This window comes from Pipistrellus hanaki (genome assembly GCF_964339955.1).
Source record: "Pipistrellus hanaki genome assembly, chromosome: 19".
Lineage (NCBI taxonomy): Eukaryota > Metazoa > Chordata > Mammalia > Chiroptera > Vespertilionidae > Pipistrellus > Pipistrellus hanaki.
Genome location: NC_140521.1, coordinates 2545052 through 2612784, shown reverse-complemented (window position 1 = coordinate 2612784; position 67733 = coordinate 2545052). Strand labels below are relative to the sequence as shown.

General features: G+C 57.6%; 2 protein-coding genes across 2 annotated transcripts; one reads left to right on the top strand and one right to left on the bottom strand.

Moving 5' to 3' along the window:
• The first annotated feature begins 36788 nt into the window (after nucleotides 1–36788).
• SMTN (smoothelin) lies at nucleotides 36789–61651 on the top strand. Its single transcript, XM_084867498.1, is given in 23 exon segments — nucleotides 36789–37775; nucleotides 39491–39621; nucleotides 44692–44840; nucleotides 45248–45341; nucleotides 45434–45512; nucleotides 45602–45759; nucleotides 46588–46920; nucleotides 47009–47081; nucleotides 47617–47676; nucleotides 47758–48285; nucleotides 48449–48624; nucleotides 50164–50182; nucleotides 50185–50225; nucleotides 50228–50683; nucleotides 51701–51883; nucleotides 51975–52050; nucleotides 53151–53315; nucleotides 53403–53465; nucleotides 53687–53753; nucleotides 55142–55315; nucleotides 55521–55638; nucleotides 56597–56748; nucleotides 61363–61651. Coding segments are annotated over 23 exon segments (3705 nt in total). The 5' UTR covers nucleotides 36789–37516; the 3' UTR covers nucleotides 61514–61651.
• Nucleotides 61652–61882: 231 nt separating this feature from the next.
• Nucleotides 61883–65460, bottom strand: SELENOM (selenoprotein M). The gene is made up of 5 exons (XM_084867497.1): nucleotides 65236–65460; nucleotides 63490–63525; nucleotides 63281–63315; nucleotides 62357–62435; nucleotides 61883–62264 (listed from the first exon to the last, which is right to left on the bottom strand). The coding sequence occupies exons 1-5, from the start codon at nucleotides 65356–65358 to the stop codon at nucleotides 62103–62105; spliced, it is 435 nt and encodes a 144-aa protein (XP_084723623.1). The 5' UTR covers nucleotides 65359–65460; the 3' UTR covers nucleotides 61883–62102.
• Between the last annotated feature and the right edge of the window lie 2273 nt (nucleotides 65461–67733).

Genomic DNA, 67733 nt, shown 5'->3' with positions numbered 1-67733 from the left:
TGCTTGCCTTTGCAGGATGAACAAGCTCAAACCAGCAGGGTCCACCATATAAAATGAGCCAGTCAGAGAATGAAGCCAGTGCAGAGGAAGGCGGAGCCAAATGACGGAGAGACTTGATTCCTGATGACAGTGTTTGTGCTCCTAGATCCATCCGTGCCTGAAGCTAGTATATCCTCTGGATTTTTCAGTTTTGTGAACCAATAAATACCCTTTTGTTTAAGTTACTTGGAGTTTGGTTTCTATTGCTTGAAATTGAGTCCAAAAATACCAATATTGAAATGATAGATCCAAGTATTAAACTACAGGTCATAGTTACAGTGAAATCACTTTCCAAACTGGAAGTCGGTGAAAAAGGAACTGACAGTGCTGAAGACAGAAGCAAAAGTTACATGATAGAAAAATACAGGATAAAACCTAAATGGTACCAGTAAGGGATTGCTTAAATAACATGATTTGGCCATATTAAGAAAACTTAGATGAGGATTAAAAAGAGCAAATTACACTTACTGTGTATGGACATGGAAAAATGGCCATGTTATATTAAGTGAAACAAAACTATTGGTAGAAAAATGTAGTATGAACTCATTTTAAAATTTGTCTTGTTTATAATATATAGAAAGGTCCATTAATGGCTTTGAACAGGGTAGATTAGATAAGACTTTAAACGTGACACTTTTCTGTATTTGAATATTTTTCACTATGGTTACTTGTAAACTATTCAAAAGTAAAGCATTTTTAAAATTAAGTTTATTGCTTACTGTTTGACCTTGGCAAGTTAACACTGAGCCTGTTTCGTCAAATAATTTAAAATAACCCTTTATCTCCATGAATATTTTGATAAACATATTCATCATCCATTACTCAAACTGACAGATTGCTGCTGCACCTTTACTTGTTTGAGAAACTGAGCTCAGTAATAGTTCCTTAATTTTTCAAGCGCTTCTCTTTAAATATCCGAGTGTATTCAGAATATCAGAACTTCATTTCAGTCATCAAAAGTTTCAGTTCTCAACTGAAGTTCATCTCTGAAGACCTCTATCGCAGTTTTTACACTAAACAGAGAGGGCAAAGGCCCATTTTCTTTGAAATATGAATACTGTGATCTCATTGCAATCAAGGTTAGTAACCTTTTTATTGCAAAGTCCATTACATATACATCGTATCTGAATTTTCAGCAGCACAATTTCCACCAGCATCTTGACATACTTTAGGTATGAAGATTCCATTTTCTTCCTGGCTATTAATCCACTATAGGTTCTCCCCATCATTTAAATACTGTATTAGTAGACATCTCTTGACTTTTTATTTGCCTCCCCCAAATCATTTTCCCTTTCTTGTAGAGAGAGATCCACACTTTTCCTCTGGACTGCTACTCCTTTGCATTCTGTGGTGGTAATGGAACTATAAGTTACAGTTTTCTGGCCTTGTAGCCCTGGCTGAGGATAGATCCCGTGCCCCAAACTTGTGCAATCAAAATTCTGCCTCATATTGTTCCAATAAATTGTCTCCCATCATAAATTAGTAAATTGGCCCCTTGCGTTATTAGCTGGGGGCCCTTCCTGTATTCTCCTAGAACCTCCACTGCTACCGACATCTGTTGTTTGTGTCCCCCCAGTATCCATCCCCACCTCTTGATAACTGCACACCAATTGCCCTCTGGTTCCCAGCCATCTTCCACTTCTGTCTGTGTGCAAACACCCTGGCTCCAGGGTGAGCACCCCCCCAGACTGACGGACCAGAGCCCTGCGGCCCTTGGTCAGGCTCAGGAGCATGTGATCTGAGCCAACCCAGTCCTATACAAACAGCTGATTCAGGGAGACTGGTGGCAAGGAGTTTTAAACAACGGAAAAGGGCATTTTTCTTTTGTTTTTAACCCACTGACTATAGGACCTGTAAGGTGGTAAGCCTGGCACTGCTGGCAACCATCTTGCCATGACAAAACATATATTTTTAAGTACAGGTGTGAGTCACAGAGTTAAGAATCTGGTCCTTCCCACCAACAAGAACAAAAGGTGGTTTCTTCTTTTCACACAATTCCAAGTATCCCAGAGGACCTTAGGGCTTCTTCCCAGCTTGCCATCCTGGCCTGCCTGGCCTTCGAGGCTTAGGGCGGGAGAGTTGCTGCAATCAGACCTAGTCATTAGGTCAGGGAAGTGAATGGAAGCCGGATTTCAGCAAGGGGCAAGCACAGGAAGGCCTTGGGGAGGCCCGGCTCATGCTTGTCCTAAAGCTATTCAATATAGCAGCGGAGCAGAAACATCCGGTCACATTTGCAAGATTCCATGGCTGGTCTCTTTGGACAAGAGTTCTTGATTTTCTCAGTTCAGAAGATGCTTGAGACTTCTTCAAGTTGAGGATAAGGGAGTTTATTGAGAGAAAGTATTCAAATGCAGATGCTGTTTTAGGTGGTCCAGAACTGAAGACGACGTACACATACACAGATCACGGCCTCGAAGCCTTCAGAGTTGGGGTGGAGATAGGATGGGGGGCTGATAAGCCCAGACTTCAATCACAAAGATTTACGGACATGCTCAAAAGGCAACAATGACAGTCCTTAAAATGACATTCAAGCTCAGTGGTTGAGCATCGACCTATGAACCAGGAGGTCATGGTTCCATTCCCAGTCAGGGCACAGGCCAAGGTTCCGGGCTCAATCTCCAGTAGGAGGCATGCAGGAGGCAGCCAGTCAATGATTCTCTCTCATCACTAATTTTTCTCTCCCTCTCTCTTCCTATCTGAAATCAATAAAAATATACTTTTAAAAAAATGGCATTCAACTTACATCTCATCTTCAGAACACATCACTTGTAGTAAGTGCACTATGAGTTAACATTAAAAATAAATAAATCTAGTTCTCTTCTGACCAGCACAATTATACTGAAGTATATTCTCTGTGTTTTTTTACAATATCCATTTTCCAATGTGACCATTGAAGTTATACCACGAATTATGGAGAGTATATGACAAAGCAAGCATGAAATCAGAGTCCAGGGCCACACACACACTCACACACACACACACACACACACACACACAATCACGCATCTGTCACCTCTACCCCTGAGTGGGGACAGCCCAGGAGCCGGCCCCAGAGGCAGGGCCTACCTGGGATCTTCACGAAACCGCCTGTGGAGGAAGAGGATCAGACTTCCTTGAGGGTCGCAGAGAGAAAACAAGTTACAGGCATTCTTCCCAGCACCTCCCGGCCCAGCGCAAGCCCCCGCCACCATGTTGAGATGGTCGCCTCTCCAACAACGGGAAAATCTGCGGTAATCAGAAGTGAACGGAGAGAAGTTTCAAGAAACCTCGGGCACCCTTGGCTTTGGCCAAAAAGCAAGTTGATACCAAGTTGTTCTTAGCACGTCGCCAAATGGATTGCTTTTTTCCTCGTGCCCAGGGCGCCCAAAAAGGGAACAGGGGCTCAGGCTGGGCTGGTGGCTCGTTGCCTGGATACCTCTCCCAGTTTCCTCTTTTAGGGCAAAGAGCCCTGCTCTAGCAGCACGCTGCGCAGAGCCTGGGCCTGCCCGGGTGGACCAGTTTTATGGTAACTATACTCTTGGCTTCACTTTCTGTACTTGTCCTTGGACCTAACCGCCGAAGGAGAGGCAGAACCCGCTGTTCCTTGCTTCTCTCATTCCCAGGTCTCTTTTTTTCCCCTAAGAAAACTTGAGTCGAACTTCCATGTGCCTCACGCATGGGCCTTACAGGAAACCACTTTCTCGTACACGTCTGTGGGCACCGGGTCTATAGGAGAGGGTCCTCATGCGCTTCTCTCCAGCTTTGACTCCTCCTTTCTCAAACTTTATAGCGTCCACCTTCTCTTTCCCCTACCTTGTAAAATCTCATAGGGAGGAAGGTGATCAAGATAGATCAAGACTCGCTGAAACCTGTTTGGCTCAGTGGATAGAGCCTCAGTCTACAGACTGAAAGGTCCCAGGTTTGATTCCGGTCAAGGGCATGCACCTTGGTTGCAGGCACATCCCCAGTAGGAGGTATGCAGGAGGCAGCTGATCGATGTTTCTCATCAGACACTGTGCTCTGCGATTTACATGCATCATTTGACACATTTCTGGTGTGAATTTCATTCCATAGCCTTAAGTATCCCATACTTTACAGGTCATTTAATACTGCCCTGAAGTCAACATGCCCAAACATGGACTCTGTGATTCCAGAAAACAGAGTCACTCCCGTGATGGTCACCACATGGAGGCTGACCCGCCTGCTCATGGACAGCATGGCCAAGGGCTGCTTTTTTGTACTGGTGTCAGGGACATTGACCCTTGCCTCAGATCTGACCTGACCTCAGATCTACACCTGGACCCTCTCTCTCTCCAGCCCTCAGTGGTATATTTCAGCGCGCGCGCGCACACACACGCGCGCGCACACACACACACGCACACACACACACACACACACACACACACACACCAAGTCCCCCAAAAGATGCATAAGGATAAGCAAGACCCAGGTCACTTCTATGTTTAAATATCTCCTAAGTCCCTTTCTGATTTCAAACGTTTCCATGGCCTTGAAACACCAAACGCTAAGGGCAGGGGGATGGGGATGTGAGGCAGCTGTTCCGGTCTCCTTCTGCTGGGGCCGGGCAGGGGAGAGGAGCCGCTGCCACCAGGCAGTGCTTTTCAATTTCTTTAAATAAGTCGCCATGTTGCATCAGATGAAGAAGCTTTGGCTGGCAGGAGGAGTCACTGATCTCAGGTCTTAGAGCTAAGAGGCTGTTGGAATTTGAAGCTGCTGGACTTTAAGCCCTCCCGTGTGGTCCACCTGCTCCAACGCTTGGAATCATCTCAGGAAAGTTCATTGAGACTTCCCAGGCCCCACGCCGGCTGACAGAATGAAAATCTCTGGGGAGAATCGGCATTTGTTTAATATTCCACGTTACCTAGACACCTCTGGAATTTCTATGTGGAATGTCTATGTGGAATTCCGGCCAACCTCACAATATGAAGCGTGGCAGACAGATTCTGAGGTGCCCCTACCAAGGATCAGTGGCTCCTGGAATCCACACCTATCTGAGCTCAGACTTCCATAACAGAATACACAGACTGGGGGAGCTCAAACACCACCAATTTAACCCCTCACCGTTCTGGAGGCTGGAAGTCTGAGATCAAAATGGTCGGTCCATCTGGCTCCTGAGGGCTCTCTTCCTGACTTGCAGATGGCTACCTTCTATGGCCTTTCCTCGGTGTGTATGTGAGGGGAGAGAGAGAGTGATCTCTCTGATCTTTACTTTTATAAGGACACTAATTCCTATCTGATCAGAGCCCCATCTTCATGACCTCATTCAGCCTTAATTACTTCCTTAGAGTCCTCCCTTCAAATACAACCACACTGGAAGTTAGGGCTTCAACATGCATTCAGGGGAGGGGGCACACACATCGAGTCCATCACACCTTTGTGTAACCCCTTCTCCTCAAGTTGGACTTCATTCTGAGGTGAGACACGTGATTTTCTTCTAACCAATAGCATCTAGCAAAGGTGATGGCATGATACGCTGTCATTATAGTATATTAATTATGTAAGACTCCATCTTGCTCGAAAACTGGCTCTAGAGGTTCCCTTTGATGGTTTGTTGAGGTGGCCATTTTGGGAAAGCCCACGTGGCAAGGAACTGTGAGTGGCTGCCAAGAGCTGAGGGTGGCTTCCAAACAAAGGTTGGAAAAAAGCCGGGGCCCTCAGTCCTACAGCCAGAAGCACTGGATTCTGCCAACAACCCGCGTGACCTTGGAAACTGGTTCTTCCCCAGTCGTGCCTCCAGATGAGAACACAACCTGGCCAACCCCTTGACGGTATAGCCTTGTGAGTCCCTGAGAGGAGGACTCAGTTTAAGCCATGCCTGTGCTGCCAACCCGCAGGAACCGTGGGATAATGTCTGCTGCTCGAAGCCACTAAGTCAGTGGTCATTTGTTGCAAAACAACGGAAAGCTAGCACATCAGAAAGCCCCACGCGCTCTGCTAACAAGACTGCATGGATGACGACTCTCTTTTTTACTTCAACCTAGAAGCCAGTTGTGTATACTTCACCGAGCATGACAAAGGGCCTGTGCCAAATTGCCTGCTTTTATAAAATGTTTTAATTTCTTGCCCTGGCCGGTGTGGCTCAGTGGACAGAGCACCGGCCTGCCCAGGTTCGATTCTGTTCAAGGGCATGCACCTCGGTTGCGGGCTCCTCCCAGGCCGGGGTGGTTGAGGCGTGTGCAGGACGAGGCAACCAATAGATAAGTTTCTCTCACGTTGATGTTTCTCTCCGTCTCTCCCTCTCACTTCTATTCTCTCTGAAAATATCCTTGGGTGAGGATGAACAAAAAAATGTTTTAATTTCTTAATTATGAAAAGTAACAGATGTTCAGTGTAGAAAATGTGGAGGCATACCAGAAGGAAAATTAAACAAATTTACCAGGAAAAATGTTGCTCTCCACCGCCCCCTCCCCCCTCAGATAACCGCAGATAACACTTTGGCAGGTAGGCTTCCCCGGCGTGGTGCTGCGCAGAGGCTAAAGTGACCCGCAGAGAACGCTCTGTGCCCCACACGCCGTGTTCTGGACAGGCTGTTGTGTAACTTGCCCTCTTCACGTGTCAGCCCACATTTTCTGAAGAATTTGAAGGGGTGAACGTGTTCCTGGCATTCTGGGATGTTGCCAGACCCTACATTTGCTGACCTTGGGTTTTTCCCAGGCTGGGCTTTTGGCAAGGGAAACTCACAAAGAGGAAACTGAGGCCAGGCAGGGGAGGGCATATGAGGCCAGAGCAGCCTGTCATCCCCCGGAAAACTTTCCCCCTCCAAACTCCTCCTCAGAGTATCGTAGCTGAGCAGCTGGATCCCCAACGCTATTATCCTTTAACTCAGCGGTCGCCAACCTTTCGGACCTCATGGACCACCGGTGAGCTGCAAACCACCGGTTGGCAATCACTGCTTTCAATTGTTGTCAGAGTTTAGTTCCTGTAAGCCACAGCCGCCTCCTAAATCAAGAGGGGTGATCAGCCCAGCTGGTGTGGCTCAGTGGTTGGCGGTCAACCTATGAACCAGGAGGTCCTGGTTCAATTCCTGGGCCGGGCACATGCTTGGGTTGTGGGCTCTATTCTCAGTGTGGGGCCTACAGGAGGCATCTCGCATCATTGATGTTTCTCTCTCTCTTCCTCTCTGAAATCAACCATATATATATGGCGGGTCATTAAGTCTAACACACATTCAAGGGAGGGCAATTAAGCTCTCTTTTTTTATTTTTTTAAAAATATATCTTATTGATTTTTTACAGAGAGGAAAGGAGAGGGATAGAGAGAAACATCGATGAAAGAGAAACATCGATCAGCTGCCTCCTGCAGGCCCCTTATTGGGGATGTGCCCGCAACCAAGGTACATGACCTTGACCAGAATCAAACCTGGGACCCTTGAGCCCACAGACTGATGCTCCATCCACTGAGCCAAACCACTCAGGGCTAAGCTCTTAAAGAGAGGAGTATGGATGCATTTATGAACATATTCTTCCCAAAGTACTATCACAGCAACAGACTGGACCTCATGTTGGGCCAATCAGACACCCCCTCCAATTCTCTGCCCAGCCCCTATTGAACAAAAACGTTGAGGGAGAAGATTAATATTCTGAGCTCGTGATTAATTCTGAAGGGCTTATAATACATAGCAGATGGAAGTGTCTCCCCCTTTCCTCCCTCCATAAGCAATTTGTCACTTTTATTGGATATTTTCTTGGAAATCAGCCTTTCTCCATTACTTTCTTCTCGTGGGTTTAAACTTTGTTCAATACCTTTTAAAGCTGTGTATGCGAGTGTTATGGTCTATTTAGCCCTCTTAGTTGTCTTCTGGTTTTCATTTGGCAGGTGACAACATTTCATTCCATGGATTTGTAAAGCTGTACCTACCGCGTTTCCCCGAAAATAAGACATCCTCCGAAAATAAGACCTACTTATAGGTTTCCTTCTGAGTGAAATATAAGGCATCCCCCCAAAAATAAGGCCCCCACTAGGCTCTGTCTCAGAAACTTTGTGAAATCTAAACTGCAAGAAGTTGTGACTTGGGTGAAGGATTCATGGGAGAAAATCACTGACAGTTGCATTGCAAATGCACTGCGAGCAGGCTACCTTGACAAGAAGTACTCATTTAAAGACAGTGCTATTGCTAAACATGAGAGATTTGGTCCACTGATTCTGAAAGAAATGGAGTCACAAAGAAATTCACCGGGAAATTCAGGAACTGGATTGTTATGATGATGTTCCAGAAGATGATGACATGATTGTCATTGAATAAAGGAGTAAATTCTTGATACTGTAGGATTCACAGTTTGTCTGGTTTGTGTTGGCAACTACCGTACTGCCGTACCGTATACAGATAATAAATTTCCTTTCTTTTCATTTAACAATAAATGTGTACCATATTCTTCTTCATGGAAAAATAAGACATCCCCTGAAAATAAGACCTAGCGCATCTTTGGGAGCAAAAATTAATATAAGACACTGTCTTATTTTCGGGGAAACAGGGTATTAAGAAAAACAAAGTTTAACCAAGACCCACAATGTTCCTTTCTCCTTACCATTTCGCATTCTCTTTTTAAATATAGAAGACTCGGGGTGAAGGGAGACGAATGTTACTTCAGCTCTTTTTCTTCTATTAAATTCTAGTAAAATAAATATTTTATTTTGAAAAATTGGCTGAATAGGTCATGATGATGGAATTAAAGATTTAAAAAATGAAAAGGGCCCTGGCCTGTGTGGCTCAGTTGGCCGGGTGTCATCCAGGGCAACAAAAGGTTGCAGGTTCGAGTTCGGGTCAGGGCAAACGCCCAGGTTTCAGAATCCATGTTTGTCTCTCTCTCTCTTTCCCTCTCCCTTCTTCTTTCTCTAAAACTAAAAAAAAAAAAATATTGTAAAATATATTAAAAGCAATTAAAGATGATTTTTTTCTTTTCATTTTTATGAAAATAAAAAAACATTATGCTCTCTGTAATTTTCTTTAAAAATCTAACCACAAATACGCACTCTTTTTAAGCCATAAAAAAAAAGTTATTTTATAAAAGAAATCCAAATATATGTGTAAAAGAATAGCCATGACCACTGAGATGTCTGTCAAGGAGGGAACAGAAAAGTGAAATTACGGTTCCCCAGGACAGGGGCTCGGGGACAGATGTAGGTAGGCTTATGTGAAGGGACTTGGAAGAATATTAAGGAGAGCAAATAAAAAAAATGTTCTCATTTGTGTGTGTGTGTGTGTGAGAGAGAGAGAGAGGGGGTGGTTTAAATTATAAAAATATAACTCAAAGGGCTTGAGGAAAAGAGAGGGAGGGAGGGGAAAGGGAGGAGAGAGAGAGAGATGTATGTGTATATGCATACTGATTCTTTATTTAAAAAAAAAAAAAAAAGAAGAAGAAGAAGAAGAAGCAGCAATCTATTTCCTGATGTAGGAGAACTGGATGGACTTATTAAAAGCAAGAGGAATATATATATGTATGTAATTTTGACAACAATAAAATTTTACATTATGAGCCATCACCTCACACCACGTAAGACATGGCTTCCCTCCATAAAGACAGAAACGTGGCCCAGAAATCCTAGGAAGATGAACACGTCACTTCACAGATGCCGGCGGCAGGCTGTTCTATGTAAAGCTGAACCCACATAGGGTTCTGTGTCGTTTGGATGTTGAGTGCAAGGCGGCTGACATGCTGGGAGCTCACCAGAAGCTTCTCTCTCTCTCTTCCAGAACATGACTGCGGGGCCTTGTCCGTCACAGTGAGCATGATGACCAGAGCTCACCGCTTAGGCCCATCTGTGGGGGCGGGCAAGCATCTGAGGTCGTAGGTTTGCTTTTCTACTCCTTCTGCAGGTGACCTTTCACCTCTTCAGCCCCAGTGCACCTTATCTCGTCTCCAGCTCAGAAGGTCACCTAGACCCCTTTTAACTTTCTGTCTCTGAACCTCTCATGTAGGTAGGGTTCCCATGTGTCTATGTTATTTTATCTTGTTCCTCTAATCCGTCTCATGCAGATTTAAGGATTATATCGTCTGGAGGAAACCACAGAGTTGCTTCCTCCCCCACAATTCCAAGCGGGAAACACAAAACTACCAGGCCGTAAAGGAAGCAGTGAATACCGGCGTGCTGCTGTGATTTATAATCAGAATTATCTATTTGGTGCTCAGCACCGTTCAGGCTCAGAGCTCCGAGGGCCCTTGGGATTTCCCAAGCGATGAGAGGATAAGATGTGTCCTTGGTTGTGTTAACAGGTGACTTTTGGAAAGCCCCCAAGTAAGCTAAGCGCGGGGGCTGGTTGCCAAGGGAATCAACCCCGTGAGAAGAAGGTTGGAATGTTCAGTCCAGGGAGGGGAGAGGGGCTGGATGTGGAGTCCAATCACCAATGGCCAATGATTTGATCAATCCTACCCAAGGAATGACGCGCCACAAAACCCCAGAAGGATAGGGGTTGGAGAGCGTCTAGGAGGGTAGCTAGGTACATGGAACTGTGGGAAGAGTGGCACCCCCAGAAGGCATGGAAGCTCTGGGCCTTGTCCCACATCTCACCCATCTGTCTGTTCATGAGTTATATTCTTTAAAAAAATATATAGATATAGATATAGATATAGATATAGATATAGATATAGATATAGATATAGATATAGATATATATTATTGATTTCAGAGAGGAAGAAAGAGGAAGATGGAAACATCAATGATGAGAATCATGGATCTAGTGCCTCCTGCACGCCCTCTACTGGGGATCGAGCCTGCAACCCAGGCCTGTGCCCCTGCCTTCCTAACTTGGCTAATGTCTCTAACTTACTATTTTCCACCTTGGTCTGCCTGCACCGAAGTTGGCAGAGGACTGGATAACCATATGTTCTCTAATCTCAGCTCTTCTTCTTTTAAAAATTATTTATACATTTTGCTTTCTAGTAAAAACTAGGAAGCAGGCAAATGTAAAATGCTAATTATATGTTACAGCATCCTAGCAGACTAGGAAACCTACATAGTAAAAAAAAAATTAATGTGTCATGAAACATGTTTATCAATAGTCCCTGATATCTTTTGTCTCTCTGTAAAAGTAATAAAGAACCAAAAATAGATATTTGGAAATGCTTTAGATATTCAATGAATACCCATTAATTTAACTTGTTACACATTTTTATCTTATTTACATAAATTTAACTTACTATCAACAACCATGTGGGTGAAACATTGAACAGCTGCCCATCATCTCAAGTTATTTTTCTTGTTGGAAAATTTGTCAAGAGCTCTATTCACTTAAAGACAAACTGGCACTATATAAATTAAGTGTGCTCTCAGAAATACAGCAAGTTCACATGATCTGGGGTAATCTTTGATAAACAAAAGCTAGCTTAAGTTTGTTGCTTTACTAAAAACAGGCACATCTTCAGAGTTGTCAATATTGAGCATAATGCTCTGAAGTATGAGTCCTCTTTGTTCCTTGAATATATATATTTCAGAGAGGAAGAGAGAGGGAGAGAGAGATAGAAACATCAATGTTGAGAATCATTGATCAGCTACCTCCTGCATGCCCCCAACTGGAGATTGAGCCCACAACTGGGGCATGTGCCCTTGGCCAGAATTGAACCCTTCAGTCCTCAGGTCAACACTCTATTCACTGAGCCAACTGGCTATATTTTCACTCTTTTATCTCTCTGTTGTGCATACTGAATACATTTTATTGACCTGTCTTCAAGTTCACTAATTCTACACTCTGTCATGTCTACTACACTAATGAGTCCATCAAGCAAGACTTTTATTTTGGTTATTGCATTTTTCAGTTATATAAATGTTATCTGATTCTTTTTATAAATCTATTTCTTTGTTGAGATTTTCTATTTTTGCGTTCGTTTCCGGAGAATTTATAATTATAGTTGAAATATTTTTATGATGGGTGCTTTAAAATCCTTGCCAAATAATTTCAACATCGACTTCATCTTGATATTGGCATCTGCTGATTTTCTTTTCTCATTTCAATTGTAATTTTCCTAGTTCTTGGTATAATAGATGATTTTTTAAAATTGTATACTGAACATTCTGGTTTTGTTAGGAGATTCTTTTTTTAAAAAAAAAAATAGATTTTTATTGATTTCAGAGCAGGAGGGAGAGAGAAACATCAGTGATGAAAGAGAATCACTGATCAGCTGCCTCCTGCATGTCCTGTATTGGGCACGTGTCCTGACCTGAACTGTGACCTCCTGGTTCATACATGGATGCTCAACAACTGAACCACACTGGCTGGGCAGGAGCTTCTGGATCCTATTGAAATCCTACATATTAGCAATCACCCTGTTTAGGTATAGATGCTGGCCCATTGCTATGGGCTTCAGTTCCCATGACAGACTAATTGTCTGAGCCTTTGAGATGCTTTATGATCTGCTTCATCTGTGAGTGATGCTGTGGCTCCTGTTCAGGCCCTGAGGGTCCCACACGTGGGGGAAGAAAAGCCATGCTGGGTCACCTGCTGTGTCCTCTCTGAGGCCCTGCCTCTGAGTGTGCCTTCACGGAGGTGAGAATGCAGCCTCCACGCCCACACTGACACCTACCAGAGCTGCTTCCAGAATTTCCACCTGATCACAGTTCAGGCCTCTAATAGGCCCAAAGAGAATCAATCATTTGTTTATTTCAGAGGGGAAGGGAGAGGAAGATGGAAACATCAATGATGACAATCAAAGATCCAGTGCCTCCCGCATGCCCTCTACTGGGAATCAAGCCCACAATCTGGGCATCGAGCCCACAACCTGGGCATGTGCCCTTGACCAGAATCGAACCCGGGACCCTTCAGTCCACAGGCTGAGACCCTATCCACTGAGCCACACCAGCTAGGTCCACGAGGAGCTCTGTATGCCCCGCCTGACAGTGTGGTGAGGAGCGAAAACCTCCCAGCCGACGACCTCAGGCCGATTTTTGCTGAGAACACTATCAGGGTTTTCGATGCCATCACCTCAGCCTATTCCAGGCCTGAATGTGATCAGGTGGGAACCCTGAGAACAGCCCTGGTACATGTCGGTGCGACGCGTGGATGCTGCATGTCTCCCCTCAAGCAGCAGGCCAAACGCTCAAACGCATGCACGCGTCCCCACTTACACGCTGCCCCATCTGTGTGCGGGCCTGCCCCCTCGCTTCCTTATTTATAAACGTTCTGCCCGAACCGTCACACGCTGACTCCCCGACCTAATTCCTCAGTGATATGTTTATATAAGGACTTGCTTACTACATGGACCTCTTTCCATGTTCCCCTCCTTGCACGTGTGCCTTCTACATGCTGGCGCTCGCACAGGCTAACACAGTCACACACTTGCTCATCGTGTTTACCCTCCTCCATGCTCAGCCTTTCACCTGCTTAGTCACTTAACCACCTACACTCGCTGATACGATACGATGAGGACACACGTCTAGGAGGACAAGCGGACACGTTTACATGCTATGGCCCACGTACAGACACCTCCAGGGCCCGATCCGGTGGGGGCACCCAGTTTTCCAGAGAAAGGGCGGTGGGTCTGGGAGGAGGAACGCTGAGTCATGGTCCCACCGTCAGGCCCTCTCCCCCCTGGCGTCTACGTCACACCAGCCTGTTCTCGCAAGAGCCTCCGTCCACCGCCCACCGGTGCCCACACATGGGCTGTGGTCGGAGCATCTTTGTGGGACCCCCCCCCCTCTGTGTCCATGCGTGACAAGCTGGGAAGGAGAACCACCAGCCACCGGGGTGCCTGCGCTCCCTGGCCTCCTGTGTGGCGCCGTCTGTATACATTCTCCTTGGGGCTGGCGGCCGGCCCGGCTCCGTGGGCTCCTCCGGGTGAGTCAGAGCGGCTTTCAGAGCGGGAGGCGGGAGACACGGGCTCCGTGGAGGGCGATCTCTGCCAGGGAAGGACGCCAACCTACGAACCGGGAGGTCACGGTTTGTATTCCCCGTCAGGGCCCAGGCCTGGGTTGTGGGTTCGATCTCCAGTGTGGGGGCATGCAGGAGGCAGCCGATCCATAATTCGCTCATCACTGATGTTTCTCTCTCTCTCTCTCTCTCTCTCTCTCTCTCTCTCTCTCTTTGAAATCAATAAAAATAGATTTAAAAATAAAAGCAAGCCTCCTTCTCCTTGCCTGTGAGGCCCCCCTGTATACTAATCCTCCCTGTTTCTACCCTCCTCCCCCTCTTCCTGTCCGTCCTCAGCAATGCTCCCAGCACCCTGGCCGTCATCAGACTGGGTCCATCCAGCCTCCGGCCTTTAATCACACCACTTCCTGTGGCTACACCACGCGCGGCTGGCTCCTTCCTGCCGGACACTCAGTTCCAAGCCACGTGAGCACCTCAGGGTCACCTCCTCTGCCACCCCACCCGAGGGAGCCCCCCAGGAACACGTCTCACCACCCCGTGTTTGTGGCAGCATACACTGGGCGTTCTCTGGCCGTGTCTTTTCTAAAACGTGTCTGCCTGCCTCTCCCCGGGGAGCAGACGCTCCTGAGATGAGAGATCTCCGCCAGTTTAGCTCCGGGATTCCGAGCCAGGGTTGATGTTTGACCCCGGGGGACATTCGGGAACACGTGGGGACGCCCGGGGCTGTCACGGCCGGGCAGGTGCTCTGGCATCGAGCGGGCAGGCGCCAGGAATGCTGTCACCTTCTCCAAGCACAGGACGCCGCCCAGCCTTCTCCACCCCGGTGACCCCGTGCCCCGGCGGGGAACCCCGGCCCAGATCCCCGGCCCAGCTCCTCTCTGACGCTCTGGCCCACGCGTGTCTGCAGCTGAACGAACGCCGTGTTCAGACGCGGACGCTGGGTTTCACTGGAGAGCCTGCCTGCGAGGCCCTCGGAGGGCAAGGGGCCGCAGTGTTCACACTCTGCTTCTGCACGCCTCGGCTCCGGGGACTCCCGGTCCTGTGCTCTCTCCAAGGGTCCGAAGACGGCCTCACCTGCCTTTTCAGCTCCTGGGGGCTCCTGGCCGCATCATTTCAATCTTTACACGGCCCCGCCCCCGTCCTCAGTGCCCACTCTCCCGTGATCACCTGGCCCCGCCCCTTGTTCAGGGCTCACTTCCGTTTGTCCACGTGGCCCCGCCCCCTTAATGATGTGCTCACTTACGGCTGTCCACGTGGCCCCACCCCATCACGTGCTCACTTACACGTGGCTCCGCCTCTTGATCGCATGCTCACTTACAGTTGTCCATGTGCTCACTTACAGCTGTTCACGTGGCCCCGCCCCCTTGGTCACGTGCTCATTTACAGCTGTCCACGTGCTCACGGCTGTTCACATGCTCACTTACAGCTGTTCACGTGGCCCCGCCCCCTTGGTCACGTGCTCATTTACAGCTGTCCATGTGGCCCCGCCCCCTTGAGGCCCTGGTCGGGCTGTTTCCGGTGCCCGCTCTGGGCTGCCCGCTCGCACACTGTCACAGGCCTGTGCCCAGTCCTCCCGGAAGCCGTGTGCGGGCGCAGCCCCTGCTGGGCGGTGACGGCCGGATGGAGGGCAGACGGGGGGCAGTGGCCAGAGGCCGCCCAAGAGGAAGCTGGAGGCCCCGCTGAAGGGTGCCCAGCGGCTGGAAAACACTCTTACAGCAGCTCGTTGTTCCCGGATCTCCTCAAACAAGAGGACTCTGTTTCTTTTTGCAAAAAGTCCGCGTTTCTAACGGTCACCCCTTCAGGCTGAACGGTCCTCAGGCACACGGACTCTCAGCCCTGGAAGAAGGTTCCGGAAACATTGAGGACACTCGAGCCTTTCCCCAGGGAAGCCGTTCCCTCTCCCTGGGTCACCCCCTCGGAAAGGAAAGCCCTGGGGCTCAGGCCCAGCGTTCCAACCAGAGGTTCTCGAACTGGGTTCCGCAGCCGGTGGCTGATGTCATAGAGAAGTGGGTGCCGCTTCACTCGGCAGCCCCACTCTGCCTCCTCCTCCTTGTTTTGTTCTCCAATCCTTACCCCAGGACACTGTCCCACTGATGTTCAGAGAGAGTGGGAAAGAGGGAGGGGAGGCAGAGAGAAACATCCATATGAGAGAGACACATCCGTTGGTTGCCTCCCTAATGCAACCGGCACGTGCCATTGACCGGAATCGAACCTGGGGCCCTTCAGGCCACAGGGCCGTCGCTCTATCCACTGAGCCAAACTGGCTAAGGGCCAGAGGTTCCACTTTTACCGTCTCAGTAGCCCCTGAAGAAGGGTCCATGTGCTGAAACAAATATTTTTTGAAAGTCACTCGATTCTATCAGGCGGTCCACATGTTTTCTTCCCTGGAAAATCTGCTCCCATGGAGAAAACTTAATTATTTCTTTGAACCAAATCCCCCTCCCACCCCCCAATAGGTTTCTCCAGGTCAGAAAAACAGATGTACGGGCCCTTTAAAAGCCAGCAGTTAGAATGAAAGGCTCATTCACTCACAGGAATGAGCTGGGTGAGTCAGGGCGTTGGTCACAACGGGCCCAGATGTGTGACCCCGTGCCCATCCCATAGGAAAATGCTGCTTTTGGGGCCACGTGAGGGAAGCTTGGAGTAAAGGCCCAGGAGAAGCCGGAGGTGGATGGCCCTCAGGAAGCAGGATTGAGGGGGACAGATGGCAGTGACACTACCTAGAACGCAGGTCCCTGGTGTTGGATGAGTGTGTGTGTGTGTGTGTGTGTGTGTGTGTGGTGGGGAGGGGGAAGTTGCTGGTGAGCTAGGCCTCTCCCACGCCCTCTAATATGATTTTAAGTTGAAATAGACGAGATCCAAAGCCAGGCAAACCCCTTGGGTGAGATCGCAAAGGGGGAGAAAGACAACTAGAAGCGGCAAAGTACACACAGCCTCTGTCCGTGGCGATTCTGGGCTCTTCCTTGAGTGGGTCAAGGTTTAAAGGAAGGCGGGGAGGCCCTGGCCGGTTTGGCTCAGTGGATAGATCATCGGCCTGCGGACTGAAGGGTCCCAGGTTCAATTCCGGTCAAGGGCATGTACCTTGGCTGCGGGCTCATCCCCAGTGGGGGGGTGTGCAGGAGGCAGCTGGTCGATGTTTCTCTCTCATCGATGTTTCTAACTCTCTATCCCTCTCTCTTCCTCTCTATAAAAAAAATCAATAAAATATATATTTTTTTAAAGTGAAATAAAACCTGCACAAGCATGGATACTCATAGATGCAAGGAATACATCTTGACAACTTCCACTCACGCTTTCCTTGGGATCCAATGGCCAACCCTTCTGGGGAGGAGAGTCGGAATGGGGGGCCGGAGAGAGCTCCTATTCCTTCACAGTGAAAGCTGAGACTTCGGTAATTTTTAAAAAATAGATTTTATTGATTTTTACAGAGAGGAAGGGAGAGGGACAGAGAGTTAGAAACATCAATGAGAAACATCGATCAGCCGCCTCCTGCACACTCCCCACTGGGGATGTGCCATAACCGAGGTACATGCCCTTGACCGGAATCGAACCTGGGACCCTTGAGTCTGCAGGCCGACGCTCTATCCACTGAGCCAAACCAGTCACAGCAGGGTAATTTTTTTAAATAAATAAAAAAAAAAAAAAAATCAATTTTAATTTAAAAAAAAAAAATGCAGACACATCTCCAGTGGGGGGTGTGCAGGAGGCAGCTGATTGAGGTTTCTCTCCCATCAATGTTTCTGTCCCTCTCCCTTCCTCTCTGTAAAAAAATCAATAAAAAAATATATTTTTTTAAATCAAGTACGGGGGAAGAAAAAAAAAAAAAAAGGAAGGAAGTCGCCAAAACCGGTGTGGCTCAGTGGATAGAGCGTCAGCCTATGGACTGAAGGGTCCCGGGTTCGATTCCGGTCAAGGGCATGTACCTTGGGTGCAGGCACATCCCCAGTAGGGGGGTGTGCAAGAGGCAGCTGATCCATGTTTCTCTCTCATCGATGCTTCTGACTCTCTATCCCTCTCTCTCTTCCTTTCTGTAAAAAATCAATAAAATATATTTATTTTAAAAGGAAGGAAGTCATGCAAGAGAGGCTGAAGTCCATCCCCCAGCACCTCCTGGCTGAAGAACTGTCCTTTGTAAGCAGTACACTGCATGAGGGGATGATCTGGAGGCCTCTTTCTTTGCTCTGTCCGTGGGGAAACTGAGGCGCAGGGAGGGGCGGGGGCCCAACCCATCGCCAGATCTCCCTGGGCCCGGGCCCGGGCTGAGGGCCAGGCCTCCTCCACGCTCCCAGCTCTGCCCCCGCGCTGCACTCCGCACGGATCGCTCCGCGTCTCCGGGAAAGCGGAGTTTATAAATTTGGCCGCATTTTGGAACAACAGAGCCTTACATGGACATGCCCGAGGAAGGCTGGGACGTACCTGACCTTTCAGTCCGGGGACGGGGAGGGGAAGGGGGGCAGACCCAGCTGCAGGGGAGAGCTTGCCTCCAGGGGGAAATAAAGCCGCAGCCAGAGGGAGGCTGCCATGAGGCGGGCACACCGGGCCGGCCTGGTGCGCATGCCCCCCGGGCAGCTGGCTGGCTATGACCCTGGGCACATGCCTCCACCTCGCCGGGCCTCCCTGGCCGCCAGACCTGGCCCAGGGTGAGGACATGTGCAGAGGCTGCGAGAAAGCAGATGGCCAGGCCCAGCTGCAGAGCAGACGCTTCCAGAACGGGGCCCAGGCAACTGTCTTTTCCAGAAGCTTCCTGGAATGGTCTGCAGATTGGTTTGCATCACCAGAGAACTGGAGTTCAGGAGTCAGTGACACCCAGGCTCTCAGCATCGTTAGTTTTTTTTTGTGTGTGTGTGTGTTGTTGTTTTTTTAAAATATATTTTATTGATTTTTTTTTTTTACAGAGAGGAAGGGAGAGGGACTAGAGAGTTAGAAACATCGATGAGAGAGAAACATCGATCAGCTGCCTCCCGCAGACCTCCTACTGGGGATGTGCCCGAAACCCAGGTGGCAATGCCCTTGACCGGAATCGAACCCGGGACCCTTAAGTTCGCGGGCCGATGCTCTATCCACTGAGCAACACCAGTCAGGGCTTAACATTGTTGGTTTTATTAGACTCTGTTACCTACAGGTGAAACCCGCCCTGCTTAGCCCGGAGTTCAAGGGCCACGGAGCCCCTTCACCCCCCACCCCCGCCTCAGTGTAACCCGGTGGAGTGTCCTCCCTGCGGCCCCAGATAAAATCACACACCACAGTCTCCTCCTTTTCCAAAGACACTCACGTCCACTCTCAGAGCTTTCCTCAGGCGGTGTCCCTGAGGGGAGCAGTCCCCGCCCCCGTCCCACCCCATCTGGCTTCTCTGTGATGGAAAACCCACTCAAATCTTCTTCCCCGGAAGCTTCCTTGGGTCTCTGCACGCCCAGACTGAGTCACTGTCCACTCAGCGCCCTCCCCTCCCGACGGATGCATGAATGAAGGAGTGGAATTCCTGATCGATTTGCCTCCTGGCCCTGGTGCCCCGTTTGCAGCCCATCGTGGTTGTGGAAATGCATTGACATTGGGATTCTCTGATCCAACTCTGTTCCGATTCTCTGTTCTGAATGCAACAACCACCGAGAAATATTCAGTCAACAAACATGTACTGAGCACCTACTAGGCACTGGGCACGGTGAACAAACCAGGTCTTTTATTTTTTTTTTATTTTATTAATTTGAGTTTTAATATGTTTTTAATTTATTGATTTCAGAGAGGAAGGAGGAGGGAGAGAGAGATAGAAACATCCATGATGAGAGAGAATCATGGTGGATCGGCTGCCTCCTGCACGCCCCCCACTGTGGATCAAGCCCACAATCCGGGCCTGTGCCCTTGATGGGAATTGAACCTGGGACCTTTCAGTTTGCTGTACCCGCGGAGCCACACTGGCCAGGGCCCAGCTCTTTTTAGATGTCGGTGAAGTGTGCTGAGTGCTTTAAGAGCAAACGGCTGAGAGAGAATGGTCTGGAAGCTTCTGGGCAGCAGTGGCATTTGAGCTGAGACGGGAAGAATGGCAGAACCAGCCTTCAGAGCTCCAGAACGGGGGACCTGGTCTGGGTAGGAGGAGAGCTCTCCAACCCGGGCAGCGCGGCTCAGTGGTTGAACGTGCACCTCTGAGCCAGGAGGTCACGGTTCGATTCCAGGGCAGGGCACATGCCTGCTAGTGGGCTCGATCCCCAGTAGGGGGTGTACAGGAGGCAGCTGACCAGTGATTCTCATCACCATCATCACTGTTGTTTCTATCTCTCCCTCTCCCTTCCTCTTTGAAATCAATAAAAATATATTTAAAGAGAGAGAGAAAAGAGCTGTCCAGCTTTTAGGTGGTGAGTGGAGGTAGGGTGGGACAGTGGTCAGAGCCCAGGGGTGTGATTGACAGCCAGCCACACGAAGGCGGACACCCCAGGGGGGCCCGTGCTTGGGTGGGATGGCTGACCTTCCACCCCTTAGTTTCTCTGGTTCTCTGAGCCTTATCTAGGTTTCAAACACACACCGAGAAAGAAAACAAAGCCTCTTAGCGCATCAGAAATGGGCCAACGCCCGTAGAATTGTTCTTTTTGTTTTAAGTATTTTTCCCCCCACTGAATCTTCAGTTTGATGTTTCCAGCGGCGGGCACCCACCCAAAGGGACGAGTTAACTGGGACAAGCGGGCTTCCGTCCCTGTCATTGTCCTCTGGGTCGCCGCTCGTGGCCGCTGAGAGGGTCATTTCCTGTGGCCTCCGGGGTGAAGTGTGGGGGCAGGTCTTCCCACGGATGCAGCTGGGTCAGCTGCGCTTCCCGAGGGGATGCAGCTCTGGGCGGGGCGGGGGGGGGGTTCGAAGGGCGCGGGGGGTGGGGGGGGGAGGCAAATGGCAGCCCCAGAGGCTCAGACAAGCAGCTCTGGCCCCACCATTCCTTTTTTTTTATTATTATTATTATTGATTTTTTTTACAAAGAGGAAGGGAGAGAGATAGAGAGCTAGAAACGTCGATGAGAGAGAAACACCGACCAGTTGCCTCCTGCACACCCCCCACCGGGGATGTGCCTGCAACCAACGTGCATGCCCTTGACCGGAATCGAACCTGGGACCCTTCAGTCCGCAGACCGACGCTCTATCCACTGAGCCACACCGGTTTCGACCCCATCACCATTCCTTTTTAAGTGCGTTATTTGAGGTTTCACAAAAAACAGGGTGAGAGTCCCAAGCTGGCCCACCAGGAGAGCCTAGAGCCCCGATACTGATGTCATCTAAGAAGAGAGGAACCCAGCCCAAGAGAGGGTCTGAGTTGCCCTGGCCGGTTTGGCTCAGTGGATAGAGTGTTGGCCTGTGGGTCCAAGAGTCCTGGGTTCGATTCCAGTCAAGGGGTATCTCGGTTGCAGGCTCCTTCCCGGCCCAGGGCCTGTGTGAGGATTAAAAAAAAAAAAACACAAGAGAGAGGGTTTTGAGTCTCACCCAACTCAGGCCAGATAATCAACCCTCGGGGAAAGGCTGGGCTGTGACTGGAAGACAAAAAACCCCTCTTCCACTGCAGACCAGGGCACCCTGACCCCAAGACAGGGGACTCCACATCTGGGGGGCGGGGGGCCACAGAACTCCACAACTATCCAAGCCACACACACACACACACACACAAGATTCTGAGTTTCTAGGTTCAAAACCCCTCCTGGTTACCATCTGGTTTCCTAACCTGATGCTCTGCCTCCGGGTCTCTGGGTTAGAGCCGGGGGAGGGTGCCAGGGCAGCCTCTGGCCTGTATCCATCCAATTCCTCCTCCACGAACCCGTGAATTTTGTCCCTGGACCATGCACTGTCCTCTCAGGCCTCGCTCATGACCTCCGGCCACTCTGGCTTCTTTCGGTTCAGCCCTCCTGCCTCGGGGCCTTTGCCCAGGCTGTGCCCTCTGCCAGGACCACCAGGCAGCGCGCTCACGTCACCTTTAACCTCTCCCTTCTTAGAACCAACCCCAACGAACGCATCGCGCAGTGATTCTCAGGGTGCCTTCCTCCACACCTTGGAAGCCGTTCCCTGGTCTGCAACAAGGAGCCCACAAAGTGGCCACAGAAAGGGGAGGAGAGAGAAAGGCCAGGGTGTGGGAGGCTTTTGTGAGACCCAAGCCTGGAAGAGGCGCACATTGGTCGCCTTCTGCTCATTGGCCGCCATCGGTCACGTGCCCCCACCTCGCTGCAAGGGATCCTGGGAAATGCCGTCTAGGGGAGTGTGGAACCCAAGACAGGGATGTGGGCGCATACCCGCTGGCTGTGCCCCAGCGCGGCCACATGGCTGCCCAGCATGAGAAGGAAGGGGTGACGCGGGCCTGGACAGGCAAGGGCCCCCACTCGGCAGGCGGCCTCCGCATCCCCGCCTTTTCCTGTACATGGAACACCCTCTCCTAGGCGGCCCGGGAGCAGACACCGCCCTGATCTCCCCCACAGTCCCCTCTGGCCCACACAGGCTGCTTTCCTGCAGGGGCATGGTCCTGGCCTCGGAGGAGCACACGCTAGAGAAAGGCCAGCGTCCGGGAGGATGGAGACCTGGCGGGAGATGGATACCCCAGCTCCCTCCCCCTCCTTTGGGAAGAGGAGGGAGAGGAAGGCTGGGATGTACCTGACCTTTCAGTCAGGGGATGGGGAGGGGAAGGGGGGCAGACCCAGAGGCCAGGCCCCCTCCCTCTGAGCCCCCTTCCTCGGCTGTATACTGGGGGGCTGGTCTAAATCATCTCTTGGGGCCCTTTTCCTGCTCCACTCTGTCTGCGAGAGTTCCCTACAGGGGCCGAGCTGTTCCCTGTCTCCCCTCCCTGCTCCTCCACAGGACCCCCTGGGACCGGCTCACAGACGGACCCTTCGCGTTTAATCCTTGTCTTTGGGCCTGCATGTCAGGGAGCCCCCACCCAGGCAGCTCCCCTAGGACAGGGCCCACGGGCGTGCGTGCTCCTCTCCCCTCACGTGGGGAGCCGCGTGCTCCCCGGGCTTAGAGGAACACACGGAACACATGTCCCCGGACCGGCCGGCCGCCTCGGCCAGGGCTGCCGCAGACGCACAGGGTGGCTGCCCGCACTTGAAACGAAGTCAGTCTCTTGGAAGAGGCGTCCGCTCATCCTGTTTCTTTCCCACACACAGGAAACCCCGGGCAGGCGGCGCTTCCGGAGCCGGGGAGGGGGCGGGGAGCTCCCAGCCCTGGGCCCAGGCTCTCCTCCTCCTCCGGAGAGGAGATCTGGGGTGATAGGAGGGCCTCGGCTTGCTTTCCTGGCTGCCTGGAGACAGGGAGAGTTCAGAGTTCTGGATTCGAGTCCTCGCCCCACCACGAGGCTCCTGGGTCCCTTGGGCTGTCCCCTCTCCTCCCCTCCCCTGGGCCCTCCGTGCCATGTAGGAAGCAGAGGGATGGACGAGAGCTGTGCTTCGGGGTGTCTCAGAACGGCTGCATCCTGCGACTCCCCAGAACTCGGGTCCAGGCCTGGCTTAACGCCGTTTCTGTTTTGCTTGTGAAAACTTTTAAGGGATTTGAGAACGCGAAGCAGACAAGTATTCGGGCTATTTTGGAAGCTTGGAAGCCAGCGTTAGCAACTGTTAAGAAGAGTTAAGAGTGGTTTGTCCCGTAGATGGAATTTTCCATGGAAAAAGCATTTTAAATATTTTCTTTATAAATTGGCACTCGCGAGCTAACTTTTTCTCCTTTCCTTTTTCCAGGCTTGCTCCATCTCTACGCTGCAGCCCACGTGACGAGGGTCCATGAGATCATGTTGCTGTCTTGCTTTAAAACCCATCTATGGCCTCGCTGGTGTGGCCAGTGGATAGAGCATCACCCTGCGGACTGAAGGGTCCCAGGTTCGATTCCGGTCAAGGGCATGGACCTTGGTTGCAGGCACATCCCCTGTAGGAGGTGTGCAGGAGGCAGCTGGTCAATGTTTCTCTCTCTCTCTCCCTTTCCCTTCCTCTCTGTAAAAAAATCAATAATATACATATATATTTGAAAAGGTTGTTACTTAGCCCTCGTTGGTTTTTTTGGCTCAGCGAATAGAGCTTCGGCCCAGGTTTGATTCCGGTCAAGGGCCCGTTCCCCAGGTTGTGGGATTTCAGAGAGGAAGGGAGAGGGAGAGAGAGATAGAAACATCATCAATGAAGAGAAAGAATCCTTGATCGGCTGTCTCTTACACACCTCCTGCTGGGGATCAAGCCCACAACCGGGTGTGTGCCCTTGACCGGAATCGAAACCAGGACCCTTCATTCCGCAGGCTGATGCTCTATCCGCTGAGCCAAACCAGTAAGGGCAATAAAAACATATTTTTAAAAAACCCCGCAGCCAGCAGCTACAGCCAAGTGCACCTCTCTTTCCAAAAGCGAGAAAACGCATTGACAAACCGCTGGCAATGCTGAGGTTTGGGGCTGAGGACGGCCTGTGAGGTGTGAGGGACCCTGGAGCCTGGCTGTATGACCTCAGGCCAGGCCCCTCCCTCAGAGCCCCCTTCCTGGGCTGTATACTGGGGGGCTGGTCTAAATCATCTCCTGGGGCCCTTTCCCTCGGCCTCCGAGTCTCCCTCCCAAAGAGAAAAAAAAAGGAGAGGGAACGGAAAGACATGGGTGGTTTCCCTCGTTCCGTCTCCAAGGCCGACTCCCCACACACGACCGGCGTGACATAGACGGAACATAAACAGCGGTGCGCTCCGACGCCCAGAGACCCCGCCAGCAGCCCCCGTGGGCTATTTTTATCCTTTTAAGACTCTCTCTCACACACACACACACACACACACACACACACACACTCCAGCCCCCTCCCACCCCTCCCCTGAGGGTCTGCCGGTCTGATGCTCTGTGAGGAGACCAGAGCTGCAGGGAAGGGTGCGAATCAGACAGCTCTGACTGCGGGCAGGAGAGAGGCCGGGGGAAACCTCCGCTCGGGCATGATGTCACCGCAATGGTGCATTTCTCATGACCCAAGAATGTGAGTGTGTGTGCGCTGCACGGCGCAGCCCGTGATGCAAGCGCGGCCTGGTAAACAGGCCCCAGACAGGCGGCCCTGCGAGGCCTGGCGGGGGCCCAAGCGGCTTAACTCCTTCCTGGCAGAGCTGGCCGGGGGAGCCGCCAAGATTTGGCCTTCTCACCTCAGCCCCCCTTCCCTACCTCCTATCCCCCGGGTCTCTCTCAGGCAGGGTCCTCGGTCTGCAGGGGTGTGGGGATTTGGAGCCTCTGGGGAGACCCGGACTCCCATGCACCTGCGCCCTTTGCTTGCTCTCGGGCCTTGCACAGGTGTGACACCGCTGCCCCGAGTCTCAGTGTTCTCATCTGTGCAATGGGGGGAGGAACCAGGCCTCCGTCCTGGATCGTCAGCTCCACAGTCCAGAGAACCTAGACAGCCGAGGGCGTCTCTCTCTGTTCGAAGGAGACACACGTGGAGGCGAAACCAGACCTGGACAGGGACAGAGGCTTTGCGGGACCTTCCGTCCACGTAGAGGCCATAGTCACGCTCCTCGCGACAGCAGGAGTCCTGTGTTGGATTGGAGGTGGGTGGGCTCAGACCACACTGTGTCACTTTTTTAATATATTTTATTGATTTTTTGCAGAGAGGAAGGGGGAGAGATAGAAAGCTAGAAACATCAATGAGAGAGAAACATCGATCAGCTGCCTCTTGCACACCCCCTACCAGGGATGTGCCCGCAATCAAGGTACATGCCCTTGACCAGAATCGAACCCAGGACCCTTCAGTCCGCAGGCCGACGCTCTATCCACTGAGTCAAACCGGTTTCAGCTGGGTCATCTTTTAACACCCCCCCCCCCACACACACACACACACACACATGCTCGTGCGCCCCAAGATCCTCAATTCTGAAACCCATCCAGTCCCAGAGAGTTGATTGGGGGGCTGAGGGACAGGGCTTAGCTCTGACCCTACTGTGTCCCCAGCAGCCAGCTCCACGCCTGGCACACAGCGGGCACCCGGGCAATAGTTGTTCAATTAACAGCCAAAGTTATTCTCACCCTATCGACGCCACGGCGGTGATCATGGGGAAACTGAGGCCCGGGCCTCCGAACGGGCCTGCCCTGTATCCCTTTCCCACAGAGGGAGTCCTGACTTTCCCCCAAAAAAGGTAGCTGCTCACATTTCCCCGCCGGCTGCGCGCACACAGCCCGGTGACCCCCCTCCAGCATTCCAGGGCGGCTTCCTCCCGGCCGGCTGGTTCGTGGGCATCTACCGGGTTTTCTTTGGCAAAAGGTTCAGATGATTGAAAAGGGGTGGGGGAGGTGTGTGTGCAGAAAGCGAGGGATGGGGAAGGCGTGGTCTAGGGCCAGAGTGGGGGAGCTGAGGGGTGTCTGGGGAGGATGGGATGATGGACCAGATTCTAGGGTCCTTCCAGGGACTGAGAATGTGTCAGCCAGGCCCTGCTTTCCACCGAGGGCTGGAGACTTACCCAGACCCGGGCGGAGCTGCCAGAATGGAAAAGGTCTCCCCAGGATTGTCTGACCTACCCCTCCCCCCCAACTGCTGTTGCACCCCAAGTAACGCCTTTTGCCTCTCTGGGTCTTAGCGACCCCAGCTCTGTGGAGCAGGGCTGAGGCTAGAGACTCAGACTTGAGTCCAAGCCCACAGGCTTCCTCCTGGCTGAGTGGTGAGTGAGGGCAGGGCACTCTTTCTCTCTGAGCTCAGTTGCCTCATCGGCAAGATGGCACTGGGTTACAGGGAGGGTGTTCTGACGAGCGTTGCTGGTACTCTGTGAAGGAACGGTAGGCGCTCTCCCCCGTGGCCTGGTGTGCGATGACCAGCTCACTGTCCCCGCTCCCTGTGTGTCCTTTGGGCTGTCCCTTCAGGCAGCCTTCCCACCTGGAAGGAAGAGAAGGCCTCACCAGGACTGGAGTGGGACAAGGCTTGGCCATGGACATTGGGTGAACAATTCCCCCCGGTGCCTGGTTTGCGATCTTAAAGGGGCTTCTAGTCTGGAAGGAGAGACCCTGTGGACAGTGCCTGGCACAGGTAGGTGCCCTCAGGATGGAAGGAAGGAAGAGTGGGTGGGTGGAAGAATGGATGGATGGATGGATGGATGGATGGATGGATGGATGGATGGATAAATGGATGGATGAATGGATGGATGGATGGATGATGGATAAATGGATAGATGGATGGGTGGATGGATGGATGAATGGATGGATGGATGGATGGATGGATGATGGATAAATGGATAGATGGATGGATGGATGGATGCATGGATGAATGGATGCATGGATGGATGGATGGATGGATGGAATAAATGACTTACTCCAGGCAATATAGTTGGGAAGTAACTTTTCCTGATACCTCACAATGGGCCCTGAAGGATGCAGAAGAGCTGGCTTGAGAGAGAGGCACTCCACGTGGAGGGGACTGCGTGAGCAAAGGCTTGGGGTTAGGAATTGCTGTGGCTTGGATAAGACACCGGCCCCATACCTTCTCTTTCAGTAACTTGCTCAACACGACTCTATGAGGAGGGGATCTGAATGGAGGCTCTCTCCCAGAGTTCTCTGGGGCAGAGCCAGGAGGTTGTGTGAGGGAGAGGGCCCTCAGCCCAGACGAGCAGGCAGGAGCAAGCCCAGACTGCAGTCCGGGCCTCGGAGGGACTGGTCTGGCCATATTTGGTTTTCAGGGAACTTGGAGGGTTCTTGCTGGCCCTGCTGCCCACACACAGGCGTGAGGCCACCCACAGTGACTGAGTCAGGCAGGCAGCTGGGGTCGGAGCAGAGGCCCCACACGGGGCCCCACAACTGCTCAGAGCCTGGCCTCTACAGTTAAGAAGATAAGGGTCCACCCTTGCTGGGTTGCTCGGTGGATAGGGTGTCCGCCTGCGGACCGAAGAGTCCTGGGTTCGATTCCGGTCAAGGGCACGTACCTTGGTTGCCGGCTCCTCCCCAGCCCCGGCCCTTGTCAGGGTGCGTGCAGGAGGCAACCCATCGATGTGCTCCTCTCACATCCATGTTTCTCTCTGTCTCTCCCTCTTTCTTCCACTCTCCCTAAAAATCAATGGAAAAATATCCTCAGTGAGAATGAACAAAAAATAAATAAGCCAGCCCAAACTGGTTTGGCTCAGTGGTAGAGCGTCGGTCTGCGGACTGAAAGGTCCCAGGTTCGATTACGGTCAGGGGCATGTATATTGGTTGGGAGCACATCCCCAGTGGGGAGTGTGCAGGAGGCAGCTGATCATTGTTTTTCTCTCTCATCGATGTTTCTAACTATCTCTCCCTCTCCCTTCCTCTCTGTAAAAAATCAATAAAATATATTTTTTAAAATAATAATAATAAAAATAAATAAATAAATAAATAAGCCAAATATAAAAAAAAAAAAAAAAGGAGAAGAATCAAGTGATCGGGTAAGCTGTAACAAACAGTTCTAACTCGGAGCCTCTCTGCATGACGGGCAGGAGACCAGAACGGCTTTCTAAACCCATTAGTTCATCTCCCTGGTTCCAGGAGGCACCTCCGGCCCTACCCGGAGCCAGGAGCTGCGTGGGGAGCCTGGCCAGGGCCCGGGCCCGAGGAATCATGGCCTGGCCAGAACTTGCCAGACTCTGGGATTTCACAATTGGAACACACAATTGCCAACATTTTGTAACCTGTCAAAGTACATTCAAAAATAATAATAAGGAAGCACGACTTTCTACTGTCTTTGTAAAATGTAATAAGGACTGATCTCAGAATTAACCAACTTTTTAAAAATTACCTTTAGCCCTGGTTGGTTTGGCTCAGTGGATAGAGTGTCGGCCTGCGGACCGAAGGGTCCCGGGTTCGATTCCGGTCAAGGGCATGTACCTTGGTTGCGGGCACATCCCCAGTGGGAGGTGTGTAGGAGGCAGCTGATCGATGTTGCTCTCTCATCGATGTTTTTAACTCTCTATCCCTCTCCCTTCCTCTCTGCAAAAAAAAATAAATAAATAAAATATATATATATATATATATATATATATATATGTGTGTGTGTGTGTGTGTGTGTGTGTGTGTGTGTGTGTGTGTCTGTGTCCTCACGGGCCAGTCTCCCCTCTCCTTCTGGCCAAGTCTTGCTTGTGACATCGCCGAGTGCATTCTGGAGACACTGGGCAAGCCTTGTAGACACCGACCTTCTCCTCCGGAGACTCTGCCTGCCACGTGGGGAGCTGCCTTGAGGTGCTGGGGGTCGGGGGGGGCGGGCAGGGGGTGCCCTCTCCTGTAGCAGAAACAAGGGGGAGAGACAGGCAGTGCCTTCCTCCCACAATGTTTGGACCCTAAAAAGGAAATTCTTGAAACCCAGAGAGTACCGAGCAAGCCCAGACAGATACTTGTGTCCGACTGGGTGACCTAACATGGTCATATTTTAAGTGAACAATTTCAGCATGTGAAAAGATGGGCCCTAGGCGGTTTGGCTCAGTGGCTAGAGCGTCGGCCTGCAGACCGAAGGGTCCCGGGTTTGATTCCAGTCAAGGGCACGTGCCTCGGTTGCAAGCTTCTCCCCAGCCTGAGCTCTGACCAGGGCGTGTGCAGGAGGCAACCAATCCATGCGTTTCTCTCACATCGATGTTTCTCTCTGTCTCTCTCTGTCTCTCTCTCTCTCTCTCTCTCTTGCTCTCTTTCTAGAAATCAATGGGGACGTATCCTCGGGGGGAGGATTAACAACAACAAAAAGTGAAAAGATGAGCTCACTCCTGATCCAACCTCCTAACCCCAGTGGTTGGCAAACCGCGGCTCAAGAGCCACCTGCGGCTCTTCGGCCCCTGGAGTGTGGCTCTTCCACAAAATACCACGGCCCGGGCGAGTCTGTGTTGAAGAAGTGGCGTTAGAAGACGTTTACGTTTAAAAAAAATGTGGCTCTCCAGAGAAATGTCAACCGTTGTCCCGTTGCTAGTTGGCTCCGTGGACTCATGAGTTTGCCGACCACTGGCCTGACCCAACAGCATTTTCCGTTTGAGAACCGGATCTCAATGACGTCAGAGGAAGGTACACGTTAAGTCTCCTTCAGTAATTCAGAAGAGGCTTTCAGACCTCCCGCTGGGGGCTCCTCACCGCCCTCTCTCAGTATTTTCCCCACAAACAGACCCGAGGCTCCTTTGCACGGTCAGTGCCTCGCCCTCCTCCCAGCCCCTCAGCTGCCTTGTGGCACCAATTAGCTGGTGGCTAATTGCTCCTTAATTGTGCACCGGCTCGCCCACTCCCAGCTCCGCCCACACAGGCTGGCATGTGCCTCCTCCGGGGAAAGGCACTGAGTGAGGCCCCTGGTTCACGGGTCCCACCACTGCGGGAGGGGCCTCTCAGATCCAGGTCTGGTGGTGAGCGAGGCAGACTCGGTCCTCGCCTTCTCAGAGCCAAACAGCAACAAGGAAATCATTTCAGAAAATAACGGGCATGAGAGGACATAAAAGGGTAACACCGTACGGAGGACTGCTTGGGGCTTCAAATGGGTGCGCTGGGAAGGCCTCTCTGTGGAGGTGGCCTTGGAGTTGAGACATGAATGGAAATCAGGACCCAGCAAGAGTGAGGGTGAGGAGGCCTGAGATGCACTCACTGCATCCATTCAGCCCCCAGGGATTCAGGAGTCAGAGACATCAGGTTACAAAGTTGTAGCAAAACATCCCTCACGCTCCATGGTGGCAGAGACTGTGTGTGTGTGTGTGTGTGTGTGTGTGTGTGTGTGTGTGTACTCCTCCTGGACCTGCCCCCAGAAGGAGGGATTACTCATCCGATTAAGTCAGATTCCAGGGTCCTGATTGGTCCTTGGTGGTAATGAGGGTGCTGCTTCTTCAAGATCTCAAACTGCACAGTCCCACAGGGTGGCAGGGTGGGAGCAGGGGGAGTGGGGGAGGCTCAGGGAGGAACCCCCAGAGGGTCCCCTTCAGAGCAAGCGACTGCCCCGGAGGAATCCAGACCCAGGTTTGAGACCCCAGGGAAACGCAAATTTGGGTTGCCACGTGAGATTTCCTGATTTTTAAATGTTAACGGCAAAGTCAAAAAGATGTTTTTAAACAAAAATATATATTGTATTGATTTCAGAGAGGAAGGGAGGGAGGGAGGGAGGGAGAGAGAGAGAGAGAGAGAGAGAAACATCAATGATGAGAGAAAACCATCGATTGGCAAATCTCTTCTAGATAAACCCGGAATCCCAGCCTCCCAGGGAAGGGGCACCACAGCCTGGATCTTGCTCTGACTTTGGAAGAACAGGTTAGAGATCTTTCCAGAAACCTGAGGCTAGGGAAGATCTGGTGCTTGGAGCCCAGAGGAGGGTGCCTGCAGCACCCTGGGCCGGCCCTCCCCCATCAGGTGGCCCTGGAGGTCTGTGGCGCCCGCCTGGGGCCGGGCATAGCTCACATTCCCTCCGGGCGGCCTCAGGACTCACCGTGGACGCAGATAAGAGCTCGGCCTCTGGGACCCAAATCCTGACTCCCTGGCTGATGGCCCCGGGCAAGTTCCCTCCCCACTCCGGGCCTCACATTTCACATCCATAAAACCAGTATAAGCAAAAAGCAGTCCACCCTAACCGGTTTGGCTCAGTAGATAGAGCCTCGGCCTATGGAATGAAGGGTCCCGGGTTCTATTCGGGTCAAGGTCATGTACCTTGGTTGCGGGCACATCCCCAGTGGGGGGTGTGCAGGAGGCAGCTGGTCGATGTTTCTCTTTCATCGATAACTCTCAATTATTCCTCCCCCTTCCTCTCTGTAAAAAAAAAAAAAAAAAAAAAAAAAATCAATAAAATATTTAAAATTAAAAAAGAAAAAGAAAAAGAAAGAAAGGCCTCAGAGAGGAAATGTCACTTGTTCCAGTTGGCACAGCGTGCTGCGGGCAGGGCTGGGACTTGAACTCGGTTCCCCGGGCCCTTTCCCCCGGAGACAGAGCGGGCAGGGCCCCTGTGCCGGCTGCAGAGGCGCGCAGGGTCCGGTTCAGAGTTTCCACGCAGGCCTGGCCGCCCGGGGCGGGAAGAAAAGTGCTGAGGCTGAGGAAACGCTGCGAGCCTTCTCCGAGGAGGTGGCCATGGTGGGAGGAGGGCCTGTGCAGGCCTCAGAGCCAAGTGCGACGTGGCAGCTGGGACCGGCTGCAGGCAGGGTGGGGCCCAGGCCCAAACCCAAACCAGCCTTCCAGCCGTGTTCCCAGCGCTCCACCCGCCCGGCCCGGCCCTGCCTGCCCCCTGGCTCCCCATCTGGATTTAAGATGAGGACTCGGGGCCTAATAATAGCTGACTGGGGACCAGGGCAATGCCAGGAGCTGTGGCCAGCCGGGGGGGGGGGGGGGCAGAAAGGGGGGGGACTGGGGTCCCCCGTAGTCTCATGCTGGCCTACAACAGGTTTCAGAATTTTAAAAATAATACCAAGTGCCCTAGCTGGTTTGGCTCCGTGGATAGAGCATCAGCCTGCAGACTGAAAGGTCCTGGGTTTGATTCCAGTTGCGGGCTCCTTCCCCCAGTGGGGGGCATGCAGGGGGTGGCCCATCGATGATTCTCTCTCATCACTGATCTTTTCTATCAATCTCTCCCTCTGGGAAAAAATAATAATAATAGTAAGGGCAAGCATTGTGGTAAGGCTTAGCCCACATAACTCATTTATTCCTTACGACCAGCCCCATTTCATGGATCGAGAAACTGAGGCACAGGGAGTTAAGCAGCTTGCCTCTGAGGATTATGGCAGCCTTGATTGTTTGTTTCTTTCTTCCTTTCTTTTCTTTCTTTCTTTCTTTCTTTCTTTCTTAATTGATTTCAGAGAGGAAAGGGGAGGGAGAGATAAAAACATCAATGATAAGAGAGAATCATTGATCAACTGCCTCCCTGTATGCACCCCACTGGGGATCGAGCCTGCAATCTGGGCCTGTGCCCTGAACAGGAATTGAACCATGACTTCGTGCGGTTTGCAGACCACTAGGTTAGAGCATTGTCCCAATACGCCAAGGTTGTGGGTTCTATTCCTGGAACATACAAGAACCAACCAATAGCCCTGACCGGTTTGGCTCAGTGGATAGAGCGTCGGCCTGCGGACTGTAAGGGTCCCAGGTTCAATTCCGGTCAAGGGCATGTACCTTGGTTGCAGGCACATCCCCAGTAGGGAGTGTACAGGAGGCAGCTGATCGATGTTTCTAACTCTATCCCTCTCCCTTCCGCTCTGTAAAACATCAATAAAATATATATGTATTTTTTAAAAGAACCAACCAATAAATGCATAAGCAAGTGGAACAACAAATGGAGGTTTCTCTCTTTCTCTCTTTAAAAAAATAAATTAAAAAAAAATCAATAGTCATTCCTCTCCCATCCCTCAGCACATCCCTCCTCCACGGCCGGAAGTTTATCTGGCGCTGTCACTCAGAGACACAGCAGCTGGATGACATCACGGAGGAGGCGCCTTGCCAAACTGGTTTTCCAAACAGGTCTCCAGCCCGGCTCCTGGGGCTGCTGGCCCTGACTTCAGGGGCCTCCACTCCTTCCTGTGAGGAGGAAGGCCAGCGTGCAGGGACCCAGCCAAGCCCCAAAAGAACCAATTCTTCTCCCCCAGAGACACCCCTCCCCCCGCTCCTGCCTCACCTACCGGGGTGTTCCCCTCAAAGTGCTCACAGGCCTGCCTCCCCTTCTCTGTCCCTGCGTCCCCTTCTCCCTGCCGCCTCTCCCCATCCCCTCAATGCCAGACAGCAAGGGAGGGCTTTGCTCCTGACCCCCCTTAGACCCCACACCCCACGTCTCCCCCTTCTGCCACGAGACCCCAACAGCAGGACCAACCTGAGCCCACTTCTACCCCCCCAACCCTCCCAGGGCCCAGCAGCCCCCGGACCCCCTCCCAGGCCTTGTGTCCTCACAGCCACTTGAGAGCACATCCCAAGGTGGGGTCTCCCAGACAGACCTGGAATTTTTAAAAAATGTATTTTTATTGATTTCAGAGAGGAAGGGAGAGGGAGAGAGAGAGAAACATCAATGATGAGATATGAGAGAGAATCATTGATCAGCTGCCTCCGGCACGCCCCCTACTGGGGATTGAGCCTGCCACCCTGGCGAGTGCCCTGAATAGGAATCGAACCCAGGACCCTTCAGTCCGCAAGCCACTGAACCAAACCTGTCAGGCTTTTTAAATATTATTGATTTCAGAGGAGAAGGGAGAGGGAGAGAGAGAGAGAAACGTCAATGATGAGAGAGAATCATTGGTCAGCTGCCTCCTACACATCCCCCACTGGGGATCGAGCCCGCAAATCAGGCCTGTGCCCTGACTGGGAATCAAACCCTGACCTCCTGGTTCCTAGGTCCATGCTCAACCCCTGAGCCACGCCGGCCAGGCCAGTCTCGGAATTTTAAGGTGTCTAGTCTGGCAGGAGCGGACTTAGAGCATCGAGGCCACAATTGTCCCATTGTGAAGATGAGGCAACTGGGGTTTCCATGGGACCAGTACTAAGCCTGGGGTGGGGCCAGGGCTAAGATTCGTCACCCCATTGAGTCCTGACCCCAGGCCTGGCTTTCCCTGCAGAATCCTGGCTGGGGGAAATGGTGGGGGGAGGGAGGGTAGAGCTCACAGGATGATTCAGGGATCTGGCACTGCCAGCCTGGTACAATATTTATTCTCAAGCTCGGGCACTGGAGCAAAATATTACCCTTGGCCCCCTGAGCTGCTCCAGCTACCTCCCCCTCTCTGCCAAGTCCTAGGTTAGACCTGGAGGAATCCAGACTCTTCCTGCTACACCCTCTAATCCCGTGAGGGCCTGGCGTGGGCCAGTCCAATTCCCCCATTTTACAGGTGGACAGACTGAGGCTCAGGCCTCCCCAATGCCCGTAAGGTGTGTTCACCCTGCTCCCCTGGTATTCAGGGCACGTCACAGATAGAACCACTCCATCTCCATTTTCTGCTCATCACCTCCTCTGAGAAGTCTTCCGGGATTTCCCCCTATCCTAGAAGCTGCAAGGTGGAGGAAAGGGACTTGGACATGGGCAGAACGCCACTCAGGTTTGAATGCCACGGCCAGGCCAAGGCGCCCTCTCCCCTCCCAGAGCTTCTTCGGCTTCCTGCTCTGGAGATAGAATCCCTGTCAACATGCAAGAGGGCAAACCCTAAGGGTGACCCGCAGTAAACGCCAGGACCCTCCTCTCAGGATGTTTACGCGTCCCGGGCTGTGGCTGACGCTTCCCAGCCGCGCAGGGGACAGCCCTTTGATCTGTATGTCGCTGTCCACACCATCCCGCCCCGCCCCTGGCAGGGAGGGAGGGAGCAGGCAGGCAGGCAGGCAGGGAGGAGGACCCCAGCCCGGAGGGATCCAGGTACCAAGAATTCTTGAACTGGTGTCAGACCCAGCAAGTCCAGACGCAGACTCACCTGTGCGGTTCCTCCCCAGCTTCGGGGGCGGGGGGCGGGGAGAGGGGAGGAGCTAACAGAAAGCAGGCCATGCATTGGAGCCTGGAGCTGCCACTCAGGCAGGGCAGAGCCGCCCAGGTGGCCTGGAGGTGTTCCCCGCCCCAAGGGGCCGTGCCAACGGGCGCGCGCAGGTTTGCAGCAGGACCGAGTTGGCCTTGGAGGGCGCTGACTCATTCTCCCAGGATCCCATGGCATCTGGGTCACGTAGGGAGGGTCTAGACGGGGCCTGCCCAGGGGGAGAGGGAGGGGGCCTGGCAGGGTGGCCTCCAAACTGGTCTGCTTGCTCCTCCTCCTGTGTGACCCCAACAACTCTACTCCCTTCTCAGCACCTTGGTTTTCCCATGGGCACAAAGGAGCCACCTGCCCTGACCCATTTGGCTCAGTGGATAGAGCGTCAGCCTGTGTGGACTCAAGGGTCCCAGGTTCGATTCCGGTCAAGGGCATGTATCTTGGTTGCCGGCACATCCCCAGTAGGGGGCGTGCAGGAGGCAGCTGATGGATGTTTCTCTCTCATTGATGTTTCTGAGCCTCTATCCCTCCCCCTTCCTCTCTGTAAAAAGTCAACAAAATATATTTAGAAAAAATAAAGAGTATCAGAGTGGATACTGGACCTCTCTAAATCCGGATGAGGAGGGGTGGGTGTGGGGGTAGTCCCAGAGGATCTGAACGGTGGGGTAGAGGGAATCTGCGGGGGGGCAAGAAGTCCATTTCCTCACAGATTCTGGGTCAAGAGGTCCTGGTATGAATCCCAGTTCCACAACCTATGAACTGTTGTTCTCAACTGTGAAATGGGCTCAAATGGCAGCTGTGGGGTTCTTATGCCTGGTACCTGGCAAGTACAAAATACATGAGTTGATGCCCCATCGGCGTGGCTCCATGGTTGAGCATCATCAAACCAGGAGGTCACAGTTGGACTCCCGGTCAGGGCACATGCAGGAGGCAACCAACCCATCCATGATTCTCTCTCATCCCTGATGTTTCTATCTCTCTCTCCCTTCCCCTTCCTCTCTGAAAGCAATTGAATAAATAAAAAAGAAAATAAATGAGTTGAGCTTTCCGGTCTTAGCTGCCTCAGGAGCCACAGACTTGGGTGCAGATATGGCCAAGTCGAAGACCCACACCACACATAACCAGTCCCAAAAATGGCACAGAGAGAGGGCAGGGGGAAACCCCAATCACCGAGATGCGAATCTCTTACGCGGGTAGACTCCAAGTTCTCTAAGGAGCATGCGCTTTGCCCCAGGTTTGAATGCCTGACGAGAAGAGCCTGAAGAAGGTGCAGGCCAACAACCCCAAGGCCATGAGCGCATGAGCAGAGGCCATCAAGGCCCTCGTCAAGCCCAAGGAGGTCAAGTCCAAGATCCCAAAGGGTGGCAGCCGTGAGCTCAGTTCACTTGCCTCCATGGCTCAGCCCAAGCTCGGGTAACGTGCTGGTGCCCGCATCACCAAGGGTCTCAGGCTCGGCAGGCCTAAGGCCAAAGCCAAGGCCGAAACCAAGCCCCAGGCTGCGGGTGTGGCTGCAGCCCAGGCTCAGGCTCAGGCTGAGATGTGGGGACAGAAGGACTGATGGAGCTGGTGTCCTCCTGTGCCATTGGTACACATACACCTGAGGCAGGATCTGCCTAGGTAAATAAATAATAAAAACAAAATAAATAAGGTGACACCAGTATTGTTTTATGTGACAGACAGGACTCCTGGCCCCACCTTCCCAGGCTCCAACGCCTTTTTGGTCTCCATGGAGACCTGTGGGAAGCTCTCGGGCGGGCCTCCCAGCAAAGCCGATGATGGAGCGCGACTTTCCCCAGTGGGTCTGCGCTCTTTGGATCCCCTGGCCGACTCCTGGGCATGTTGGCCTTCTCTCCTGGGCCTCAGTTTCCTCCATTTGTTGGATGAGAGTCTGAACTCCATATTCCCAATTTTTAGGATCCAATGCAGTAAGAGGCAGATCCTGGCGGGATGGGGTGGGGGGCGGTGGTTAGGGCTCCATCTCCGGTGGTCCCCGAGATGCGCCAACATAGGGTCCAGATGCCGCCGATTACGCAGTCGCTCCTCAGAGGTGACCCCGACCAGGTGTCCCCCGAAAGCAGCCTGGGGGCAATTGCCAAACCCAGCCACCGACGCCAGGAGGGGGCGGAGTCCAGGGAGGGGACGTGGTCTCGGGAACAAAGAGGAGGGCTGTCCTGAAGGCTCCGCGACGCGGGCGTCCCCGCGCCCCTCACTCCGGCGTTGGGCGCCCTCCTGGATTTGGGCGCAAAACGGGCATCTTCCTGCCCGATGCCCACGCTGGACCAGCCGGGCCCGGCGGCAGCGGTCCCCAGCCCCCTACGGTCTCGGCCCGCGAGGGGCGTGGCCCGAAAGGGGGCGTGACCGCAAAATTGAATTCCCCCAATGGGGCGCGCGTGGAGGCGGGACCCTCCCCCGGATTGGCTGGCGCGGCGCGGCGGGGCGGGGCCGGCCGGGCCGCTGGCGCGGCTGGACAGACAGCCCTCCCAGAGTCCGGAGGAGGACGGTTGCTCACGGTGCGGGCCTGGGATCCCGGGCGTGTCACGCCTTCTGCCCGAGCCGTTCCCGGTCGGTCCATCTGCCGGATCCCGAGCCACACCTCTCCGGAGCCCGCGCGCGCGCGATCGGCGAGCCGGACCGCGAGGTGGGTGTGCGGACCTCCGGGTGCCGGCGTGGAGCCGGGGTATCTGGGCGTGGGGTTCTGGGACTCCCAGACCTGGGAGCCCCCACTCCTCCGCGGGGGTTCTAAACCCTGGGATCGGGGGTTCGGAGGCCAGGAGGCTCTGGGCAGGGTGGGAACGGGGGGGGAGGGAGGAAGGAAGCAGACCCGTCGGGGAAGTTCCCACATTCCTCTGAGGTCTCCCGCAATCGCCAGGAACCCAAAAATGTGCGGCCGAGAGAGCCATGGGGCTGGTGTGGGACAGCCGCGGGAATACCTGAGGAAACAGGCTTCCTGCAGCCGCCTGCGAGTCCTAGATTACGGATTAGGACCCTCTGTCCTCAGAAGACATGGGGTGGGGGTCTCAGAGTGTCCACAGCCCCTAAACCTGGTGATGGCTGAATGACAGACCCTCGTGGAGGTACGGGGTTTACCCCAAAGTAGGTAGATGAGAAGCAGGGACGCCCAGCAGAGGGAGGAAGGGAGAGAAGGAGGGAGGGAGGGAGGGAAGCTGACCTCTGTGCCAGCCGACCGGGATGGGAGAAGCTAGCTAGCAGCAACTTGAACTGGCAGGGTCCACCGAAACCAGCAGTGCCGATGGGGACCCTGCCCGTCACCCCCAGACCCACTCACCGACGGGGTGACTCAACAAGCAGCTGTTCTGGGGACCGGGAAGGGTTGACTGAGGGATGAATCAACAAGATGGGGGAATCCTGGGGCCACCTCGGTCCCCAGACATTCACTGAGCACCGGGCTGTGGACCCTCCGGTGCCAGAAAAACATCGGGGCTGCAGGGAGGGAGGAAGGAGCTGCACGGGGAGCCCGGGCCAGGATGTAGGGGGCCCCTCTGATGGGCAATTTGGGGCGAGAGGGGGCTGTCCTGAGTCCCCCGGGGCACTCGGGAAGGGGTCTTCAGAAGCCAGAGGCGGCTCAGATCCCCCCCCCCCTACACTCTGGGTCTTTGGGACCCTCCTTCCCCCGGGGACAAATCCCGGCTCCCCTCTGATCCTCAGTTTGTCCAAGTCCAGAGTCTGTCTGGACGGGTCCGTGGCTTTCAGCCCTTCGGGCTGGGGACTTGGACTGTAAGAGTGTGAATTCGGCAAAAGGAGTTGGGTGCCCGGACCCCTTGCTTCAGGGCAGTTGGCATCAGGGGGAGGGCAGAAAGGGGAGGCGGGGAGAGGGGTGTTGACAGAGGGCTGTCCTCCGGAATGGAAAGACAGGGTGTTACCTTCAAGGCTGAGATCACCTCAGGGGATGAGAGTGGAGTCGCAGCCAGGGCTTGGACATGGGCGCAGCCCGCAGCCAGAGGCTGAGCCTTTTGGGGGCACTGGAGCTGGGCAGGCCCTGGGGCTGGGTGGGTGGGGCAGGAAACCGTGGAGCCTGGCGGGCACCCCCTGGCGGCGATCACAGCTTCGGTGGGCCTTGCTGGGGCCCCTCCCCTCCCTGTGCGATGCTCCGTCGGGGCGAGGGTCTGGCGCAGGCCTGCCTTTGTGTTGTCTGGGCTGGAACCCGAGACCCTTGGCTGGTTGAGCTTTCCAGCACGCTACTCGGGGGCAGAGGGCAGCTCCCAGCCTGAAGCCACACCACAGGTAGCAAGGATAAGACAGCAACGAATCGTCATGGGGAAGAGGGGAAACTGAGGCACTGGGAGAGCCCCCCCCCCCCCCCCCGCAGGCCTGACTTACGTCTGTCCCCTGCAGAATTCGCTGAGCTGGTGTCAGGTGCCACGGGCACTGAGGATCTCGCCAGGAGGGGACGCACAGAGCTAGGGGCCAGCAAGATGGCGGACGAGGCCTTGGCTGGGCTGGATGAGGGCGCCCTGCGGAAGCTGGTAAGTGGCCCCATGGTCCCCCGTGCGAGGCCGGAGAGGCAGTGACCAGAGGAGGTGACAGGGCAGGGGAGGAGGAGGAGGGTTCGCGGGAGCAGGGCCTGTTCCACATGGCTGATGCAGAGGCCCCCATGGCAGACGCCTGTCCGTGCCAGGTGCTGAGGCCACTGCTGCCACCTGTTTAAACAGTAACTTGCTCAGGACTCGCCCATATGCAGCCACCAGTGTGGGGAGGCTCGATGGGCCTCTTCCCGGCAACCACCTGGGCAGTGCCCCCTCCCCCGGACGCTGGCCCCGTGAAGGGGGTAATAATGCCAGGGCACAGCCGGGGCAGGCTGGGTGCTGGGCACACCGTCTCTCTCCCTGAATGGACACAGCAGCTCTGAGAGCAAAGAGGACTCTGCCTCCTGCCCAGAGGCACCCAGCTAGGAAGAGGGGGTGCCAGGATCCAAACAAACCTCAAGGGAGAACCCCGAGTCCTGAGCAAGTCAAGGCCGGGAGAGCCTTAGGAGCCGTGACTTCTAGCCTGTCGTTTTCCCACTCTGAGCCTCAGTGTCTTTCCCTACGAAATGGGAGGGGGTGTGTGTGAACCTAATCGCTAGGTCTGAGTTGGCATGGGTGGGCGGGGGGGGGGGGGGTGAGGCATGGGGGTCTAGATCTTGGGGCAAAAGAGTGGGCCCAACCTATCCCCTTCCCCCAGCTTCTTCCAGAGTACCCTAACCCCTGCCTCCCCCTCCACACACACACACACACAGAGGCCGTGGGCCATACAACAGGCCCGGCATGAGCCCACCAGCAAGGGCAGAGAGCAGCTGAACTGGATGCCCCGTCCCTCCAGCCCCTGGCCCTTGGGGCAGACATTACAGATTTCCCTTCCCTGGGAGAAGGCAGGTGACCCACCCCGCTCCGGTCATTCCTCTGGAGGCGGGGGACGGAGGCGGCCAGGCCCTGGGCCGGGATCTCTCCAGGCCTGTGCGAGCGCCGCAGACCAGCAGACACCTCAGACTCCCGGTGTCTGCCCGCGGCGGCGGCAGCGGGAGGGGAGGGGCTGGGAGTCCAAAGGTCAGTCCGGCCTCCATTGAGGAAGTCGGGATTCTGAGGGAGGGCGTCCCGGCTGAGCCTCCCAGACAGAGATGCAGGGTTAGGGCACTCTAGGGGTTCCCTCTGCGGCTTGGGGTTCTCCAGCCGCCACCCCCTCGACCCGCGTGGGGTCTGGGCGCTGGAGGAGTTTCGGGGGATCCGACACGTGGCTGCAGCCGCCCCCCCATTTCCCTCCCACCCAACCCCGGGAAAGGACTCCTAGGACCCGGCCCCCTCCTCCCTGCACCCCAAAGCCGCCGGCCCCCCATCCCCCCCACCCCACCCAGGGAGAGGACTCCTAGGACCCGCCCCCCTCCTCCCTGCACCCCAAAGCCGCCGGCCCCCCATTCCCCCCCCACCCCACCCAGGGAGAGGACTCCTAGGACCCGGCCCCCCACCTCCCTGCACCCCGAAGCCGCCCGAGGTCTCCCCGGCCCCGGCCGGGTCCTCCCGAGGCTCCCGCCCCGCCGCCTCGGGGCAGGAGGGGGCGCCCCAGCCGGCTCCTCCCCGCGGCCCGGCCCTTAGAAGGCCGCGCTGGCCCCCGCCCCGCGGCGTCGGGCGGATTCGGGGACCCGGGAGCCACTTCCGGCTCCGACTCCCGCACATTCCTGCGGCCGGGCGGCCGGGCGGGGGCACCTAAGGACGCCGCGGTCTGGGGTTCGAGCTCGGACTCCCGACGCTCGCTCGCTCGCTCGCTCGCTCGCTAGGAGGCCTGGGGGCGCTGCTTCCTTCCGCTCCGTGAACCCCGGTTTCCTCCCTCCCTCCGCGGCGGAGGCCGGGAAAGCAGCCGGGCCCAGCCGCCGGTGTGGCTCAGTGGGTGGAGCGTCCGCCTGCAGACTGGCCAAGGGTCCGGGTTCGATTCTGGTCCAGGGCACGTGTCCCCAGCCCCAGCTGGGGAGCCTGGGGGAGGCGGCCAACCCATGAGTGTCTCTCTCACGTGGGTGCTTCTCTCGGTCTCTCCCCCTCCTTTCCACTCTCCCTAAAAAAAAAAAAAAAAATCAGTGGAAAATGTCCTGGATGAGGGTTAACCAAAAAAAAAAAAAAAAAAATAGCAGCCCGTAGGGGGTATTCCCGTCTGCCTCTCCCGGCGCCTAGCGCGGGGCTGGGGGCGGGGCCTGAGGCCAGATGGGGGCGTGGCCTCGGGAGACTCGGAGACCGCGGGCCTCCGTCGCCCCCTGCCGGCGGGTCCCCCAGATGGGAATGAAGGAAGTTTGCCTAGGCCCAGTGGTCGGCAAACTCATCAGTCCACAACAGCCAAATAGCAACAGGACAGCGATGGACATTTCTTTGGAGAGCCACATTTTTTAAACTTAAACTTCTTCTAACGCCACTTCTTCAACATAGACTCTCCCAGGCCGTGGTATAAGAGCCACACTCCAGGGGCCGAAGAGCCGCAGGTGGCTCGCGAGCCGCAGTTTGCCGACCACGGGGCTAGTGGGTCTCCTCCCTGGTGCTGGTGGGGAGACGGAGGCCCGGGGGCTGTCGGATGGCCCGCAGCGCGGGCAGAGAGAACCCGGAGGCCCCCGCCCCCCTCCTCAGGAGGAAGGCCCTCTTTCCTCCCCGGAGAGTTCCACCGGGCAGTTTCGGAAACCGCCCCATCCCTTTCCCCTTCCCCCCGGTGGACAATGGCGCTTTGTGCTTCCTTCCCTCCCGCCCACGGCCCCCTCCGCACACAGCAGGGGGGCCAGAGGGGGGCCCCTCAAGGCGGGACACACAGCAGAGACACCGGGGGCCGATCTAGACCTCCAGGCCCAGAGGAGGGGTCACGCTGGAGGGCGGCCAGCGGAATGAAACTGTTCATCCCTCCGCCCTGCCCTGCCCACGTGGGGGGAGGGAGGCTGGAACAGGGGCCCGTTTTCCAGGTGCGGACACTGACGCTCCCGGGTGCTGCAGGGATGGCCAAGTTCGGGCTTTTTCTCAGGGACAAGGACCCACCTGCTCAATGACAAAGGGCTGGTCATGGCCTCTAAGCCTCGGAGGGCTGGATCCGCCCTTTAGCCCCCAACTCCAAGTGCACCCCACAGGGCTCTGCCTGAGGCAAGGCCAGGACTGGGAGGTGGGGAGGTGAGCTTCATTCTCCCTCCCTCTGCTATAATAGCCCCCCCCCCCCCCCCCCCGCCCCTTAGACCTGTTATAGGTACAATATATCCCTAGTCCAGGCTAGAAGGGGACCCCAACAGAGTGTCAAGGTACCCACCGTGGCAGACAGACCCCAGCAACAGACCTATCCTCAGCCCAGGGCAGGCCCTGCAATCAGACCTGGATTCAAATTCTGGCTCAGATCGCTGGGCCATAAGCAAACGACTTCTCTTTCCGGAGCAAAGTGCCAGGGTTTCTTCGAGTTTAGGACAAGTAGGGGGCTCAGCACAGGATCTGGCATACAGATTCTAAGTATTACTGTTACCTTAGTATCTTCTTGTACTCATTTGCCCTCAGTTCTCCCTCCTCCTAAGTGTGGGGGGGTGGGGGTGGGGGGGTAATGCTCACTGCAGCAGCCGAAGCTAGGTGACAGGAGCCGGGGTGGGGGTGGGGACTAACTGCCCCATCCCCATCCATGCCCTGAGTGGAGGCATTGTTCCATCTGACACAGGACAGAGGTCAAGGACGTGCTCCTGACCACCAGCGGGGACTAGTCTGCACCGGTCAGCTGGGAATGCTGGGCTGGCCCTCCACCGAGTCCCAGGAATGTGGAGCCTGAGGGAGCCTGAGTGACTCTGTCCCCAGGGCTTTCCCTGGGACAAGTGAGCTCCTGGGGGTAGGGCCAGCCCACACTCCCTGCTCAAACCTCCACCCCACCTGGCTCCCCATGGAGCAGGGCGGAGGCTAGGAAGGAAGGGGGGCAGAGGGCCCGCTCCTAAGGGACTTGGGGGTGGGGGCAGAGGCAGTCACCTGGACTGGACTTGTCCCTCTGGCTCAGCCCCACTGAGGCTTATCTCTGCCTGATCTCCCTGGGGGCCCTGGGGCAGTCAGTCCTCCGGAGGGGGGGGGGGAGCCACACGATTGGCTGACTCTTTCCAGAGAAGGTGCCTTTCCTAGACCTGGTTAGACCAACCCCCCTTCTCCCCCCCCCCCCCAACTTCCCAGGGATGAGGAGCTCAGGAGCCTGCGGGAGCACCTGTCCCCCATGGACGCCCTGGGTGAACCTTAGAACGTGCAGCTGCCTGATCTGTCTGGGGGGGCTGGCCCTCCCCTTCAGTGGTGGCCAGGCCTGGCCAGTGCAGGGAACACAATAGCTCCTGCCTCGGTTTCCCCATCTGCCCAGTGTGGGTGAGGCCGCCACCCCCCAGCAGGGCTGTGGTGCTTTGGGACTAGACAATGGGAGTCTCGCTTGCTCAGCCGCCTGAGTCCACAGCCTGTCTTCCCCAGGGACGCTGTGAGGGGCCCAGAGGATGGCCTCCCCTCCTCCTCCTCCTCCCACAATCCCCTGGCTCTGGGGGTGGGATGAGTGGCTCTAAGAGGCAGGGGTCAGAGGAAGGAGTGCCTGGCTTAGCCCCTGGCCCAGGCGGACAATTGCTGGCTCCCCACTGGGTGGATCATGGGTGGGGGGCGGGGGGCTGTCGGAAAGCCCAGGCTCGCCCCAGCTGGTGTGGCCCAGTGGATAGAGCATCAGCCTGAGGACTGAAAGATCCCAGGTTCCATTCCAGTCAAGGGCACATGCCCAGATTGTGGGTTCAATCCCCAGTAGGGGGTGTGCAGGAGGCAGCCAATCCATGATTCTCTCTCATCATTGATGTTTCTACCTCCCTCTCCCTCTCCCTTCCTCTCTGAAATAAATATATATATATAATTTTTTTAAAAGCCCAGGCGTCGGGAGCTGGGCCTCCCCCAGACATGCTGGGTGGGTGGGCGAGCGGGCGGGCACGTGACAGGCCTGGGGCAGAGGGCGCGGAGACAGATCGCTCATTGTGCCACAGGCCGAGCCGTGGGCAGCGGGCGCCCGCCCCCCGCCCCTGGCAGCCACAATGACCTGCCCCTCGCCCGCCCGCCCCACAGCTGGAGGTCACGGTGGACCTGGCGGAGCGGCGGCGCATCCGCTCGGCCATCCGGGAGCTGCAGCGGCAGGAGCTGGAGCGGGAGGAGGAGGCCCTGGCATCCAAGCGCTTCCGCGTCGAGCGGCAGGACAACAAGGAGAACTGGCTGCAGTGAGTGTGTGTGTGGGGGGAGGGGGGGACATGCGGGGGGGGGGGGGGGGGAGTACGTGCCAGGACGGACCCAGGTCAGGGTGTGCGGGCAGACACAGGTGTGTGTGTCCGCTGACTCTCTGGCTGTGCCCGTGGCAGTACAGGCAGAATCCACAGGGATGTCTGTGGGCACGGACCACATGCCGGTCTCGGTGCCCTGGCCACGCCCACGTGGACAGCACGTCTGAGTGTGTGACACGCGTGCTCACACCCACGGGCATGCATGCACCAGCATGTAGCCGGAGCCTTTTCCTAGCTCCACGCCCCTCTGCCAAGCTTCTGGGCACCCTGCCCTGGCCCCTGCCCTCAGCCCACGTCCCACACGGCCCGGCCACGGCCTTGGGGGTCACAGGCACGCTCTCCGGCAGCTCCCAGCAGCGAGAGGCCGAGCAGCGGGCCGCCCTGGCGAAGCTGGCGGGGCGGCTGGAGTCCATGAACGATGTGGAGGAGCTGACCGCGCTGGTGAGGCCCGGGCCGGGGCGGGGGCTGGGGGCAGGGCAGGCGGGGGCCTGGACTTCGTGGCCCAATCCCCGTGGCCCGCCTCTCGCCCACAGCTGCGAGGGGCCGGTGAGTATGAGGAACGCAAGCTGATCCGGGCTGCCATCCGCCGAGTCCGGGCCCAGGAGATTGAAGGTACGTGCCCGCCCTGGCTCCCCCTCACCCCGCCCCTGCTGCCCGGAGCACCACGGCCACTCACCTGAGAGGTTCCCTCTCTCTCTTAGCTATCACCTTGGCTGGGAGGCTGTGCGCTGGGCGCTCCAACAGTGGCTCAAGAGAGGACAGCAAGGGGCAGGCCGCACCGAGGCTGGAGCCACAGAGGCTGGAGCCACAGAGGCTGGAGCCACAGAGGCTGGAGCCACAGAGGCTGGAGCGGTGTGAGGTAAGAGGTGGCCGTACCACCTGTGTCTTTGCTAAACTGGTTCTTGCCTGAAAAGGGCCCCCAGCAGTGTTGGGGGGACACTAGGAGTCTATCTCAGGGCTCTGCCCACTCTCCCAGGCACCCTCTGGCCATATGTTTCTTCCCCCTCTCCCCCCGCTCCCCCCCGCGCCCCGCCACTTCCCAGTTGTCTATACCCACGCCTTCCCCCCAAAGCCAGCCTGCCCGCCCTGCTCCCAGGTTCCTGTCTGTCTCCCATCACCACCGTGTGGACCTCCCTGCCGGTCTTCCGCCCTCACGCCAGCCATTCGGCCTCCACTCGGCACGCAGGGGGTCTCCCCGAAATGCAGTCTGACCCTGGCCCCTCCCCAGCCAAAGCCTATCTTGCCGCTGCCCCTCCCCCTCCAGGCAGCCCACGTCCTTACCTTGGCCTTCAGGGCCCTGTTCACAGAGTGGACTCTGTTCTCCGGGGCGTGTGGGCGAGAGGCCTGGCCATGGAGGTCTCTGAAGGCGCCAGCAGAGGCGGCCGGGTCCCTGGCAGGACACCCCCCCGCCCCCCCTGACCAGCCAGGCGGCCAGTGTCAGGGACCTCCGCTCCAGGGATCGGTTCAGTCTGGGGGTCCCCGGAAGGTCTCCTGCCGTCCCCCGCCCTCCCTCCCCCCCCCCTGCCCCCGCCCTGGCATTTGGATCCGGGCTCTCTGAACTGCCCGTGGCTAGGCAACGCCAAGATGCGGGGAAGGAGGGCCAGAGGCTGTCCGCGGCCTGCCCGGGCCCACGCTGGTGCAGGCGGGCCTGCGGGGAGCGGGGCTGCAGCCTGTGCGTGCTCCGCAGGTGCCAGAGCCAGAGGAGCGGGAGCGGCGGGCCGAGGTCCCAGAGCCGCCCCCCGCCGTCACCGGCCGGGATGTGACCACGGTGACGCTCCTGGTGCAGGTGCCGGCCGGGAGCACAGCCAGCCCCCCTGCCTCCCCTGCCAGCTCCCCGCCCACTGCCTCTCCCGAGCCTCCACCGGAGCCTGCCGAGGCCCAGGGCCCTGCCGCTGAGGCTCTGCGTAGCCCCAAGCCCCCCCGGAGCCCGCCCAGGGCCGCCAGCCCGCCCAGGGCCGCCAGCCCCGAGCCCCAGGAGGCTCCGGCCGCCCGCAGCACTGAGAGACAGGAGGTCACCAAGGTGAGTCTGGAGGACGGGGAGGGATGCCGGGCAGGTGAGCTCCTTGGTCTGGGAGCCAGGCCCCACCCGTGCCGCGTCTCCCCTACAGCTCCCGCCCGGCCCCCCGGAGCCCCCCGCTGCCCAGGGCCCCGCCACAGGCCCTCCCAGCACGAAGAGAGCAGGTGAGCCTGCCTCCCTCCCGCCGGCCTCTCTTTCCCTGCCCGGGAAATGGGCTCTGGCGCCCAGACAGCGCCGGCCTCCGCGGGTCCAGGCAGTCCCTGACACTCCTCCCACCGCCCCCGGGGTGTCCCCACCCCCTCCCACCGTGGCCAGAGGCCTCCCTGCAGCCTTGAAAGGCAACGGGCCTCGGGCACATTCTTCTCCCCAATAAGGGAGCGCCCATCTCCCCGCCGGGGCCGTGGGCAGCGCTGGCCGGCGGGCCGTCCTCCGTCCCTCTGCAGGGAGGGTCTGGCCACCCCTCCTCCTGCCCACGCCTGGCCCCAGCCCCCAGGAGTGTCCGTCACCCTGGGGTCAGTGCGGGGGGGGGGGGCGCTGTGAGAGAGGCCACTGAGTGGGAGGCCGGGAGCTGTGGGAGGTGCAGGACGGGCGGGGGAGGTTGGGGTGCAGGGAGGCTGCGGACGTGCGGAGGAGAGGCCTGTGAGAGGGGGACCCCCACTCACTCTCCTTCCTGTTCCCCTCCCGATTCCGTCCAACCAGCTGCGCCCCATTCCTGCCAACGCTCCGTGCTCAGCCCCCGCCAGCCGGCCCAGAACCGAGGTACTGCCTGCTGTCCCACTGCCCCGGGCTCCGGGCAGTGCCCGTGCCACCCGGCCACTGACGGCCCTCCTGCCCTTCCAGAGCCCCCCCCTCCTGCCGGCGGACCTCCCTCGTCCCAGCGGGCCGGCTCGGTGCGGGACCGCATGCGCAAGTTCACGTCGGACTCTCCGATGGCTCAGGATGGCCCCCCTCGGGCAGCCCCAGGTCCCTCCACCCCCGCCAGGCTCCCGGGCTCCGCCCACGTCAGCACCACCCCTGCCTCCTCCTCCTCCTCCTCCTCCAGCCGCTCCTCAGCACCGGGCTCCAGCGATGCCGCCTCCTCCCGGTTCAGCAAAGAGCAGCGAGGAGCAGCCCAGCCCCTGGCCCCGCTTCAGAGCTGCCCCCGGGAGGAGGGCCCCAGGGGGCGGGGCTTGGCTGCCAGGCCCCTTGAAAATGGAGCAGGGGGGGCCGTGGCCTGCTCAGAGGAGCCCGGTGCCCTGCTGCCCGTGGCCGTCGGCACCGCCGAGCCAGGGGCCAACATGAAGACGACGTTCACCATCGAGATCAAGGACGGCCGCGGCCAGGCCCCCGCGGGCCGGGTGCTGCTGCCCGCGGGCAGCCAGAGGGCAGGTAGGCCTTCCTGCGGCCGGAGACGGGTGCCCGCTGCTGCCCAGCCCCGCACCTCAGGCAGGTGCCGCGGCCAGGGCTCAGGGTGTCTCCAGAGGAGGTCCCGGAGGTGAGGGGGGCGTCCTCACCCCACTTGGTCTCCACAGTAGCCTCCCTCCCCTTCCAGAGCTGACGCTGGGGCTGCGGGCGCCCCCCACCCTCCTGAGCACCAGCAGCGGGGGCAAGAGTACCACCATCACCCACATCAGCGGCCCCGGGGCACCGGCCCGGCTGGGCAGCGTCACGCACGTCACCAGCTTCAGCCCTGCCTCCGCCGGGGGCCAGGGGGGCTGCAGCATCAAGGTGAGAGACTGCTCCTGGGCGCAGGGCTGGAGGACCCCTCGCCTCCGCTCCTCTCCCGCCGTGCACGTGGGGAAACCGAGGCCCAGAGAGAGAGAAGGCGGCTGCCCACAGGCCGCAGCCGGCTGGTGGCACAGCCAAGGCCAGACCCTAGCCGCTCGCCCGCTGGGTGTCTCGGAAACTCACTGTGTGTGCCTCGGGCTCCCCCCATGCTGGTCTCTGCTCCTAATGAACAAACGGGGAAACCGAGGGGGTACGGAGCGGGGTACAGGCGTGCCCCCCCGCTTCCTGTGGCAGCTCCAGGGCCCCCACTCCCTCCCCCCCACCCTGGACCTCAGCTCTGAGGTTCAGAGCTGCTCATGTGCTCATCCGAGATCAGCCTGGCTCCTCAGAAGTAGGGAGCGGGGTACAGGCGTGCCCCCCCGCTTCCTGTGGCAGCTCCAGGGCCCCCACTCCCTCCCCCCCACCCTGGACCTCAGCTCTGAGGTTCAGAGCTGCTCATGTGCTCATCCGAGATCAGCCTGGCTCCTCAGAAGATGGGAGATTAGCGATTAGCATCTGCGTCAACACTTCAGGGGGAGGGGGTGCTGGGCGGAAGCATTGAGGGGGGACAGATCGGGGGGGAGCGCGCCCGTCAGGTGAGGCAGCAACCCAGCAGGTGCCACGGGAATCGAATCCGTCGCACCCTTCCATTATTCATCCCTGAGCCCGGGATCAGCTGGCTGGGAGCTCTGCTGGGGAAGGGATCCCCGCAGGCCGCTTGGTGCCCAGGTAATGCCCTCCGTGCCGCCCCGGGGACCGAATGGGACTTCGGCGGAGGTGCGGTGGCTGAAGCCAGCTCTGGGCCTCCTCAGGGGTGACAGGGAGAGAGAGGGTAGGGGCGGGAAGGCAGCCTTCCCCCCTAGAGCAGGGAGTGAGGAGGGGAGGGGAGGGGAGGGGAGGGGATGGCCGAGGCCCTGGGGTGGGTGGGAAGTGTCACCGTGAGCCCTGGCACCGCCTTGTCTCGGTTTCCCCATCTGGAACCAAAGGAAAGCAGAGAGCGTGCCTGTCGTGTGCTTGCTCAGAGCCTGCGGTTGGATCCCAGGGCCTCTCTCCGGGAGAAGGCACCTGTTACAGCAGGCTGCTCGACCTCCTGCCTCTGTTTCCCCCGTCCGTCCAAGGATTTCTAGATCAGCATGGCATGAGGGCAAAGGGGTGCCAGCTCTGGGGTCCAGCAGACAGGATCCTCACAGCTGATGCCCCCGGAGGCCCAGGCAGCCCCCCACCTCGCTCCCTGCCTCAGCTGTCCCACCCGTGGGACCGGGGGTGCTGGCCTCGGGCCTCCTCCCCACCCCGTGCAGACCTGCCAGGCTCCGGGTGAGACCTCTGCAGGCCAGGGCCAGCCTAGCGGTCCAAATGCTCGGCAGGCCGCCCCTCCCCCAGGCCCCCTCCACAGGCAGCTCAGAATAGGTTTCTATTTGGGCTGCGGCCCCAGCTGGCGGGTGGAGGGCCGGGAGGCCAGCAGGGGCGGGGCAGGCCCACTGCCCTTGCCTTCGCCCTCAGACCAGCTGCAAAGGCTCTGGCATACCAGCCAGAGGCAGCAGTCCCGGCCCCTGTCCCCACCGTAGAGGCCCCCCCCCGCTCCGCCAGCACCATGCCGGGGGTCCCGGGGCCTGCGTCCGAGCTGACCGCAGCCCTGGAGGAACGGCTGAGCCAGGCCTTGGAGGAGCTGCGGGCGGTGGCCGAGGCGGGCCGGGCGGCGGTGACCCAGGCGGCCGAGGAAGCCGTGTCGGCCGTGGAGCCGGTGGCCCGGGCGACCGAGGAGCTGCGGGCAGAGACGGCTGCGCTGAGCCGGCGGCTGGATGTGCTGGGCAGGCAGGTGGAGGCGCTGAGCCTGCGGCTCGGGGTCCCCCTCGTGCCCGACCTTGAGCCCGAGCTGGAGCCCAGCGAGCTGCTCCTGGCCGCTGCCGACCCCGAGGCCCTGTTCCAGGCGGCCGAGGGCGCTGGCACCCCCGTGGCCCACCCGCCCGCCTTCAGCACCCGCCGCCGCTCCTCGGCTGGTCTCGCCCACAGCAGCAGCCTCGTAAGTCCCTAGGGGCCAAGGGGGAAGGGGAGGGAGGATAGGGTGGCTCCGAGCCAGGCTCTGCTTCTGCTGGGTGACCTGAGGTGTGCCACCACCCTCTCTGAGCCTCAGTTTACCTATCCGAATAAGGGACTGAGGCGCGCGGACGCTCCAAGACGGAGGCGAGAGGGGACCGGGCTCCTGGCCCTGGGGCGCTCGTGGCGGCTGCCCTGGCAGCCCCTGGCCAGGGCCCAGCCCCCAGCTTCACCCCCACCTCCTGCCCCAGCAGGGCCGAGCCTCCCTGGAGCAGCTGCCACCTCAGCTCTCCTTACCCCGCAGCAGACGGCCAGGCCCTGCCAGGAGGGGAGGGGCTGCGACCGCCGGGCCGGGGACGTGCGTGCAAGGGGCCAGGGAGATGCCCATGGAGGCCCAGGCCGGCCCCTTCCCCTAGGTGGAGGCTGGAGGCCCCCGAGAGGGTGGTTCCCCGTGGGCGGCAGAGAGGACTCGGCTGGGGGCAGCCCCAGGCAGACACCTGGTCGGGAGCCTGTGGGCCCCGGTCCAGCCTCCTCGGTGTGTATGGGGGGCGGGGTGAGTGCGGGGGTGGAATGCGCTGCCTGGGCACCGGCCCAGGAGTTCCCAGGCCCTGGAAACTGGCAGGACCGAGCACAGCCCGCCCAGGGCTGGAAAGGAACCAGGAGAAAGGACTCAGGTTCAAGAATCGGGCTCGCTTTAGCTCAGAGCCCGGGCTGCACTGCGCTCACAGACAAGTCAGAATAGCCTCAGCGTTCCCTTCTGTTACACAGAGACAGTAGCCCTGGCTGGTTTGGACCAATGGATAAGAGCGTCGGCCTGCAGACGGAAGGGTCCTGGGTTCGATTCCGGTCAAGGGCACATGCCCAAGTGGTGGGCTCGATCCCCAGCAGGGGGCCGAAATCCTACAAGGCTCTCAGTGCCTCTTCCCTGAGCCTGACACCAACATGGCCATGTTGGTTTCATCCCGTCCCCTGCTTAACGCCCATGCCCTCTCCCCACCCCCAGATGGAACCAAAGTCGGCAGAGCCCCCCTCTGCTGCCGTGAACGTGGCTGCCGTGGACGTGGCTGCCGTGGACGTGGCCAACGGCACTGAGCAGACCCAGGCGGACAAAACGCCCGAGAGGCGGAGCCCCCTGAGCACCGAGGAGCTGATGGCTATTGAGGATGAGGACGTCCTGGACAAGATGGTACAGCCAGAGCTGGTGGGATGGGGGTGCGGGGGACAGGGGCAGCGACCAGCAGGCACCAGGTGGGCAATGACCAGGGCTCTGTCTGCAGCTGGATCAGACGACGGACTTCCAGGAGCGGAAGCTCATTCGGGCCGCGCTACGTGAGCTCCGACAAAAGAAGAGAGGTAGATAGCCAGCTGTCCCTCCAGATCCAGCTGCTCCCTTCCCCAGCTACTTCGTTCCCCAGCTGCTCCCCTACCCTGCAGTCCATTCATGGGCACACCACCTCAGTAACTGCCCTACTCAGCGTCTTCTGTAGACCCAGCTGTTCCTCGGCCTCCCTTCCCCAGCTGCTCCCTTCCCTAGCTGCTTCTCCCTCTCCTCTCTCCACAGTTACTATCCCCAACCAGTTTCTCTTCTCCTTCCTGGACCACGTTCCTTTCTCTCCCAGCTACACCTCCTTAGATCCAATTGCTTCTCCCAGTCCTGTCAGCCACTCCTCCCCTGAATCCAGATACTCCTTCTCCCAGCTGCTCCTTTCTCCTGGAGGCCCATCGGTGACCACCTTAGTCTCTACTCCCACCCAGCTTCCCCTTCCCTGGGCAAAGCTGCTGCTTCCTCCACGCTCCTAGCCATTATCTCCCTCAGATTCTGGGCTCATTTGCTCCTCCAGACACTCTCACTGACTCCCTCTCTGAATCTAGCTGCTTCCTCCATGGCCCACTCACGGCCACTCAGCCTCCGACTCCTTCTTGGGGCCTACTTACCCCCTTTGCCACCTTCTCTCACCCCAACCACTGTCACCCTGGATCAAATTGCTTCTCAGGTACCTCCAATTTCTCCCTCCCTGGATCTACAATAAATATTCCTCCCCCCCCCTCCGCACTTTTCTCCTGGTTAAGACCCCATTTGAAGGCCCACTCAACCTCGGCCCTCACCCAGTTTCTCCTTCCCTGGGCTCTGCTCCTCCCTAGATCTAGATACTCCCTCTAGACTCAGCTACTGAGTTCCATCGGAACTCCCACTTTTGGATCCAAATACTCCTCCTGTGAGTTCAGCTCTCCCATATTCCCTTGTTCCTCCTCGAGTCCATCGCCCCACACCACACGCCCCCACTCCCTGCCACACTGTGGCTACTCCCTCCCCCCTAGCCACTCCCTGCACCCCGTGCCTTCGGTATTTCTAACAAGTCGCCCTCCACCCCGTTTTATGTGCCCTGCGAATGTGCTGTGTGGGTGATGATGGGTGGCCCTTCTGGGCGCGCATGGGGCATTCCCCCGCCCAGACCAGAGGGACAAGGAACGGGAACGGCGGCTGCAGGAGGCACGGGCCCGGCCAGCGGAGGGCCGGGGCAACGTGGCCACCGAGACCACCACGCGGCACAGCCACCGGGCGGCCGACGGCTCGGCTGTCAGCACCGTCACCAAGACCGAGCGGCTCGTCCACTCCAGTAAGGAGCCAGTCAGGGCTCAGGGCGGGGGCATGGCGACCACCCTGGTCCCTGTGCCACTCACACCCTCCCCCACTCCCCTCCCAGATGACGGCACGCGGACAGCCCGCACCACCACGGTGGAGTCCAGCTTCGTGAGGCGCTCCGAGAGTAAGGCCGCCCGGCGACGCCCTGTGCCCGCTGTCCGCCCGCCCGCCCGCCCAGGCTCCTCCTCGAACTTTCTCTCCGTATTTTTGTCTGTGTGTGTGTCTCTGTCCAGTTGTCACTTTCTCTTCTCCGCCTGTGGCCACCGCCCTTTCTCCCCCGGACCCCCGCCCCGTCTCCCCACGTCCAGCCCAGGCCTCACCCTGCTCTGTTCCCTTTTCCTGCAGATGGCGGCGGCAGCACCGTGGTCCAAACCAAGACCTTTTCCTCCTCCTCCTCCAAGAAGATGGGCAGGTGAGCACAGGTACCCACCCCCGGGCCTCAGAGGAGTCAGCATCACGGGGGACCTTACACACACCCATTCCACAGAGGGGTAGACTGAGGTGCAGGGCGGTGATAAGGCTAGAGTCGGAATCAGACGGCCTCTGCTGGCCTTGTAGTCTCGCCTCACCCTCAGCTGCACCCCAGGGGAGGCCGGAGGTCTGTGCTCCGCGCCACACAGCTCCGAGTGGCAGCTCTGAGCCCTGACAGGCCTATCTGCCCCACGGAGCTGCCCGGGAGCACTGTCGCTTTCCGGGGCTGCAGACCACATCCGGAGTCACAGAGCACCTCCGAACCGAAGACCCGTGAGGGCGGGGGACACCCCTCCGTCTGTGTTACAGAGATGGCAGGGCTGACAGAAAGCAGTGACAGGAATCAGAATTCAGGCTGGGGGCCGAAACCGGTGTGGCTCAGTGGATAGAGCATCGGCCTGCGGACTGAAGGGTCCCAGGTTCGATTCCGGTCAAGGGCACGTACCTTGGTTGCAGGCACATCCCCAGTAGGGGATGGGGGGGTGGGGGGCAGCTGGTCGATGTTTCTCTCTCCTCAATGTTTCTAGCTCCCTCTCCCTTCCTCTCTGTAAAAAATCAATAAAATATATTTTAAAAAAAGAAAAAAAAAAGAATTCAGGCTGGGGACCAGAGGGGTCCAGGGGCTGAGTCAGAGAGACCTGCCTTCCCAAGCCCCTGCGCTGTTCGCCAGGCCCTCTGCCCTCTGAGGACTGGGTCCCCCGTCCGTTTCCTCGTCACTGGAGTGAAGGGGAAGGGTCCCTCTCTCCTCTTGTAGATTTCAGTGGCTCATAGGACAGGCTCCATAGACAGGGGGTATTATTTTTTAACTCTCATCTTGGGGATATTTTTTCCATTGATTTTTAGAGAGAGTGGAAGGGGGAGCGAGAGAGCTAGAGAGAAACACCGATGTGAGAGAGACACATGGACTGGTTGCCTCCCGCATGTCCTCACCCAGGGCTGGGAGCCTGCAACCTGGGTATGGGCCCTTGCCGGGATAGAACCCGGGACCCTTCAGCCCACAGGCCGACGTCATGAGCTATGGTTACTGTTACCATGACTATTATGCCGAGGTCTGACCTCACCTGGAACTTAACAACACGTAAGCCTTCTGGGAGAACTCCCCGTGTGGCCAAGTCTGTGGAGAAGAACTTGGCTCCCACCTTCTGTTGTTCTCCTGTGCCTCAGTATACCCCTCTGTGAAATGGGTGTGATGAGGACGCCTCCGTTGCTGGCTGGCGTCGCCAGAGGAGATACTGTGGGAGTGTAGGGTGTGGCCTGCGACGTGGCGAGTCGAGTCGAGTCGGGTTTGAGGCTTGGGAGCATCCTAACAGTCGCTTCCCCGCCCCCCAGCATCTTCGACCGTGAGGACGAGAGCAGCCCGCGCACCGGCAGCCTGGCTGCGCTGGAGAAGCGCCAGGCGGAGAAGAAGAAGGAGCTGATGAAGGCGCAGAGCCTCCCCAAGACCTCTGCCTCCCAGGCGCGCAAGGCCATGATTGAGAAGCTGGAGAAGGAGGGCGCTGCGGGGTGAGCAGCAGAGGGTGGGACTGGGGCGGGGTAATGGGCAGCGATGGGCGGGCCACAAACGGTGGTGGGCGGGGCCTGAAGGTCAGGACCGGCAGAGCTGAGGCCCAGTGGGTGGGCTGGCAGAGGCAGGCCCCCTATGGTCATGTGATCCAGATCCCTAGAATTACCCCTCTCTCTACCCTCCCCACCCTCGTCCCCCCTGCAGCAGCCCTGGCGGGCCCCGTGCACCGGTACAGCGCTCCACCAGCTTCGGGGTCCCCAACGCCAACAGCATCAAGCAGATGTTGCTGGACTGGTGCCGAGCGAAGACGCGTGGCTACGAGGTGAGTGAGCCCCCTGAGGCCAGGCGGCGGGCGGCACCCCCAAACTGCAGCTGGGCACTGAGGGCCCTTCCTCACCGACCTGTGCCCTTCGCAGCCGCCATGCTTGGCATGAAGATGAGATGTGGGAACAAGCTCCAAGAGGCACAGAAGGTGCCCGAGATTCCAGAACGGGTGGCTAAGTGTCAGGGCCAGCCCCTAACCCAGTGGTGGGCAAACTCATCAGTCCACAGAGCCAAATAGCAACAATACCAACGATTGACATTTCTTTTGAGAGCCAATTTTTAAAAAATAAATTTATTGATTTTTTTTACAGAGAAGAAGGGAGAGGGAAAGAGAGTTAGAAACATCGATGAGAGAGAAACATCGATCAGCTGCCTCCTGCACACCCCCTACTGGGGATGTGCCCGCAACCAAGGTACATGCCCTTGACCGGAATCGAACCTGGGACCCTTGAGTCCGCAGGCCGACGCTCTATGCACTGAGCCACACTGGTTAGGGCAAGAGAGCCAAATTATTTCAACTTAAACTTCTTCTGACGCCACTTCTTCAAAATAGACTCGCCCAGGCCGTGGTATTTTGTGGAAGAGCCACACTCAAGGGGCCAAAGAGCCGCAGGTGGCTCGCGAGCCGCGGTTTGCCGACCACGGGCCTAACCGTTGGCGTCCCCTCCTCCTTGCTCTCCCTGGGGGGCCCTGGGAAAATTCCTATTAAGTAAAGGAAGGAGCGATGGGGCCGTGGCCATGGCTGGTGGTGCTGGGCCTCATGGTGATGCTGTCCCGTAAGGAGCGGCTGTGCGAGCTGACAGACTGAGTGGGAGGAGGCTCACGTTCCCCCCGCTCATGTGCTGTGCAGCCTTGGACAAGCCGCAGGGCCTCTCTGGTCTCTGATGCCCCAATCATGGGGGTAGAAGGCCTGGGGGGGGGGTGTTTGACCGGTCCTCCCACCGCCCCGTACGTAGCACGTGGACATCCAGAACTTCTCCTCGAGCTGGAGCGACGGCATGGCCTTCTGCGCGCTGGTGCACAACTTCTTCCCCGAGGCCTTCGACTACGGGCAGCTGAGCCCGCAGAACCGGCGCCAGAACTTCGAGGTGGCCTTCTCCTCCGCCGAGTAAGTGTGGGCCTCGGCCCTGCCGGCGCCGGCTGGGCGTCTGGGGCCGGGCCCCCCGAAAGCTGGCCAGCGGCACCGTCAGACAGTGGCTGACCCGGTTCCCCCAAAAACCCCTGTCCTTCTCCGTCCCGCCCGCCCGCCCGATGCCGAGTGAGTGTGCCAGGCGCCCGCCGGAGCGAAGGAGCCACAGGCCCGCCTGCCAGCCCCGGCCGAGGCCCTCCAGGTGGCCCTGTCCATAGCCCCTCCGTCCTCCCTCTGCCTCCTCCTCCTCCTCCCTCTCTCCCTTTCCCTGTCCTCCTCTCCTCCCACCGTCACCAGAGCTTCCTGCTCCCACGGACCCCGGCTGGAGATTCCAAAAGGAGGCTCCTGGCCGGGCACCGTGCCCGCCCAGCCTATATAGGCGTCGCCAGAGGCTTATATAGGATACCAGCAAGCCCTCCACTTTGGAATCGTTGCCCCCGTCTGCTCACCTCACCCTCGGCACCCTCTTCCATCCGTCTTCCTCCTCTGCCTCTCTCTCTCTCTGGTTCTCCTCTCACGCCTCCCTCACCCCCCCTCCCCGGGGCACAGCCCTCCTTCTCCCCAACCTGGGGGCGCCCACGTCATCGCCCCCCACCCCCACCCCGCGTCCCCGCTTGCCCCAATAGTTCTCTGCACCTGTGACTGGTCTGGCCCCCACCCCTGTCTGCATCGCGCACCATTAGTGACGGGTAGTGAGCAGCGGCACGTCCACCGGGGGGCGGGGGCATGCGGGGGGCTGGCAGACTGCAGCACCGAGAATGTAACTGAACTCATGTCTCTGTGTATGTGTGTGTGTCTCTCTCTGTTCTACTCCCCTCTCTCTTCTCTGCCTCCTCTTCCCCCCTCTCCCCCCCCCCCCGCCCGGGCCCCGCCTCCCGGCCCCTCCCGGCCCCTCCCCTCCCCTCCCCAGGACCCATGCGGACTGCCCGCAGCTCCTGGACACGGAGGACATGGTGCGGCTGCGAGAGCCAGACTGGAAGTGCGTGTACACGTACATCCAGGAGTTCTACCGCTGTCTGGTCCAGAAGGGGCTGGTAAAAACCAAAAAGTCCTAACCCCTGCGCGGGGGCCCCACGGTGAGAAACGCCCCTTCGCCCGCCCGCCTCACACGCCGAAACCTGCCCCGCGGGGGCGCAGAGCGAGGTCCGGGTGGGCAAGGGGGGGCGGTCAAAGCAGGGGGACCCTGAGAAGCGCCAGGAGGAGCCCTAACGAGGCAGCGATGACCCCGCCGAGCGGGACTGAGGTGGAGGAGGCGCAGGAGGGACCCGGGGGAGGCACCAGGCCTGCCTGCAGGGCCGGAAGGAGCAGCGATCTGGAGGAAGTGCACCCGGGGCTGGGATAGGAAGGAAGGACAGAGTTCAGGCTGAAGGAGGGGAAGGGAGCCCCAGACAACAGGGTGAGCCTGTGCCCCGGGCTGGGTGCAGGAGATGGAGAGCATGGCACCCCCGGAAAGGAAGGAAGTTTAATCTGGGGGGGAGGGGAGGAGAGGGGAGGGTCCATGGTCGGGAGAGGATCTTCCTCCTAAGGACCAGGTCATCAAAGTTTCCCACACAGAGGAGGGGTGTGCTGGTCTGGTCAGCATTCTAGAACAATCCTTGAACGGGGGATGGGGAGCGAGGGGGTGGACTAGATAGCGGGAGAAGCTTACTGAGAAGCAGGAGGACAGGCTTCTTGATGGATCCAGTGGGGGAGGCAGCAGGGGGTCAGGGAAGCCTCCCGGGCCTCGGGTTCGGGCCCCGGGGATTGGGGGTGCCGTGCTCCATGCCGGGGCGGGGGGGGGGGAGTGGGGGGGGGCTCGGGGGCTTGGTCCGTTTGACGGAAAGATGTTCCTGGTTGGGGTCCTGGATCCCTCGGCCAGCTGCTGCACGTCCTCTCTGGTCACCTCCGCTCAGGGCCACGGAAGGGAATTCCCCTGAGCGGACTGCCCGCTCCAGACAGGCTCAGAGGGGGAGAGGGGCGGGCTCAGGGAGCCCCAGGGGGGCTTAGGCCAGAGCTGGGCCAGAAACTGGATCTCCTGATCCCTCCTCCCCCCTACGTAGTGGCTCTTTACCTTGCCCCATCGCTCTTCCTACCCATTTTGTAGAGGAAAGACAGACACCCCGAGGGAGCAAGGGGACTGACTGACGGAGTCAGGGACAGAGCTAGAGGTGCACTCAGATGCCCCTCGGGGCCCGGAGCCATTGCCGGCGAGGGGGTGGGGGAGACAGCCCATGTGTGCTCACACAGACGCGGAGAGGCTGTGCAGGTGAGGAGGGGGTGGGCACGGTGCAGTCCCCAGGTCATATATGGCCTTGGGAGCCGCTGCCCAGCAGGCTGGCCCGGAGGGAGAGGGGCCAAGCCGGCCCGGATCCAGCTGGAAAGTGTGACTCAGCTGTGTTGTTGCTCAAGTTGCCTGGTGTTTGGCCTGTCACTGGGGCAGCCGGAGCCCTGCGCCGTGAGCCCCAGTGTAAACAATGGCTTTATAAGGTCTCCAGGGAAGACACGGGGTGGGGGGGAGTTCCACACGGGGTGCTGGGGGGACTGGGATCCCGGGGAGATAGCCCAGCTGGGAGAAGAGGCCGAAAGAGGCTGCCTCCCCAGGCTGCACAGCTGGGAAAACAAGACCCTCGGGGAAAGGGCCGACCCCAGGGGCGCAGCCCACCACCCACAGAGGCAGGAGCGTCTCCCTCGTCCTCAGTGCTTCCAGGGTTTCCAACGAGGTCGAGAATGACCATACTGTTGCTATAAAGATGGGGAAACTGAGTCACGGGACAGGGCAGGGCTCTGTCTAGCATCCGCAGCTGGTCAGGAACGGAGCCTGGCCTGGAGCCGAGGTCGCCTGGCTCCCAGGCTTCTCCTCGGAGGGAGCTGGGTGAGCTGGGAGTAGGCCTCAGCCCTGCCATGACCCCAGGTCTGACCTCGAAGACACAAGAAAGGAGGTGCATGGCACCCCGGGAGAGGAAGGCAGTTTAATCTGGGTGTGAGGGGAAGGAGGGTCCATGGTCGGGACAGGAACTTCCTCCTAAGGACCAGATCATCAAAGTTTCCCACACAGAGGAGGGATGTACAGGGTCTGGTCAGCATTCTACAATAGAACAATCCTTGAATGGGGATGAGGAGCGATAGGGTGGACTAGATAGCGGGAGAAGCTTAATGAGAAGTAGAAGGATAGATAGGCTTCTATTTTTTAAAAAATATATATTTTATTGATTTTTCACAGAGAGGAAGAGAGAGGGACAGAGAGTTAGAAACATCGATGAGAGAGAATCATCGATCAGCTGCCTCCTGCACACCCCCTACCGGGAATGTGCCCGCAACCAATGCACAACCCCCTGACCGGAATCCAACCTGGGACCCTTCAGTCCGGAGCCGGACGCTCTATCCACTGAGCCAAACCGGTTTCGGCAGGACAGGCTTCTTGATGGATCCAGTTGGGGAGGCAGCAGGGGGGTCAGGGAAGCCTCCAGGGCCTCCAGTTTGGGCACCGGGGATTGGGGGTGCCATGCTCCATGCCGGGGGCTCAGGATCTTAGCCCTGTGGTGCCTCGGGGTATGCCCGTATGCCTTCCCTGCCCAAGGAAACTCGCTCAACCACACTGGCTGAGTGCTTCCTTACTGGGTGCCAGGCGTGGCAGAGGGTAGGGGGGAGGCAGAAGCAGGCTTGCTCTGGGAGAGGAGGGAAGAGGGAACCAGGGTGCAAACGACAGCCTCTGAGGTTTGAGGCTGTCAGCGGCTTAGTGCAGCAGCCAACTCACCCCTGAGTAGGGAGGGAAGAGAGGCAGGTGCCAACACCCGGGCCGGAGGCCTGGGCCCCATCAGGTAATGGGGCTTAAGACAAAGGACTCCTGTCTGTGACCGGTGTACCTGTCAGTCAAGAGAGCCAACACCCTGGGAGACGGACAGAGGGTGGCCCCACCCCCTGAGCGTGATGTAGCTGGTCCTGTCTGCCTTGGGACCCTCATCTCTACCAAAGGGGGGCAATAAGGGTTAAAAAAAAAAACCCTCCCCCTCCAACCCACATAACTCCGGGCCATCCCACACAGAAGGCTATCCCAGGGGCCAGGACCGGGCTTGGAGGGTGGAGTGCCTTCAGCCCCGCAGGAGGTACCAGGCCAGAGAACTGGCAGGTGAACGGGCTCAGTGTCACTGGGGCAGCCTGGCTGCAGGGGGAGATGTGCCAGGATAAGGCCCCTAGGGGGCCATGGCCCAACTCGGAGGCTAACGGCCCTGGAGTGTGCCACCAGGGTGAGCAGCCGGTGGCCCTCCAGAGAGAAGAGGGAGGGGCCTGTGGGCAGGTCCTCCCGGGGGGGGGGGGGGGGGGGGGCAGAGCCCTGTCCCCGCCCTGATTGGGAGGAGGCACAGCTCCTGTTCCTGCACCTCCACCTCCACCAGCCCGGCCTCGCTTCCCGCCTCAGTGCCTCCAGGCTGGGTGATGGAGCTTGGGGCTTCCCGCCCTCTAGGGAGGCTCCTCCCACTCCGTCCACCTTCTCCCCCCCACCCCACCCCGGAGAGTGTGGAAGACACGCAGCTTTGGCCGTGAAAACAAGACCTCGCAGTAGGGGTGTCATCCCCAGAGCGCCCCCTGCCGGCGCTGACCACCCCGTGCCCCCCGCAGGATGCTGGTAGACTGCGTGCCCCTGGTGGAGGTGGAGGACATGATGATCATGGGCAAGAAGCCCGATTCCAAGTGCGTCTTCACCTACGTCCAGTCGCTCTACAACCACCTGCGGCGCCACGAGCTGCGCCTGCGCGGCAAGAACGTCTAGCCGCCCGCCCGCCCGGCCCGGCCCGGCCGCCGCCCCACCGCCGCACCCCGCCCCGCCCCGCCGCCCACCGCTGTCTGGTCCGCGCCACCCCGCCCGGCACACACAGCAGCGTTTTGATAAATTATTGGTTTTCAAGGACCCCGATTCCGTCTCTGCCTCTTTGCAGGGGAAGGGAAGGGGGGAGATGGGGGTGGGGAGGGTTTGAATGAATGGAGGGCAGCTCCCCATGGGGTGCCCATTTGCCCCCCGCTGGGAGCTAAGCAGTTGGGGATCCTGCGGTGTTTGGGATGGCGGGGGGACACCCCTATTCCCCACCCCCCTCCCGGACCCGTCCCACCCCCGCCCGCAGCAAGGAAGGAGTCGAGTCTCTTTTACGGCGGAAGGGGGTTTAGTGGCGCCAAAGGGGGGTCCGCGGGCGGGAATAACGGGAACGGAGAGGACCCTCCCCTCCATCCCTGCCGGCTCCCCGGGGCGGGGCTTCGGCCCTCAGCGAGGGAGGGGCTCCCGGGACGCTGAGCGCTTCATGGGGTCCCCGGGGCTCAGGCGGGGGTGGAGGGATGGGTGGGGGTTGGGGGGCGCACTCCCCGACCTACAGGTCCCCACGGTCCGGGGCGCCTTCGGCGGGGGGCCTCGCGGGCGCCTGCAGGTACTCAGGGGGCACGGGCTCGTCGGGCGCCGCCTTGCGGTAGAAGCCGAGCTCCTGCACCAGCGCGTTGATCTCCTCGCGGGTCATCTCGCTCAGTGGGATGCGCTGCGGGGGGGGGTGGGGGGGGAGAGGCAGGGTCAGCGCGCCCGCCCGGCCCCGGCCCCGCCCCCAGGCCCACCCGCCTCCCCGGGCCTCACCTCCAGCTCCTCAGAGCGCTGGCCCAGCAGAACCAGCTCAGGGTCGGCCCCCGGCAGGTGCTTCATCTCCAGGTTGTGGCTGGACAGTTAAGGTGGGTGCTGGCGGGCCAAAGGGGTAAGGTGGGTGCTCCCCGGGGCCTTGCGGATGGGAGGCAGCCCTCCCCCCCCCTATACACGTGAGGAAACGGGGGTCCCAAGAAGCCAAGGGATCCCCCTCTCCATCCCTGTGTGTGGCGGTCCTCAGGAGTCAATTCCTTTTGCTGCTGCTGTTGTTTTGTGGGTTTGTTTTGTTTTGTTTTGTTGGGAGGGGGAGTCAGAGAGAAACATCGATGTGAGAGAGACACAACGATCGGTTGCCTCCTGCTCGCACCCCAACCAAGGCCAGGGAACCTGCAACCCAGGCACATGCCCTTAACCGTAATGGAACCAGGGACAGACCCTTCAGTCTGCGGGCTGAACTGGCTAGGGCCGTGGTCGGCAAGCTCATCAGTCCACAGAGCCAACTAGCAACAGCACAGTGATGGACATTTCTTTGGAGAGACCAATTTTTTAAACTTCAACCTCTTCTAACGCCACTTCTTCAACATAGACTCGCCCCGGGCCATGGTGTTTTGTGGAAGAGCCACACGCAAGGGGCCGAAGAGCCGCAGGTGGCTCGCGAGCCGCGGTTTGCCCACCACGGGGCTAGGGCATCGTTGGTCAGTTTCAACTGCCGACCCAACATGGAGACCAGCTCGGAGTTCTCTGGGCAGCCTCTGCCGACCAAGCCGACGTGTCATCCCGTCAGTGGAATGAAGGGAAGGAGTCTCCCAGAGCCCCTCCCCCTCCCCCCTCCTCCTCCTCCCTCCCCCTCCTGCCTCTCCTCCTCCCTCCCCCTCCTCCCTCCCCTCCTCCCCTCCCTCTCTCAGCACGGAAGAAGGATACTAGAGTGGGATGTCCTGGGTGACGAAGGCCTTCACCTGGGGAGGAACCAGAGCATCAGACCTCAGCCCACGCCCGGTCCCAAAGGGAAGCCACCGAAGCCCAGTGACCCCAGCCTTAGGGTTCCTCCCGACCCCATCCCAGGGACCACACTGCCCGCCCCCGAAAGGCTCAGCGGAGACAACACTGGGGATCCCTCCCGTCGAACTCACCTCCTTCAGGCGATTCAGCTGTCATCCACCACAGGTCTGGAGGGAGACAAGATGGGAGAGGTCAGGAGCAAACTCACACCTGCCCCCCCAACCGTGTCCCCAAGGTCAAGGTCATCGCCCAGCGGGGACCGCCTGTGGGTTACCCCCAGAGCAGCGGTCCCCAAGGTGTGGAGATGGAGGCCTCGTGTAGGCAGAAGGGGGGACTCTGTATAGATGGGGAAACTGAGGCCTAGCAATGCCAAGGGGAAAGAGGGCAAGGCCAGAGACCAGCCCCAAGGGCGTTCACAGGTCTTGGGAAATTTTTTTTCTTTTTTTTAATATATTTTATTGCCGAGACCGGTTTGGCTCAGTGGATAGAGCATCGGTCTGCGGACTGAAGGGTCCCAGGTTCGATTCCGGTCAAGGGCATGTACCTTGGTTGCAGGCACATTCCCAGTCGGGGGTGTGCAAGAGGCAGCTGATCGATGTTTTTCTCTCATCGATGTTTCTACTAGCTCTCTGTCCCTCTCCCTTCCTCTCTGTGAAAAATCAATAATATATATATGTATATATAATAAAATATATAATAAAAAATATATATATATTATTGATTTTTCAGAGAGGAAGGGAGAGGGACGGAGAAGCAGAAACATCGATGACAGAGAAACATCGATCAGCTGCCTCTTGCACACGCCCAACTGGGGACGTGCCCGCAACCAAGGCATATGCCCTTGACCGGAATCGAACCCGGAACCCGGAACCCGGAACCCGGAACCCCTCAGTCCGCAGGCCGATGCTCTATCCTCTGAGCCAAACCGGTTTCAGCGGTCTTGGGACTCTTGCCTGCCATCCGGCTGACCGTGGACTCCGTCCCAGCACCCAAGAGAAATAAATAAAGGATCACCTACCCCCTCGGGCAGTAGAGACCTGGGCCTCGCCTTTGGCCCCCTAGAACCTCAGGGTGGGACAGACCAGAAGGAAAGAGCTCAGAACTGCCCTGGGCACTCCGGTGCCATCTGGTCCCTCCCCTGCTGCCAGCAGAGCTGGCCCTCCCTACCAGCTGGGGGCCAGCCCTGCAGACCATATGGTAGCTTCCCCAAAGTGGGAGGACGGGAGGTCCCCTCCCTGCACGCCCTAAAGGGTAGAGGGCCACCTCCAGGCAGGATTCCAGGCCCCGGACCACCCACTGTAGTCCTCTCTCTTCCCTTTACCCCTCCGTTTGTCAGAAAGCCAACTAAGGCCCAGAGAGGGACTGTGATGATGTAAGTCACACAGCAGGACAGGGACGCTGGTGGGGGGTTTCCTCGCGGGGGTGTGGGGGTGGGGAGGGCTGCCGCAGAGTAAGTCCCTAGGCCGCTTCTCCGGCTCCTGCATGGGGGAACGGGGGTGGGCATCCAGAAAGCCTTCCCTCTCCCAGGCAAAGGGAGAGACAGACCATCAGGAACTGCAGTGGGGGAGGAATTCCAGGAAGAAAAAAAAAGTGTCTCGATGGGGCTTGGGGGGGTAAGTTGGGCTCCAGAAGGCAGATCTGGGAGAGTTACAGGCCAAGAGAAGAGTAGGGGACAGGGTCAGGGTGTCTGGGGGCCCACCAGATGGGGGGTGGGGGTGGGGAGAAGTTCGGATTTCTAGGCCGCAAGATCGAGTGTCTCGCGCCTCCAGGGTAGGGGCTTGGGCGCCCGTCCGGCGGCTGGGGAGCAAGAGGGATGGTCCCCACCCCATGGGGGCTTGGGAGTCGGTGGATCCCGGGCTGGGGGCCGACGCACTCACCTCCACCCGGGCGCGGGCCAGGCCGTGCAGGCGGTTCCAGTCGGGCCGGAAGGTGCTGGTGGCGGCCGTGAGCGCCGCCAGAAGCAGCAGCAGCACGGGCGGCGGAGGCAGCGGGAGGCGCATCGGGAGCCGCACGAAGGTAACCCGAAAGCTGGATGGAGGTGCAACGCCCGGCCGCAGCGCCACGTCTGGGCCTGCAGACTGGCCCCGCCCCTGCGGACCGGCCCCGCCCCCGCCCCTGGCTACGCCCCGCCAGAGACCACGCCCCCGGCCTGGGACCACGCCCCCAGCCCCGGTCCCCGCCCCAGGACCCGCACGCAGGGGTCCTCCGCTCGCTCCCGCGGGGGACCCGGTTCCCGAACGGCCCTCGGGCCTTTGCTTTTCCTCATCCTGAAAGCGGCCGCGCTCCCTCCCCCGACCCAGGGCTCGAACGCTCGGGCAGGATGCGGCCAGCCAGCACCACCGCCGCGCGCCTGCAGGGGGCGCGGGCGCGATGCGGACCGACAGGGGAGTTTCTAGGCAGACAGACACTGGATTGCAAAGAGGAGGAAACTGGAGCCTGGGGAATCCTGGCTTATGTTGTGTGTGTGTGTTTTTTAATCTCTCTGGATGAAATTCCAATTAGGGCTTCAATTCCTAAAGCACACATTGTGGCGATGGGAACATGACGTGCTCTGCAGGAGCTGCGGGGGGGAGAGGAAGGTTTTTGGAACAGTCCCTGGCGCGGTGCTAGTTTTCATCGTTCCGTTCCTCACCTCGTAAAAGGCCCACCAACGACTTCCTTTTGCAGGTTAGGAAGCGGTCTCCGACAAGCGTAAGCATGATTAAGTCGTGGGTCTGTCTGGGACTTGAACCTGAAATGCCCCTGGCCTCATCGCACCAAGCCAAAGACAACCAAATCCAGACACCACCTCCCCTCTTCCCGCCTAAGGCAGACACAGCAAATGGGTGCATCACGGAGCTTTCCCGCTGGATCCAGGCTGGGACTCAGAATTCTTCTCCGCATCAAACCACGGCTGCCTTACGGTTTTGCCTTTTCGGGCCCTAAGCATTTTTCGACTTTCTGGGCCCCTTTCTCCATGAAGAAATCATATTGAAAATTGGATTTGACGACTGCTGTGATAAAAAAGAATATAATCCAGGCTGGATTCATTTTTTTTTCTTCTGATTTTAAAATAAATTAAAAACTATAACATTTTTGCCCTGGCTGGGCAGTTCAGAGCATTCTCTCTGACCCAAAAGGCCGTGTGTGGGTTGGATTCCTGGTCAGGGCACATACCTAAGTTGCTGGTTCGATCCCCAGTTGGGGCACATACAGGAAGCAACTGCTTGATGTTTTTCTCTCACATCGATGTCTCTCTCTCTCTCTCTCTCCCCCCCCCTTCCTCTCTTAATATATATATAATAATATATATATTAAAAAACAACAACCATGTGTCCAACTGGTGTGGCTTTAGTGGCTGAGCTAAAGGAGGTCACAGTTCGATTGCCAATCAGGGCACATGTCTGGGCTTGATCCCCCAGGAGGGGATGTGCAGGAGGCAGCCAATCCATGATTCTCTCTCATCACTGATGTTTCCCTCCCTCTCTCTCTCTCTCCCTCTCTCTCTCTCTCTCTCTCTCTCTCTCTCTCTCTCTCTCTCTCTCTCTTCCTCTCTGAAAGCAATAAAACTATTTAAAGAAATAAAGACTTTAATGATCATTAAAAAAAGAAAAAATAATGGGCTCCCTCTACCCCCCCCCCCCGCCCCGCCCCAGCAAGAGCCTCAGAGTGGCTGAAGCCCAGGCCTCACGGAGCCTGCGGTTTTTCTGCTGGCAGAACCCAGCCTCAATGCCCTTTGGGCCACGTCGGTCGCTGGCCAGATGCCATCAAACCACTCTCATTGCATTATCCTGAATGCCGTGGCCTGCAGGGGCCACCGCCGGGGCCGCTGAGGGCTGACTAGCCAGCCCAGGGAACCAGTCACAGAGACACTGGGCACAACAGTACCGGGAACGTTCTGGCACCAGCAGCCACCGGAGGCCCACAATCTCCCAGAACAATCTCTGCTGGTAATCCATTCCCTTATGGGGCAGTGTGTAATCTAGGCCAGCAGCCTTCCTCCGAGGGAGCGGGGCTTAAGGGTTTAGTCTGTGACGAGGTCAGGCCCAGACCGGATCTGGCTCAGCAGCCCTTAGCCCGGGGCCAGGGTTAGAGCTGAATCGGGTGCAGGAGCCAGGGCACAGCTAGGGGTGGTTAGGCGTGGGGGGGTCTCACCCTCCAGGTTCGAGGCTCAGGCTGTGACGACACTCGGGGCTCAGCTGTTGACCGGGTTCCACGCACAGTCTGACGCTACGGGTCGGTGAGTGGCCGGAGCTGAGTGACCCCGGGTCAGAGCTCAGGTTATGGTGAGGATTCAGTCCATGGATTAGGGTCAGGGCTCAGTCTGTAAACAAGTTCAGGACTCGGTCTTCCACCGGTGGCAGGGTTACATTCATGACTAGACGTGGAAGTTCAG